A 72,089-nucleotide genomic window follows, 5' to 3' on the forward strand; every position below is an offset into this window, starting at 1 on the left:
TTGTTGCGCTTGTACCATCCTGATTAGGGTCTGCATTAACTGAGCCATATATGGTTCTTGACATGCTCTCGAAGCGCTCCCATTAGGATCTACGACTCCCTCCTCCTGAGGGGTGCCACTGGTCAGATGAGGAGTGCTACCATCCCGTGGTTGTGATGTCTCTCTTGCAATTCCTTGAGTAGTTCTTGTCATTCTACGGGGAGGCATGGTAACCTTGTAGTAGTAAAACTTTATTAGATTCATTTATCTATTTGTTAGGATGGGTTTATTATGATGCTCATACTCTAACGTCCCAATATTCCTAATGTTTACCCACCTACACTCATACTATGTCAAATTCTGTGTCATAATTTATCCACTTATGCTCTGATACCATATTAATTGTCACGCCCCCGATCTGAGATTTGTGAATCAAGGGTCGCGACAACCGCCGCATACTCATGAAGAACTCTCTCCATAAGCATGCAAGGCATCTCATCACGATATCAATGCATCACAGCGGAATAAATTCAAATAATTATTATTCAACTTTAATTCAAGTAATTAAATCAAATGTCTTACATCCAATAAAATTTTATTAAAACAATAAAGACAATAGATCTAAGTTCAATGAAGTTGACATTGCTAAATCTCGCCTCTAAAAGCTCTGTCCCAATATTTCTTCCCACTCTCGAAATTAATTATCTGAATCTCAAAAATAGAAAGAAAGGTAATGAGCTAAACAGCCCAGTAAGTAACAAATATCTCAACTAGATAATTCAGATATTATATAATTTTCAAGAATAATGCTGCAAATAAACATAAGAGTATATTTCATGCTGATTTAATACAAATTCAATATTTTCAAATATTCACATATAATATAATCATAAATCCGATTCGATTCAAAACACTCGTAACTCAACAGCCTCGACTATGACCAACGTTTAACCCCCATTGACGGGGTCCACAGAATACCAACGCACATCCCCCACTGGCAGGGTCCACAAATATCAGTGCACAACCTCCACTGGCAGGGTCCACAAATACCAGCGCACAACCTCCATTGGCAGGGTCCACAAATACCAGCGTACAACCCCCACTGGCAGGGTCCACAAAAAAATAGTTAGGCTGAGAGCATAAATTCGATCTGTATCAAAACACTTTGTACCATAATATATCATAATTTTTCTTTTCACTGAACATGTGCATAAATCGACATACCATAATACTTCAAAAGTACTTTTCTTTCAAAACATAATTTCATAAATCATGCATAATTTCAGAGAATAATTATTTATTTTCAGAATAAATATGAAATATCTCGAGAAGATGATTCATTACTTACCTTTTACGGAGCACTGAATGAACAGATCAACTAACTTCTAGGAGATTCTTCCGTGCCTATTATCCAAAATTATATTTTTACATTAATTTTAATTCAAAATTAAATCTAACAAATCCTAGAATCAAAACCTCACTTAAAATCAGACTCTTCGCTAAACTCGATCAAAATCATCAATGAAGCCTTACACTTCGCTAATCCTAGAGGAATAACTTTAGAGAGAGAGAAATCCATCAAGAGAGAGAAATATTCTAGAGAGAGAAAATTCTAGAGAGAGAAAGTAGAGAGAGAAAGTCCAATTCCAGAGAGAGAAATTCAGGGTTCAGACTGAAAGAAGAGAGAAGAGACAGAGAAACTCTCTCTCTCATCATTTTTTTTATTTATTTATATATTTATTTGCTCATATATATATATATATAAATATATATATATATATATATATATTTATTATTATTATTATTATTATTTTCTTTTCTTTTCTTTTCTTTTTTTTTCTTCTTTTTCTTTTCTTTTCTTCTTTTTCTTCTTTTCTTTTCTTTTTCTTCTTTTTCTTTTTCTTCTTCTTTCTTTTTTTTTCTTCTTTTTCTTTTTTTCTTGGTTCTTCCTGTGCCGGAACAGGGGATGGTGTCCATTCCTTTTGCCGGGCTGTTCAGGCCACGACTGCCACGGTGGAGGCCGGCGGCAGACGGGGGCCACTCCCCCGGTCACGAAGGAGCGTGGCCGGCGGTCGATTACGATCGCCGGCGCCGGAAAATTCAAGGAAAAAGAGGCCCAAAACAGAGTCTCTTTCCCGACCGAAAATTGACGACTCTCGTCGCCGGCAGCTGCGCACAAGAGCACGGAAAGAAGGGGAAGGAAGAGAGGAAAAGGAGGGAAGCTTACCTTGACCTCCGGTGACCTCGTCGGCGGCAGTCATGGCGAGAAATCAAAACGGTGACCGCGGCTTTACTTCGGAAAAATCGGAGGGAAGGAGAGAAAGAAGAGGCCGATGTTCGGTCTCAAGGGAGAGGGGGTCTTCTTATAGGGGACCCTAGGACTCCGAGAGGTCCTAGGATTCCCGGTCTCGCCCGAATTTCGCCGGAGAAGAAGACTCCTATCGGGAGTCTTCTTCCCGATTTCTTCTGTTTTTTTTTTCTTTTTTTTTTTCTTTTTTTCATTTTGGTGGGCTGAGATTGGGCTTGGGCTTGGGCTAGGTTTTGGGCTATCACATTCTTAGCTGTTGTAAGAGATACTAAACATAAGGAATTGAAGTTGGAGGATGTTTTAGTTGTAGGGAATTCCTCAACATCGTTCCTAAGGAGCTTCCGAGGCTACCTCCAAATCAAGATATTGAGTTTTTTTTATCAATTTAATTCAAAGAATTAGTAACATCTTTAAGACTCAGTATAGAATGGCTCTTGTTGAACTGAATGAGTTGAAAGAATAATTGTAGGAGTTACTAAATAAGGACTTTATTTGACCCAATGCATCTCCTTAGAGTGCTCTAGTACTATTCAGTAAAAAGAAAAATGGAAGCTTTAGGCTTTATATTGATTAGCAAGAGTCAAAGAAGGTAATAATACTAAATAAATATCATTTGTCAAGAATTGATGATCTGTTTAATCAACTGTAGGAAGCACAAGTCTTCTAAAAAATTGACCTACTATAAAAATTCAGAAATTTAGTATGAAATATATCTACTTACCAAAAGTTTTATATTTAATGATGAAAATAAGAAATGAGAATGGCAAATCATTTTGATCAATATTTTTAATAATAATATAAGATGTCATCATAAAATATGTATCTTTTATTATTATTTTTTATTTTGTCACAAAAAATTCAACATATTAATTAGAGCCAGAAGAGAGGTCTAATTTGTCCTCTTTTGCGGTCCACCAGACTCCGTCAAGTCGTAGACGGCGTGATAGAGTCTTGTTGTACTTCAAGAGAGGACGGATTAAACATCTCTTTTTGTTATTTTGACAAAACTACAGTGTTAACACTCCGTCACCTGGACAGAGTAACAGTTCTACTTCTGATATGGTATTGAAGAAGTTTTGATGTGGCAAATTAATAATTCCCTAAGAAAAAAAAAAGATTTCGAACATCATTAGTGGCCAAGCCCGTTGTGAAATGCACCAGTCCCGCGTCTTGCCTCATTAGCACCATCTTGAAGCAGGTAAATAAGTTGTGTTGCGTAGAAATACTATCTTTTGTGTATCTAATTTTTGATTTATGCTTTAAAACGGAAAGAATAATCAAGTCTTGTGAGATAACAAGACGACTACTGGTCTCTCCTAAGTTTCATAATTGTCAGCCTTGCAGGAAGTCTTCCTGATCTCAACCAATTTGGCCTTTGGAAAGACACAAATCGTTCAGGTTTGCTAGTTTCTCTTTTTCACTCCTGTTTTTATTTGGGCACAACACTATCACAATAAGAAGAGAAAATGTGAGGTCACTTATTATATATGTAACAAATTTGCAACAATCACATCACATAGCAGGAAAGGAAACTATAATTTGGCGTTCCATGACTTCCACTTTCCAGTGGCACATTTTATTGTTGGCATGTAGGGCCTCATTTCCTCGATAACCAAGAAAATAATAAGAGTTGATATTTATCCTTTGAGGAACTCGCGATACCAACGAGCAGAGTCCTTGGGGTACCTCTTCAAGCCATCTTTACGATCAATGTAGACAAGCCCAAAACGCCAAGTGTAACCAAAGTCCCATTCAAAGTCATCCATCAAAGTCCATGCAAAATATCCTCTCACATCCACTCCTTCCCTGCCATATTAATACCCAATGAAGTAAGTATTGGACTTATCTATTAGGATAATTAGCCATTCCTTGAGTATTGGAGTGTGGAATGATTTCATTTATGTTAAATTACAGACAAGATTAATCTTGTTTGCTGGCAAACCTGATTGCTCTTTGAACAGACAATAGATGCCGCCTGTGAAAGTCAATTCTCTCATTATCCTTTAGTGCTTCCTTGATAGGCAAAGACGCATTATTGGCCTCAAGATACCCTAGGCAACAATGAATCATGTGTAATATAAACTGGACTTGTCCTAGTATATAAGAATTACCAAAATTTTTGAATAAAAATCTACAGGACCACCTTACCATTCTCAGTGATGTAGATGACTGGGCTATTGTATTTTCTCTTTACGTATCGTAAGAGATCTCTAATCCCTTGTGGGTAAACATATTGCCAGTCACCACCAGACTGCAGTATATACATGGCCCACAAAAATATCTTTAATGATTACTATTACTGTTTAGGGAGTAAGAGATCTAAATATGATGTGTTGAATCCATTTGTAAGCTTCATTGAAGTAGTTGAAGGTGCAAAATTTGTCTGATGACTACAGACAACGCCCGTATAGAATTATTTCAATTGAAAGGGAAAAAAATGACTGAAGATGCTATGTGCGGTGATGTAAGTGCAAGCATACGCTATCTAATTAATTTTCATACTGCATAAGAGATGACCAATTGCTACTTCATTATTCCAGTTCTGTCAAACTGTAGTTGAAAATATTAATGTAATGTGCGTGCATATACATGCATTTGTATGCGTTTGATACGTGGAGTTGTATTCACTGTTGTGTATGTGTTTAGGTGAGTGTGGTTGTATGCTTGGTATTCTCTAGTTGCAACATAGGAGGATCTTACTGTTTTAGCTAGAGGGACCCCGCGACGTACACCTGTTGCATGAGAGAAAATATGTGAATAAATATAGTTATGAATAACAAAGATTATTGACACAGTAATGGATTCTTTTTTTCTTGGATTACAACCAAGAGGAAAAGTTTTAATGATCCTAAGATTGTTACGCTGATCTAGTGTTTTGTTTAGTAAAATCTAGAAAAAAAAAAGAAATTTTATTATAATAAATATAAAATTTGACTATAGAAAAATATGGATACGCTTGATATCTGATTTGTATCCATATTGATTTAAAATAAATATAGATATACTTAATATTCGATTTATATCCAAATCTATTTTAAACAAATATAGATATTAATTTTAATATTTATTTAATATCTATATCTATATTTATATCTGTTGAAAAATATGCGTATACCAATATCCGATATTGACATGTTTAAAGAGTGTTTATGACCTACTAGCTCATCATCGGCTAATAGGTTACTAATGAAAGCCATCCAAGAGAAATGCATGTGAGGAACTGATGAATTTTCTTCTTTGATGCAGAAGCTTATGGTTGTTTGCTTTATATATATATTAGTATGGAGATCTCTCCCCGCCCAATGTAACGTACCAAAATAAAAAGTAGTGTTTATACCCTAACCAACTTTCTGGTACTATGAAACAAAAACAACTTGGTGATGATCCAGGTCTTTTAGCATATATGACAGCTAATTATTGTACTTAGATATATTTCGATTTTACTGGTCATTTCAAAACCGAAAAATTCTAAGACCCCATGAACAAGTAAAAGATTGATGACACTTTTTAAACTAGAGTTCTAAGCTATAAGCCTCAAATAAGAACATACAAGCATGCTTATTCACGTTTACCTGTCTGGAAAGTGTGGGAATCGGTGTTATAGCTAATGTTGACTTTCTTTAAGATGGAAACAATTTTGGCATAGTTTGAGGTGTAGTAGTTTAGTCCAATGAAATCAAATGATCCCTTGACCATTTTAGATTGCATTGCTGTGAATTGTGGTAAACGGTCCCCAACGAGCGCCCTCATGATAAATGGATAGTCCCCTTGAGTCAATGGGTCGATGAACCTATTAGTCAAGAATGATGCAAAAATTACTCATTAATTAATCAATACATTTCCTTAACAAAAACCACTGTACTAGGAGTAGGGTTTTCTATTACTCACCAGCCCAACATGAAATCTAGAGCTCGCTCGGCTGCCTCAACATCGGACTTGGAACTTGAGTAGGGAATGAAATAATGAGAGAAATGGGATATACCTATTATTCCCTTCTGCCTTGCCTGTATAACCATTTGACCATTTATAATTTGAAATATTTAAGGATCATCAAACAATTAGCAAAAATGTATGTTGTCATCACTATCATGGCACCTATCAACTGCACATACAATAGTTTGATCAATGGTGTAATGTTTTGCAAAAAATAACATAAGATCAAATAGACCATTGGGTCATATATCATCGGGAGTCTAACATGACCCCGAGCATATATATTAATTGGAGCTAGCTTGCTACCTGGTACTTATCCTTGTAAAGCTTTACAGTGGTTGCATGGGCTAGAATTAGGTGATGGCATGCGAGATAAGGCTCCCTTCCTGAATCACCACCATCACACTCACCATCCCAAGGCGAACAGCGGTTAGGTGGATAGGCACCAGCTGCATATCCCTTTTGGCAAAAACTATATGGTTCATTAAACGTGATCCAATGCTTCACGCGATCACCAAACTCCTTAAAGCAAATGTCAACATAGTTGCGAAAATCATCCCTGTATATTTTTTGTATTCGATATAACTGATTAATATACGTTCTCTTAAAAGGTTATAACTAACAATGTAAAGAAAAAAATTGTGCAGGTCTTTTCTCCAAGACTTCTGTAGAAGTTTACTGCTCAAACTTTGCCAGCATGTAGGTGAAGTATGTACATACATGTTCATATGAACCATTTTAGGTCAAGATAATTTGCCTTTTTCCGACTAAAGTCATTATCTTACATTAGCATTTGGTCTTCTGAAATTTGTTTTTATCACTTCCTATCATCCCTCGCTTTTCCCACCAATATGCAATCACTAGAATTTCGTGCCACAAAAGTAATATCTTATTCTAAAGGCAAATTCCATACCTATATGCAGCTTCAAATCTTTTGTCATCATGCGTTGTTCCAAAAAATAAAAAAATAAAAAAACAAAACAAAAAAAAATAAAAAAACAAGGAAAGAAAGAAAAAAGAAAAAAAAAAGAATAGGCGCTCTCCAACAGAGGCTAGTACTGCAACCGTTCACGAACTGCAGTCAACACTGATGGCAAGCTAAAACCATTCTAAAAACCAAGAGGCACACCTTTGCAATTTTTCACGGCTCTGTGTCACAAATAGGAAATCTGTTGATACAAGAACTGGAAGATGTTTGTTTAACTCACACAATGTGGGGGCTGAGGAATCCCCCATAAAGGGATTCAAGGGCTTGAGGAAGATCCCAGTGAAAGAGGGTCACAAAGGGCTTCAGTCCTGTAAGTTTTCATGGCAGATGATTAATGGATCTACATCTAAATTCAAAGTGAAACAATGATTAGAGAGAGAATGAATGATAATATAATTATGATGGATTCACAGAATTCATTTTTTGGAGCATGGACCTTTAGATATCAGCTCGTCGATGACATTGTTGTAAAATTGGATGCCTTCTTTGTTGATTCCACCAGTGAGGCTTCCATCTGTCGTTTAGACAATTAAAAGAAAAAAAAAAATCTAATTGATGTAGTGCTTGCAGAAGGAGTCAAATGAAACCATAGGAGTTTCAAAGATATGTTTTCATCAGCATTGGTGGTTGGTTTCCTTACTCGGCAAAATCCTGGGCCAGGAGATGGACATCCTAAAAGCATCCAAACCAATATCTTTCATGATGCCTATGTCTCCCTGAAATTTCAATGCATTAACAATTCACAGAAAAATGAAATATAAATCCTAAGGATAGCAAATGATTTGCATTCGAATAGATTGTGATAAAAGTGCTACCTTATAACGATGATAGAAGTCTATGGCTACATCTCCATTGCTTCTATCTTTTATTTTTTCTGCTCATCACAATATAATAAGATTATAAAGAGGCTAAAACAAGGTAAATATACGAGGACTCATGCAAGGGTGTGCTTTGTTTAGCAATATACGAGATAGATCCTAGGTAGTTATGAAATGGCAATGGAATTCTAATAACATTTTCTGATTAGTTTTTTTTGGGTGAGATCCTAACTTGTTATAACATATCATCAAACAGATCAAATATTTTGATCCAAGCAATCCCAATTTTTGAAACATTAGAAAATATCTTTCACTTGAAATATTTAATTCAAAATTCAAAAGTTGTCTATGATGGAGGTTTATATACTATCTACAACAGGGGACCCTTCGGTCTATAATTAGAAAATTTAAAGCAAATCAAGAATGGTATTGATTTTATATAATTATTCACTAGCATGGAATCCACAACCATAAACAATTAAAATCAACCTTAAATTTACTATTTTAATATTCTGAAATTTAATATTTGTCCACTTGCAGGCCTCTATAATTGTTTGGTTCCATGATGATTCATCGTTATCTTTTCCTATCCTAACTCTTAAAAATCTAGCTCACAGTTCTTAGATATATGTCCTAGAAGTCAATGGCTAATATATTATAATAAATTTAGGACACAATTTTATACTTAATATATTAATTTGATCAATAAAAAGATAAGTTTTCATTCAAGAGTGATGTATCCTTGAATCGTCCATAGAATTAATACTTTGATACACATTCTCAAAGTATTGAGAATTAGAGGCATGTATAATTAATTTCTAAATACTTCCAATCATAGTATCATCATGAGAATGGCAATTGATCCGGATAGATCGGCACACAGATCGCTTTCTTCTGAATAGATGAGTCTTTGGTCTACTATGTAAAGATACTGAGCGATGAGTGCAGATAGTTGTTAGAGAACAACTAGTACTGAGTATGACCATACAAGAAATCACTTGAATTTCTAATCAATCGTTAGTGATTGTCTCAATGCTATAGTTGTGTAAATGGTTCTTTGACCTACGATGGTATGATTGCTCGCAATAGACTATTGAAGTTTGACTGACACATAAATATGACCTCATTGAGACCTTATAGTGGATATTGGTGATAGTTGATCCACTGTAGGAGTAGGGTGCACATGTAGATAGAATCTATCAATCTTAATAGAGAGGAGTAGTCCTATAGGATTTGAAAGGCTAAGTTCGAGAGTTTGTGGCCACAGCAGTATGATTGATGAAAAAGAATTTTCATGAGAATCACAATTAGATTTGAGTTAATTGAATCTATTATATGACTGATGATGAGGTTTGATAATTTATTCATAACCTGCCATCTAGTTGGGACTCATGATAGAGAAACTAAATCACATGTAAACTATACCTTAAGGTTCTTTTTTGATTCTACTAGGTTGCCACTACATACTACTAGGTGTCACTGGTGGATTGTGAGAGCTCACTAGGGTTGCTCAGGATCAACAATCCTTGATGAATTAAAGTGAAATCATTCTAACATATTGAAAAGAGTTTCGATTATACTATGATAGAGATCATAGTATATCTCACTACCAGATAGAATTGAACCTATAGGGTCATACAATAAAGAGATTAGATCTGAAATAAGTAATTGGGCTTATGAAGTCTTAATTAAGTTTAAAAAAATTCTGTTGAGTATAGGATAACCGTACTAGCACATGGTTGAATCCAATTTTCTCTTTGCACTTGAATTACTTATTTGATAAGATTAATTCAAATTAATTATCTACTAATAATTTTAATGAATTAAATTCATTGGACTCTAATTATTAGATCCCTAAGATTTTGGATCATATGCATTAAAGATTCAAATTTTTAATCAATTTTTTTGATTGTTTGCATGGGGCACCACTTGATTTAATCAAGTTGGGTGTGCCCACATAAAAGAGGGCATGAAGGACCAGCATGGAATGTCCCCTAAGCGCTATATGGCATATGAAAATATGGATGAAAAGCCTCCAATAGTTGGCACCTTATAGATCTCCAAAAGGGGATCAAATATCTAAGGCTACAAGGATTCCTAATGCAAGTAAGACTTGTATTAAGGAGCTATTTAGTTTTGAATATGATTTAAACCTTTTGCCTATTTAAAAGGGCCTTCTCTAAGGCTCTTATGATTAGGTTTCCAATAGCCCATGCCTCCCATAAGGTTTCCCCATGCCTCCCTCTCTTCTCCCTTTGGATCCAACACCCAAAGGAGCTTGGGCATCCTCCATCTCCACGCCTAAGAGGGGCTTGGGCATTCCCTTTACTTGTTAATTTTCAGACTTTGATTACTTAATAATCAAGAAAAAGAGAGCAAGAAAAAAAAAAGATAAAGATAAAAAAAAAAAATTAAAGAGTTGATCATAATCTAGGCTTCATTTAGATTCTCAGAATGATTGTTCTTAGAGAAGAAAGATCAAAATCAAAGAGAACTGTTTCAGATTGATCTTGAGTAGATATCCATAGAGGCCAGATACTTGCATGGCTAAGGAAGAATCTATTCTCTTCCAAATCAATATTCGAAGAAAAAAATTATAAAATAGGTATGTGATTCGATCATATATTTAATTTCAGCATAAAACTCAACATATGTTCAATTTCAGCATATCAAGTTGATCCTTGTATTCTATATTTTATGCATGTATGACTTAGATTAAAAGATATTTTAATATTTTATTCTACTATATTATTTAAGAAAAAAAAATTTTGAAATACACATGCATGTCTCTACACAAAATTTTAGTAGTGGTATCAGGGCCATGGATTTCATATGCATGAAATTGACATATATATTTTTGAAAAGAGTTTCAAAATCTAATTTTTCTTGATACATGAGATATATAGATGATTACTTTGAATTTAAAATTTATTTTAGATTTAATTTTTAGTTCATATATTCGATATATGAAGGCATGCATAGATCTAAAATTTATTCTAAATAGGATTCTAGTTCATGTATATATGATATATAGATGCATGATAAATCTAAAAATTATTTTAACCTGATTTATGATTTATATATGAGATGTATTATTACATATTTAGATCTGAAGATCGGTTTCAATATGATCCATGATTTGTAAATGAGATATATGATATCATATTATGATCTGAATTTTTGTTTAGATCTGAATTTTACATACATATATGAGATATATGTTTGTATGTTAAATCTGAAAATTAGTTTCATAATTTAAAACTTATCTTTTATATAAAAAATTTAGATCTGAAATTTAGTTTTAGAATCAAAAATTTGTGTTTGTCCATGAGAATTTTGGTTATGGATAAATCAAAAATTAAGTTATGTTATTAGATTACATCTAGAGTTTTTGATTTGAATATAATGGGTCTAATTTGATTAAGTAGTTGATCAAACTGAGTTAAGTGTTTATTAGGATTAGATCAATTAAGTTTAAAATTATACAATTATTATTGATCAAATCGATTAAATCTCATATATAGAATCGATTAACCTAAGGATCTAATTCGGCTCGATGGCTTGAGCCTGATTCGCTTAAGCTAACCTATTTAGATCAATTAACCTATGGTATCTAAGATAAGTAATTCAGAGGTGGTTATTTAATTAGTTTCATTTATTTATCTGATCAATTTATTGGTATCTAAAAAAAGCAATGAGGAGACCCCCATCGGTCTCTACTTATCTGACCAATTTGGAAGATTGAGTCTTGAATAAAGTTGCTTAGCGATTTGGTTTAGCCTATGTCAATTAGATCAGTCATATGATGACTAATTAGATGAGACCTAAATCTAAATCTTTCCATAAATATTAAGTCCATAGATCTTCCATCGTTGTAGATGTGTGGGCATGGTACTGGTGTTGATTATTCTTGACTGATCATAATGGTTTAGTTATACTAGGAATATGCAATCACTCTATTAGCAAAGAGTTACTCCAAAATAAGGATGGGGTTGGGCCCAATAACTATTAGGTGAGGGTCCCAATAATGGCTTTGCACCTATTTGTGAAAGGTGGGTCAGATTTAAATAAGAAGCATGGTCTATAACTGTTAGATGAGCTCAAATAACTTAGAGATCAAGTCACTGCAACATATTTAGAGAAGCATCTGGATGAAGAATTATCCATATATTGGTGTGCATATTATCAATAACTGTTAGGTGAGGTACGTGGCATCGATGGGACCGTAGCACCTACTAGAAATTCAATTGTCATGTTAAGGTTTTCACTTCCCATTTAGGGAGTGGAGAGATCTGATAAAATAGTGAAAGTCATTATTTGCTTCTTCAAGTCTCTATAGCAAATATAAATTTAAAGTACAAAAGTCTAATTTGAATCTTTACTCTCACAGTTAAACCATGTCAACTTCAAACCCTCTAGCCCGCATCCTTGAGTCCAATCATTTGATCGAAACTAATTATAAAAACTAACTTAGAACCCTCAAGATTATCCTAACTTCTAAAAAATTAGATCATGTACTCAATCAAGAATATCTTATGTTATCAAACCATCCTACTACTGAGCAAAGAACAGCATATAAAAAGTGGACGGATGAAGACAGTTGGGTTAAGTGTTATATGCTGTTTCCATGTCAAATGAGTTGTAGAGCCAGCATGAGCACATGCCCACTGTCAGGGCTATGATCACTCACCTACAAGAGTTGTATGATGAGCAGAGCTGCACAGCGTACTTCAAAGTATCCAAGAGACTCTTCAATCTGAAGATGCACGAAGGACCGTCAATCCATGAGTACTGTATGACAGTGATTAAAGATATTGAGGAGCTTGAAAAGATTGGGATTAATATGCAAAAAAAATTATAGATGGATTTGATCCTTCAATCCCTTATGAGTTCATATAGTCAATTTATTATAAATTTTCATATGAACAAACTTGATTGCACTATACACGAACTGGTTAACATGTTAGTCACTATTGAGAGAACTTTGAAGAGTTCAAGGGGCATTGTTCTTGCTGTGGAGCAGACCTCTTTATCCAAAAGAAAGTCTGGTTGGAAGAAGAAGAATAAACCCACAAAGAAGCAAAAAAAAGAGAGCAAGTCAAAGAAAGACATTCAGAAGATGGCTGAAGCAAAGAGAAAATATTTTCACTATGATACTAAAGGCCACTGGAGGAGGAACTGTCCACTCTACTGTTGGGAAATGTGTCCCAAAAAGTCAATCGTCAAGCTGTTGACGGTTGAGTAACCAAGTATTGTAATTGATTTGTTAATAAATAAAATATATTTGGCATTTTCATCATAAGCTTTCATCTTCTAATGAACTCCATTGTTATGATGAAGTCCTTAGGACTATTTAGATTCGATAAAGAGAGATTTATCGATTAGTCCTTAAAACTGTTCACGACCAAATGATAGGCTGTTAATAAGGACAACAGCTTCTATCGAGCATAGGTCACTGTAGGCCATATGGATTGGTTGTCCTCTTAACCAAAGAGTGTGGAGACACTGGTATGGCATACAGGTGAGATGTAAGGGTACATCATCATGGAACGTGACCAACTCCAGAGCATTCTGCTGTCGAGAATGTCTCTGATGGGATATAGGTATAAGTATCCCTTAGACCTGAGATCGTCTCAGTGACTTACAAGCAACTCACTGTGCTTTGGTACTGGACTAACTAAATTTTTAATTCAGGGATGGAAGGCTTCTGGGCACAGTCAAGTACTTGCAAAGTCAGAGTGTGATAGAGATGGGATTGACCACTCCAAGAGTTGGAGAAGAATGAGTCACTGTTTCAATTTAGCAAAACCTTGGCCAGGATAATCCATCAGATGGATTTGATATTTTGAAATACAATGTGGACAACCTGATCAGAGTTGACAGTTGAACTCTGAGGTGTCCTATGATCATTTTGGTCAAGGGGATGAATTATATGAAAACTATATCCGCATGGGTTCTAAGGATGTTGTTCTACACATTCGATCTATCCGGTCGTCGGGTACCATTGCTAGATGGTCACTTCGATTGGTATAAAAATTTATTCCTATGCTACCGACTTAGGTTCGGACCTATGAGGTCACACACATTAGAGTTCATGATCCGATCAGATGGTTGATCAATGATTAAGAATCGTTCTAGGGTTAAATGATCAATATGATTGACATTTAACCCAGTGCAAGTGTTGCAGGAGGATCTATTAGCAATTCGATTGCTGATTGGCTTAATTTGATTAAGCCAATGGGCTGAGATTAAGTCTAATTAAATATAATTTAATAAGATTTAGTTTGGGTTTGATTGGATCAAGTCCAATTGGTTTATTGGATAAGCCAAGTGCAAGAAAAAACTAATCCTAGTTCAACTAGGACTTGGGTCAATCTAATTTCTAATTTGATTAAAAAATTAAATCAGATTTAAATCTAATTTAATCTGATTAAATTAGATTCTTAATTAGGTTAAGACCTATTTTAATTAGGTTGATCTAATTTTGATTTGATTTAGTTTGGAAAACCAAATTAAAACAAGTCATAAGACAGAATCCTAGTAAGACTAGGATTCCACCTTGCGCCACATAAACCTTCTCCATGCCCTCTCTCTTATTCAACGCCAATCTCCACTTATTTTATGCGACAAAAGCCCTCTCCCAGATCTCTCCCATGTTCACAAAAGGTCTCCTCTCTTCTTTCTTACATGGAAGGTGGTTTGGATCAAATCTAAAAGGAATAAGTTTGGATTTCGAATTCTATGAGATAGAGTTTTAGAAATCCAAAACTCTTTCAATTTTGCACCGAATTTATCCAAATTTTTTTTAGAATTTTCATGGCTTTTTAGGGTATACATTGTGCACCCTTTTCTGGTGATCCATGCATGAAAATATGAAGGAGGTGCTCAAGAGTTAGGCATCCCTTAACTTGCCATATTTGGATAAGCCTTGACTAAGTGTTTGATCTAGATAAGGACTCTATCATATCTCTCTATATAAGAAAAGTTTCTTTGTAAAATTTTAGGAGAAGTCAGAAATTTGAGAGACCTTTGTGCCATCCAAAAATCAGAGAGAAATACCTTTGGGTCATGGAGATATAAAAGATGCAAGTTTGGGTGTCTTGAGAGAAAAACGTGAAGAAGAAGAGGGTCTTCTTCTAGGGTTTTTGTTTTCATATCTTTCCTCCCTCCATCTTGAGTTTCCTGAGAGCATCTCAGATCTGAAACTCCTTCTTCTACTTTTCATCTTTGGAAGATTCCAAATCAAGAAGAAGGAGGCACCTAATCAACCATCAAAGAAGGATCAGTGCAGTACTAGCATACTGTGCTGATTTCCTGAAGCAGGACTTCTGATCGAGATTCGTGGGCTCGTGTGGACGACTCCTAGAAGCCGGATACGTGTGCGGCTTGCAACATCATCCTCAAGCCCAGATCAACAAGGTTAGAACGTATAACTTGCAAGGTAATAGATCTGATCTATTGTTTAATACATACATTAGATGTAGTATAGAAACATGTTGATATGATCAACATGTAGTTCATGCTATATTTATATATTTTAATTTTTGATTTAATACTATGTAATAATCATATAATAGGATCTTAGATATAAGGATTTTCTGATTTTAAAAAATAAATTTTGATTTATTTTAGTCTTCCGCTGTATGATCTTGAAAAAGTTTCAAGATCTAACCCTGAAACCCTAGATCTGGTTCCTTCAATTGGTATCAGAGCCTAGGTTCTTTATTACATGATTATTTATACATGCTTATATTATTTTTTAGATTAGATCTAATTTATAATCTAATTATTAAATCTGAAATTAAAATTTTAAATCAATCACAAACTGCAAGGTTGTCCTGCTGTAAGGTTTACCCCTTACAGTGCAAAGGTTGTCCTAGTTTGTGTAGATCTATCTTTAATCATAAATTTGTTAGATATGATCTAGATTAAATTTATGATTTATTAGATTTAAAAGATATTTAAATCTGAAATAAAATCTTTTTGTTAATAATTTTTATACAAAGAAATTGTTTAAAGTTGAAATTATTTCAATTACATGAACCTGTTTAGATTAGATCTAAAGTAGTTTCATGTTTATTTCACTTGCATCTTGATTATGAATCAAACATGAAATATGGTTGGTAGAATCATATTATAAAATTATTTTACAAATATGAAAATTATTTTTTGAAAAGCCAAACCCAACCCTCAGCCCAAAACTTAATTAAGAATTAAGAAGTTGTTTGAATAGGTTCTAGGATTGTGAATTGAAGAACCTAAGATACAAACCATAACACATTGGGTTAATGGGTTAGCGGAAATTAGGTCCATTAATTGGGTTAGACCTATGGTTAGATTGAAGATGGACTTAATTAGAGAATTGACTAAATCTAATCAATTGTTGTCTTAGATTAGGTCAAGGATTCTCTAGATCAATTATAATAGTTGTAGTTGGTCAAGTCCATGTCTTTAACGAGAACCAAATGGACTTGATTCTTGGCTAAGCGGTCTAGCATGAACTGTTAGGTTGATCTAATCGAAACTAATTAAACCAGTTGGTGTCTAAGGTAAACCAGACCGGTGGTTTTTAATTGGGAGCCCGCTTACCTGGCCATTTCTGATGGTGTCTATGGCAAGCTTTGGCAGACCCTCCCACTGATCGAACTTACCTGACCTCTTGGTGAAATTATGTTTTGATCGGATCACTTGACTATTCGAGCTAACCCATGTCAGCTAGGTAAATCAGTGTGACAGATTTAGGTGCTCCTAGACCGGCCCTGGTCTCCCTTAAGCTGACTTGGTGAAGCCAGTGGGAGGATCATGATAAGCTGGTTCATCTGACTTCATCCTCTATATTATTTAAATCTTCTAAAATTATTAGGTCCTTAAAATGATAAAGTTATGAAGATAACTGAATCATAGCCTCCCATTAAGGTGTTTGATAATGAGTCCATTAACTCAATAATCATTACAGACCCAAAGGCCTGGTGCTTGTTGACTAATGGAATTATCACTCATCATATGACGACTTGGAAGTGTCTCTCTAATGGTGGTTAGGTGAGCCAACCAAAGTTGGGCTTAATCATTCGTTGGTTAGATACACCATGTATGATCATGTTAATGGTTGGACCTAACTGGATCCTTACAGTGGAGGCCAAAGCCTACTGATTAGGTTTCTAGGGCAAAATTAAAATTACTAGAAATTGTTTAGAGAAACAATTGGTTATGAACCTACCCCTAGATGTACATGGGTTGGCCAACCAAAGTTGGGCTTGTGTGCAGTCTAAGTGGATTCTAGGACCCGCTAAGGAATTAGGGTAATTCCTCGAATTGAAGGTAGAGGCTACCAATTCGAATAAAATAGTGGGAGAAATCTTTTGATTAAAGTTCAAATCTTTAGGTTTAATGAATAAATTACTAATTAGGTTATGGTTCTCTTTTGTGCAGATATGGCCACTTCCCTATCGCTCCGATCATTATTGGACAATGATAAGTTGGTGGGACCCAATTTTGATAGCGGGTACCGAAAGTTGAAGATAGTCCTGGAGCATGAATGGATCCTATATGTGATAATGGATCCTGCACCTAAGGAGCCAGCTGTCAATGCATGTGGAACAGTCAGAGACACTTACCAGAAGTGGCTCAATGACCAGACCACGGTGCGCTGTATCATGCTGGCTGCTATGAGCGACGAGTTCAGTCACAGATTCGAGACGGCTCAGCCAAAGGACATGCTTCAAGTGTTGGAGGATGCCTTTGGCACACCCGATGATGTGGAGAGGCACAAGACTAGTTGTGCCATCTTCAACGCCAAAATGCGGGATGGTGCCTCTGTCACTGATCATGTATTATACATGATCGAGCTGATGGAATGATTGAGCAAGCTCGGCTTTCCCTTGCATGAGCAGCTTGGGAAAGATGCAATACTGAACTCGCTGCCCAAGTCTTATCTCCCATTCCTCACTCATTATAGAATGACAAAGCCTGAAGTAAACTACCACGGATTACTGGGGTTACTTCAGAACTTTGAGAAAGATCACCAACTCCATAAGGAGTCGGTGAACTTAGTGGGAGGTTCGTCTTCTGGTTCTCGACCCTTTAAGAAAGGGAAGAAGAACAAGAAGAAGAAAGTGAAGAAGGTGCAAGTTCAGGCTGGGACATCTGTGCAGTGTCAGACCAAAAAGATCAAACCCGATAAGAGTCAAGCTGAATGCTTCTTTTGCAAGAAGCGGGGGCACTGAAAGAGGAACTGTCCCCAGTACATTGCCTCCCTAGACCCGAACAGGCAGAGAAAGCAGCAAGTTATTGCTGGGCAAGGTATTTATATGATAACTCCTTGCAATTTCTCTATTTGTGATATAACTGACTGGGTATTGGATACCGGTAGCCCTTACCATATTTGCAATTCGTTGCAGGAGTTGCAGGTCAGTAGGAGATTCGAGCAAGGCGAGAGGTTCCTGAACGTTGGAGATGGAAGATCAGTTCCAGTTCTAGCATTAGGAATCTTGAAACTTGTATTTGAATCCCATATCGTTGTTCTTAATGATTGTCATTTCTGTCCCAGTTTCTTTTTAAATGTCATTTCTGTAGGCCTTCTGGCCAAAAATGATTATGAAATTTCAATAAAAAAACAAATTTGTAATATCATTGAGAATGGTGTTACTATTTTTTGTGGACATTTAAACAATGGTGTGTATATGTTATCACAACCTGTTAATGTAGTCTATTCAACTGGCAAGCATCCTAGATTAGATAGTGTGTCAGATATCTACTTATGGCACTGTAGGCTAGGTCATATAAACAAGAACAGAATAAACAGGTTGACTCAAGAGGAAATCTTCGAAGTTAGTGATTGTGAATCACTTCCAACCTGTGAGTCCTGTCTTCTTGGTAAAATGACCAAGTCACCTTTTACTGGAAAAGGTGAGAGAGCTATTGAGCTCTTAGGCCTAGTACATACTGATGTATGCGGGCCCATGAGCACCAGTGCTAGAGGTGGATATTTCTACTTCATAACTTTCACAGATGACCTATCCCGATATGGATATGTCTATCTGATAAAACATAAGTTGGATTCATTTGAAATGTTCAAACGATTTTGAAGTGAAGTAGAAAAACAAACTGGGAAAAGTATTAAAACTCTTCGATCTGATCGAGGAGGAGAATACCTCTAGTGAATTTCTCACATATCTAGGAGAGAATGGGATTCTCTCCCAATGGACTCCTCCAAGAACACCACAGCATAATGGTGTGTCTGAAAGGAGGAATCAGACTCTGTTAGACATGGTCCGATCCATGATGGGTTTTGCTAGCTTGCTGATATCCTTCTGGGGATATGCACTCGAATCGGCCTGTTATCTGTTAAATAGGGTTCCAAGTAAGTCTGTAATTAAGACTCCATATGAGATATGGATGGGACGTAAGCCAGCACTTTCACACCTTAGGGTCTGGGGGTGCCCGGCCTATGTCAAACGATTAGTCACAAACAAACTTGGACCTAGGTTTGATAAATGCTCATTCATAGGGTACCCCAAAGAGACAAAAGGATATTTTTTCTACCATGCTGATGAACAAAAGGTGTTCGTCAGTCTTAAGGCAATCTTTTTAGAAAAGGAGTTCCTTGGTGAAGGAACCGTTGCCTCTAAGATTGAACTTGATGAAGTTCAACAGGTAGAAGGACCGACACCAATAGCTGAACCTGAGTCTGATATGATTAGATCATATATGGAGCCCAATGTACCTGCACCATTAAGGCGATCTGGTAGAGTACCACGTCAACCGGACAGATACTACGGTTTCTTGGTCCGGGATGGTGATCCCATCGAACTTGATGAGAATAATGAGGATCCGATCACCTATATGGATGCAATGCAGAGACCTGATTTCGAGAAATGGTTTGAAGCCATGAAATCTGAAATGGAGTCCATGAAGGTCAACGATGTATGGACATTGGTTGACCCACCTGAAGGGGTTAAACCCATTGGGTGTAAATGGATCTTCAAAAGGAAGAAGGGCACAGACGGAAAGGTGGAGACCTATAAAGCCCGTCTGGTAGCCAAGGGGTATCGTCAACATTATGGTATTGACTATGACGAGACGTTTTTCCCTGTGGCAATGCTCAAATCTATTCGGATAATGCTTGCAATAGCTGCCCATCTAGATTATGAGATCTGGCAGATGGATGTAAAGACAGCTTTCCTGAATGGAGAGCTGACCAAAGAGGTGTATATGATACAACCTGAGGGGTTTACATCCACAGATGAGTCCAAGGTGTGCAAGCTTCAGAGATCCATTTATGGATTGAAGCAAGCTTCTCGGAGTTGGAACATGCGTTTTGATAAGGTGATCAAAATGTATGGCTTCATTAAGAATGGAGAAGAGCCCTGCATCTATAAATGGGCAAATGGTCCAGTTGTGGTATTCCTTATCTTGTACGTGGATGACATTCTCTTAATCGAGAATGACATCCCCGTACTTCAGGGAATAAAAGTTTGGTTGTCATCACAGTTCTCCATGAAAGACTTGGGTGAAGCATCCTACATCCTAGGGATGAAGATCTATAGGGATAGATCTAAAAGGATACTTGGGTTATCCCAGTCCATGTACATAGACACTGTACTGAAGAGGTTCAGCATGGAGAATTCCAAGAAGGGCTATCTACCGATAGGCCAAGGAATTTTTCTCTCTAAGAAGGATTGTCCGACAACTCCTGAAGAGAGAGAGAGCGTATGAGTAGAGTCCCATATGCTTCAGCCGTGGAATCTATCATGTACGCCATGACATGTACAAGACCAGATGTGGCATACTCACTAGGAGTAGTGAGTAGATACCAATCTGATCCTGGAGAAAATCACTGGAAAGTGGTTAAAGCCATCCTTAAGTATTTGAGAAATACTAAGGACCAATGGTTAGTTTATGGCGAGTCAGATCTGAAACTTGTGGGGTTCACAGACTCCAGCTTCCAATCTGACCATGATGACAGCAGGAGTGTGTCGGGTTATATCTTTACTCTGAATGGTGGAGCCATCTGCTGGAAGAGTTTCAAGCAGCATACTGTGGCAGACTCTGTTTGTGAAGCGGAGTACATCACAACATCAGATGCCGCGAAGAAAGCTGTGTGGCTGAGAAAATTCATCAACGAGCTCGGAGTAGCACCCTCCCTCGATGGTCCGGTCCTGCTCTACTGCGACAGCACTGGTGCCATAGCTCAGGCGAAGGAACCCAAAGCACATCAGCGGACGAAGCACATCTTGCGCCGCTTCCACCTGGTCCGAAAGATCGTGGATCGAGGTGACGTCGACCTTCAGAAGATCGACGGAAAGGAGAACCTAGCCGACCCCTTCACTAAAGCCCTGGCAATAAAGGATTTCGACAACCACAAGTTGAAGATGGGTATTAGATACTGTGCCAAGTGGCTTTAGGACAAGTGGGAGTTGTTGGAAAATGTGTCCCAAAAAGCCAATCGTCAAGCTGTTGACGGTTGAGCAATCAAGTATTATAATTGATTTGTTAATAAATAAAATATATTTGGCATTTTCATCATAAGCTTTCATCTTCTAATGAACTCCGTTGTTATGATGAAGTCTTTAGGACTATTTAGATTCGATAAAGAGAGGATTTATCGATTAGTCCTTAAAACTGTTCACGACCAAATGATAGACTGTTAATAAGGACAACAGCTTCTATCGAGCATAGGTCGCTGTAGGCCATATGGGTTGGTTGTCCTCTTAACCAAAGAGTGTGGAGATACTGGTATGGCATACAGGTGAGATGTAAGGGTACATCATCATTGAACGTGACCAACTCCAGAGCATTCTGCTGTCGAGAATGTCTCTGATGGGATATAGGTATAAGTGTCCCTTAGACCTGAGATCGTCTCAGTGACTTGCAAGCAACTCACTGTGCTTTGGTACTGGACTAACTGAATTTTTAATTCAGGGACGGAAGGCTTCTGGGCACAGTCAAGTACTTGCAAAGTCAGAGTGTGATTGAGATGGGATTGACCACTTCAAGAGTTGGAGAAGAATGAGTCGCTGTATTTCAATTTAGCAAAACTTTGGCCAGGGTAATCCATCAGATGGATTTGATATTTTGAAATACAATGTGGACAACCTGATCAAAGTTGACAGTTGAACTCTGGGGTGTCCTATGATCATTTTGGTCAAGGGGATGAATTATATGAAAACTATATCCGCATGGGTTCTAAGGATGTTGTTCTACACATTCGACCTATCCGATCGTCGGATACCATTGCTAGATGGTCACTTCGATTGGTATAGAAATTTATTCCTATGCTACCGACTTAGGTTCGGACCTATGAGGTCACATACATTAGAGTTCATGATCTGATCAGATGGTTGATCAACGATTAAGAATCGTTCTAGGATTAAATGATCAATACGATTGACATTTAACCCAGTGCAAGTGTTGCAGGAGGATCTATTAGCAATTTGATTGCTGATTGGATTAATTTGATTAAGCCAATGGGCTGAGATTAAGTCTAATTAAATATGATTTAATTAGATTTAGTTTGGGCTTGATTGGATCAAGTCCAATTGGTTTATTGGATAAGCCAAGTGCAAGAAAAAACTAGTCCTAGTTCAACTAGGACTTGGGTCAATCTAATTTCTAATTTGATTAAAAAATTAAATCAGATTTAAATCTAATTTAATCTAATTAAATTAAATTTTTAATTAGGTTAAGACCTATTTTAATTGGGTTGATCTAATTTTGATTTGATTTGGTTTGGAAAACCAAATTAAAACAAGTCATAAGACAGAATCCTAGTAAGACTAGGATTCCACCTTGCGCCACATAAGCCTTCTCCATGCCCTCTCTCTTATTCAACGCCAATCTCCACTTATTTTATGTGACAAAAGCCCTCTCCCAGATCTCTCCCACGTTCACAAAAGGTCTCCTCTCTTCTTTCTTACATGGAAGGTGGTTTGGATCAAATCTAAAAGGAATAAGTTTGGATTTCGAATTCTATGAGATAGAGTTTTAGAAATCCAAAACTCTTTCAATTTTGCACCGAATTTATCCAAATTTTTTTTGGAATTTTTGTGACTTTTTAGGGTATACATTGTGTACCCTTTTTTGGTGATCCATACATGAAAATATGAAGAAGGTGCTCAAGAGTTGGGCGTCCCTTAACTTGCCATGTTTGGATAAGCCTTGACTAGGTGTTTGACCTAGACAAGGACTCTATCATATCTCTCTATATAAGATGAGTTTTTTTGTGAAATTTTATAAAAAGTCAGAGATTTGAGAGACCTTTGTGCCATCCAAAAATCAGATAGAAATACCTTTGGTTCGTGGAGATATAAAAGATGCAAGTTTGGGTGTCTAGAGAGAAAAACGTGAAGAAGAAGAGGGTCTTCTTCTAGGGTTTTTGTTTTCATATCTTTCCTCCCTCCATCTTGAGTTTCCTGAGAGCGTCTCAGATCTGAAACTCCTCCTTCTACTTTTCATCTTTGGAAGAGTCCAAATCAAGAAGAAAGAGGCACCTGATCAACCATCAAAGAAGGATCAACACAGTACTAGCATACTATGCTGATTTTCTGAAGCAGGACTTCTGATCGAGATTCGTGGGCTCGTGTGGATGACTCCTAGAGGCCGGACGCGTGTGCGGCTTGCAACATCATCCTCAAGCCCAGATCAACAAGGTTAGAATGTCTAACTTGCAAGGTAATAGATCTGATCTATTGTTTAATACATACATTAGATGTAATATAGAAACATGTTGATATGATCAACATGTAGTTCATGCTATATTTATATATTTTAATTTTTGATTTAATGCTATGTAATAATCATGTAATAGGATCTTAGATCTAGGGATTTTCTGATTTTAGAAAATAAATTTTGATTTATTTTAGTCTTCCACTGTATGATCTTGAAAAAGTTTCAAGATCTAACCCTGAAACCCTAGATCTGGTTCCTTCATCTACTTGGAGAGCCTAAAAATCAAAAAAGATGACAAACCTTCAGAAGATATGCTCGTAATTGAATCTAACCTTACGATTTCTTCTATTTCTAGTTGGGTATTGGACTCCGATTCAAGTTCTCATATATGTACTTCAATGCAAGGTCTAATAAAAAATAAGAAGTTAAGGAAAGATGACATGATCCTTCAAATCGACAATGATGCAAAAATCACTACAGAAGCCATTGATATTTATCCTCTTCAATTACTGTCAGGGTTTAGATTAGATTTGAAAGGCTATTATTTTGTTCCTGTAGCTGATCGAAATTTGATTTCTATGTCTGTGCTAGCATAGGATGGTTTTTATTTTAATTTTAATAAAAATTTTTATTTCATTTATTTATAAAATAAATTGATTGCATGTGGTCTTTTAATTGACAGTCTTTATGACTTATATATTGATGCGAATATGAATCTAAACGAGCAAGTAGTGAGTGACATAGGTCAAAAGAGATCTAGAAATAAAATTAACCAAAAATACTTATGGCATCATAGACTAGGCCATATTAGAGAGGATAGGATCAACAAACTGAAAAAGGATGGAATCCTTGGCTCTTTTAATTATGAGTCATATCCAGCTTGTGAATCTTGTCTTTAAAGAAAAATAGTCAAGTTATCCTTTGTGGGATATAGGAAAAGGGCCATTGAGTTACTTACCCTGGTACACACCGATATGTGTGGATTATTTGATGTACAGATCAGAGATGGTTATAGCTACTTCATCATCTTTATTGATGATCTATTATGATACGAGTATGTGTATCTGATGAAATATAAGTCTGAAGTTTTTGAAAAGTTTAAAAAATTCAGAAACGAAGTAGAGAAACAAACAGACAAATCTATTAAGATTCTTCGATATGATCGAAAAGGTGAATATCTTAGTCAAAAATTTTTAGGATATCTTAAGGATAATAGCATAGTCTCTCGATAGACTTCTTCTGGAACACCTCAGCTCAATGGGATATTCAAAAAAAAGAATAAGATCCTATTAGATATGGTCAGGTCCACGATGAGCTTCACTAATTTATCCTTATATTTTTGGAGACATGCCTTATTATTAACTATAATTCATTTATTAAATAGAGTTCCATCAAAACTTATTTCTACCACACCATATGAGATATGGCATGGTAAGAGGTCGAGTCTAGGTTATTTTAAGACTTGAAAATATCCGACCTATATCAAAAGACAGATAGCTAATAAATTAGAGGATAGATCTGTAATAGCTCATTTTATAGGATATCCAAAAGAATTAATAGGACACTACTTCTATTTTCTATAAGATCACAATGTGATTGTGAGTCGGAACACTATATTCTTAGAAAAATAGTTTATCTAGGATGGTGGCAGTGGGAGGTTAGTTGAGCTTGAAAAGAAGGTCTTTGAAGAGCAAAGAGCTATGGATCCTCAGGAACCCATTATTCATAAGCCAGTAGTTGATGTTCCTCCACCACCTCATAGATCTAACAGGGTCTTCCAACCTCCTGAAAGGTACATGGGTATATTTATGGAGAAAGTAGAGAAAATATTTTTTATGGGAGATAAGGGTCATAATGATGATCTTAATACTTTTGACGAGGTGATGTCTGACATCAATTTCAAGAAATGATTAGATGCAATGAAGTTAGAGATTGACTTGATGCACTCGAACCAAGTATGGACCTTATGGATGTTAGGAAATGTGTCCTAAAGCCTATCATCTAAGTGGTAGATGATTAGAATTAGTATATGAATTATTTAATAATAATAGTTATTTGGCAAGTTCATCATAAAAGTTCTATCTTCCTTAAATGAACTTCTAAATTATGATGAAGTTCTTAGAACCACAATCAATCGATAAAGAAAAATTTATCGGATGGTTCTTAAACTATTCACGATCAAATGATAAGTTATTAACAAGGATGATAACTTATCAAGTGTAGATCACTGTATGCCATATGCGTTGGTTATCCTCGTAACCAAGTGGTATGGAGACACTGGTATGGCATCCAGGTAAGATATAGGAGTATATCTGCATTGAACGTGACCAATGTAATACTCTACTGTCAAGAGTAGTTAGCCAAGACCAATGGGTATAAGTGTCTCTCTGACCTGAGATCACCACGGTGACTTGCAAGCAACTCACTGTGCTTTGGTGACGGACTGCCTGTATTTTTAATATAGATTCGAAAGATTTCTGGATACAGTCAAGTACTTGTGAAGTCGGTGTGTGAGTCAAGATGAGATTGACCACTCTTGATTAACTTTAGGAAGAGAATGTCTCACTGTGTTTCAATTTAGCAAAACCTAGGCCTGGGTAATCCTCGTGAGGAGTCACGGGATTTGCAAAATTTTGAGACACAATAGAGATGACTTGTATGAGTGATTGATAGCATACTCAAAGTCATCTTGAGCATTATTAATCAAAAGGATGAATTATATGGTAACCATGGGTCAGAATTCTTAAAATGTTGCTTTGTATACATTCGACCTATCTGGACGTCGGAAACCATTGCTAGATGGTTACTTCGACTGGTACAGAAATTAATTTTTATACTACCAGCTTAGGTTCAAACCTATAGGGTCACACACATAAGAGGTTGTAATCTAATCAGATGGTTAATCAATGATTGAGAATCATTCTAAGGTTAAACAATCAATGTGATTGATGTTTGACCTAATGCAAGTGTTGCAGGAGGATCATTAGCAATTTGATTGCTAATTGGCTCAATCTGATTGAACAATTGGACTGAGATCAAGTCTAATTGAATATGATTCAATTAGAATTAGTTTGGTTTTAATTAGATTAAGTCTAATTGATTTATTGGATAAGCCAGTTGCAAGGGAGAACAAGTTTCTATTTGACTAGGACTTGTATGCACCTAATTTTTAATTAAATTAAAATTTAAATTAAATATGATTTAATATGATTTAATTGAATTTCTAGTTGGACTAAGATTATCATTAATTAGATTGTAATTAATTTAAATTAGATTCAAAGTATTTGACCTGATCTAAATAAAAATCCTAGTTAGACTAGGATTCCATCTTCTCTTGCGCCACCTAAGAAAATCAAAGTCCACACCCACTAATTAATTTTAGATAATTTTTCTATGATTTTTATATCCAAGGAAAGTGATCTTACACCACTTATTCTAGAGATTTGAATCAGATTTGATCTAATTCAATATGAAAATTAATTTGATTCATTGTGGAAAGTGGTTTAGCCTATTTCTCTTTTTGAAAGAGTCTTTCTTCACAAGGACTCTTTCCTCCCTCTCTTATGCCAACTTTCCCCATGTTTATCCTCCTTTTTGTTACCCCTTTTGTGGTTATTTTCATGCTATCTATGAAATAAATGAGATAGGGGGCATCCAAGAGTTGGACGCCCCAAGGACTCCTTGTTAGACTAGGTCTTATGACCTAGTCTGCCATAAAAAAGGAGGCCGCCCCATATGCCATGATATAGAGTCAAAAATTTGTGAAAAATTGTGAGAATTACCAAAGGAGAACGAGGAAGACTTGAGAGATTTTAGGCACCAAAATCCATGGAGGAGAGTCCTCTAACAAGAGATCAAAAGTTGATGTCTTGTAGAGAAGAAAGGTAAGAGAGAAGATTATCTTCTCTTATTGATTTTCTTTCATATTTTTTCCTCTTTGTCTTTATATTTTTATGTCATAAAAATATGAGACAGAAAGAAAGATTACATGGGTGGTTTGAGGTACCAAAATCCTTGGAGAAAAGTCTTCAATCAAGAGATCAAAGGTTGATGTCTTGTAGAGAGAAAGGTAAGAGAGAAGATTATCTTCTCTTATTATTTTTTCCTTTCATATTAATATCTCTTTGTTTTATATCTTTTTATATGATAAAACATCTAAAAGAGAAAGAGGGATGGTGTGGTGAATTCATGCTTCAAAGAGTTGGAGCATGGTGATCTTATTTTGGACATGATATGATCATGTTCTGATGGAAGAAGAAGAAGAAAAGAAGATCTTTTCTTAAGGTTTCTTTTAGAACCCTTCTTCTCCATAAATTATGAGATTTTTTTATAAGAAAAATCAGATATCATAAGATCTGAAAACTAGAAAAATATCAAGAGAAGAAGGTCTTCTCAAGTCCTAGCATAGAGATATTTTCAAGATATCAATTGTTGATGTACTGAAGGAGAAGATCTATCTTCTCTTAGGATCCTTTTCTATTAAATATTAATTTTGATTTTAAGGAGGTTAAAAAGTTTGACTTCTCCTTTATTCCTCCTCATATTCTTCATCTCTTGAAATGTCCAAGAGATTCGAAGAATATTTTTTAGATTAACCATCCGAAGGGATCTGCAAGAAGCTAGCACTTCGAGTGGATTTTCATTCGACGAACCTCCGATTTTATTGTAGCCTCATGTGGATCACCTGTAGAGGCTGAATGCATGTGCGGCTCTAAAGACAATAAAAAAAATTAACCATGGAGTTCTCGACCCGCATGAAGGTAAAAGATCCGATCTCTTCTTTTATCTAGATATGATCTAGGTTTTAGATCTGAAACTGTTTCAGATCTAGGATATTGATTTGATCAACATCAAATCTTTTATTTTTTAATTTATAAATATAATATGATATATTATAGGTCTTAATTGTAGAGTTTAGTAATTTGATTACATGCATTTGTAGATTAAATTATTTAATTTACATATACTGCTGTGTTATATTTCAAAAAAGTTTTGAAATTCATGCATGAAACCCTGCACCTTTTCCAACAGTGGTATCAGAGCTCGATTCTTTTATAACATGTTTATAATTGTATTAAAATAAATCTAAAAAATAAAATAATGATCGCACAGACTGTAGGTTGTCCTGGTGTAAGGTTTACACCTTATAGTGCAAAGGTTGTCCTGGTACGTTGCGATCTAAAAAATTTAAAAGAGTTTAAATAAATCTTATCATGAATGTTTTAGATTAAGTCTATTTTATTTCATGAATTTTTATGTAATGTACATAGATTAAAATTAGCTTAGAACAGGATCTTGCGAAGGTTCTATTTTCTGATCAGGCCGGCTCAACCAGCATGCCAGCTCGACTGAAAAATTAACTGAATTATATTTCTGACTGATTTTAATTGTTAGTGTTTGTTAGTAAAATAAGCTGACCCATTTTTAAAATGAGTCGACCTATTTAGTAAAACAACACTAAATTGTATTAAACCTTTCAAAAGTTGAAAATATTTTTCAAAATGCCGAACCCCAACCCTCAGCCATGAACTTAATTAAAAAAATTAAGTGATTGTTTAGGATCTAGGTTTGTGATTTAAAGATCCTAAGACAATTTCATAAAATATGGGTTAAAGGGTAATGGGTTAGCTTTGATCAGATCATTAATTGGGTTAGACCTAGGGTTAGATTAAATATGGATTAAGTTAAGAAATTGATCAAATCTAATTAAAAGTTAATTAGGATTAGGTCATTTCTATAGATCACTTCAATAGTTATAGTTGATCAAAGTCCATATATCTAACAAATGAACACTGATTGTGGCTCAGCAGCTGAGCCCGAGTCTTTAGGTGGCCAAATCAAAACTGATAAACCAGTTGGTGTCTAAGGTAAACTTGACCAGTGGTTTTTAATTGGGAGCATGCTTACCGGCCATTTCTTATGATGTCTAAGGCAAGCATTGGTAGACCCTCCCATCGATCATACTTACCTGGCCAATGTGGTTAATCAGGTCTTGATGAGGTTGCTCATTGATTCGTGCTAACCCATGTCACATAGAAAATCAGAGAATCTGATTTCATTCAGTGAGACTGATCTAGGTACCCATGGACCAAATTTGATCCTAGTCCTTGTTAATGACTTGAGAAGTCAGTGGGAGGACTTGACTTGATGAAGTCAGTAGGAGCGAATTGGTCCATATCTTTTCTATCCTTAAATCACTGATAATTTTAAATTCTCTAAAATTATTAGGTCTTTAAAATGATAAAGTTATGGAGATAACTGAGTCATAGCCTCCCATTAAGGTGTTTGATAATGAGTCCATTAACTCAATAATCATTGCAGACCCAAAGGCCTGGTACTTGTTGACTAATGGAATTATCACTCATCATATGATGACTTGGATGTATCTCTCTAATAGTGGTTAGGTTAGCCAACCAAAGTTGGACTTAATCATTTGTTGGTTAGATGCACCAAGTATGGTCATGTTAATGGTTAGACCTAACCGGATCCTTACAGTGGAGGCCAAAGCCTACTGATTAGGTTTCTGGGGCAAAATTAAATTACTAGAAGTTGTTTGGAGAAATAATTGGTTAATGAACCTACCTGTAGATGCACATGGGTTGGCCGACCAAAGTCGGACTTGTGTGTAGTCTATGTGGATTCTAGTACCTACTAAAAAATTAAAGTAATTTTCTGAATTGAAGGTAGAGACTACCAATTTGAATAAAATAGTGGGAGAACCTTGAGACTAAAGTCCAAGTCTCTAGGTTTAAAATAATTCATATACATTAGGTCATTTTTTTCTTTTCTCAAAATAAAGCTAAACCTTAGTTGCTCCAATCGCTGTTAGACAGTGATGACTTATGAGATCCAACTTCGTTAATTAGTATCAAAAGTTGAATTTGGTTTAACAGTACGAATGGGTTCGTATTGGGGCTTCTTAGTCCAGTCAAAATAATTAGTCTAAAATTGATCTAAATCAGGCATAAGCATAGGGTCATAGGAAGAAGAATTGTCTTGCTTCCCTTGACCATAATAGGCTAACAAGAGAAAGGAGAAAGGGTTGCTCATCAAGGATGTTATATGATAACATCTTAAAGTTTCTCTATGTAATTCCACTACCTAGGTATTAGATACCGATAGTTTTATGCAATTTATTGTTAGGACTACAAGTAAGTGGAATATTTGAAAATGATGAGAAATTCTTGAATGTTAGGGATGAAAGTCTTATTCCAATCCTAACTTTAGGAATTGTAGAGCTTATTTTCAAATATTATCGTTTAAAGTAATTGTTACTATTGTCCATTGTTTATAATCTTTGTTGGCCTTTTGGCTAAAGATGATCATCATTCATAAAGGAAGATTATTGTGGTATTATTATGAATAATGTTACAATAATACATGGACAATAAGGAAATGATATTTACACAGCCTGTTAAGTGTAATGTACACACCCAAGTTAGATAATGTCATGAATATCTATCTTTGGCATTATAGGCTTAGTCATCTTGACATGAATAGGATAAACGGGTTAGCTTGAGAGGGAAACCTCGACATCAATGATTGTGAATCATTGATAGCCTGTGAATCTTATCTTCTTAGAAAGATGACAAAGTCACCTTTTAATGGAAAAGGTAAAGGAGCTGATAAAGTTCTAAGTCTCAAACATAATGATGTATGTAGACCTGTGAACTTAAGTGCCAGAGGAAGATATTAATATTTCATTACAGACGACCTATCTGAGCATGGGTGCATCTGACCAAATCATTTGAAATGTTCAAATGATTCAAACGATGAAAAGGATGATATATCTAGGAGAGAATTGGATTCTCTCTTAGTGGATTCTTTTTTAGAATACAGTGTATCTGAAACGAGAAGTTGAACTTTGTTAGACATGATTCAATCCACGATAGGGTTCACTAATCTGTCTGTTTCAGGATTGTACTCTTGTGTGATTACTTATTTTACTTTGAAAATATACTGAGTAAGTCTGTTGTATAGATTTCATATGAGATATGGATCGGGTATAGACCTAGACTCTCTCACCTTTGGGTTTGGAGTTGATCGGCCTATGTCAAAGGTTTGCATACAGATAAACTTGGTTCATGGTCCAATAGGTATTTAAGGGTTACTAATTCTATCATGCTGAAGAACATAAGATGCTCATCAGCAGTAGGGCATTCCTTTTAGAAAGGAGTTTCTTAGAGAAGGAACTGATGCCTATCAAGTTGAACTTGAAAGTTTGACTGGTAGAAAATGAACCGATATAATCTAGTAAACCTACAGAATCGGATTTGATTAAATCAAACTTGGAGCCCATTAAAGTAAATACAATGCAGTGGTCTAACTCTGAGAAATAGCTTGGAGCCATTAAATCCAAATTGAAGTCTATGAAAATCAATAGTGTATGGACACTAGATGATTCACCTGAAGGAATAAAACTCATTGGGTGTGAATAGATTTTTCAAAAGGATCAGAGTAACACAGACGGAAAGGTGGAGACCTATAAAGCTCATTTCGCTATTATCCCAGAGTTAGAACATATGTTTTGAACATATGTATTTGTTATAAATAAAGAGGAACCCTACATTTACAGGTAGGCAAAATGTTCTATAGTGTTATTCCTTGTGTTGTCTGTGGATGAAATCTTCTTAATCAAGAATGGCATTCTAGCATTGCAAGGAATAAAGGTTTAGGTGTCATCTAATTTCTCTATGTTCAAGATCAGATATGGTATGCTCACTAATGGTAGTGAGCAGATACCAGTCCGATCTAAGTAAAAACTACTGGAAGATTGTATAGACAATCCTTAAGTATTTGAGAAATACTAAAATCCAGTGACTCAAATATGAAAATACTGACTTTAAACATGTGGATGTTTCGATTTTAGTCAGATCAAGGTGACAACAAGAAAGTGTCAGATCATATCCTAATTGTAGGAGCAATCTGCTAGAAAGGTTCTAAGCAAGATACTTTAGTCTACTCAGTTAGTGATGTAGAGTATATCGTAGTATATGATGCTGCCATGTAAGCTGTGTAATTGCTGAACTTCATTAACAGATTTGGAGTGGCACCCTCCATCGATGGTCCAGTCTTATCATAGCACTGGAGCCATAAATCTAGCTAAAGAATCGAAGGACCAGCATACTCTGCACTTTTGATTTTAGATCAGGGTGACATCGATCTTTGGAAGATCGATGAAAAGGGAGAACTTGACCGACTCATTTGCTGAGGCCTCAGAACTAGAAAGTTTTACGAATTCAAGTGGAAGATAGGATATTTGATATTGTTATGATTGACTTTAATACAAGTGGAAGTTGTTAAAAAATATATCCTAAAGCCTATCATCTAAGTGGTAGATGATTGGAATTAGTATATGAATTATCTAATAATAATAGTTATTTGGCAAGTTCATCATAAAAGTTCTATCTTCCTTAAATGAACTCCTAAATTATGATGAAGTCCTTAGAACCGCAATCAATCGATAAAGAAGGATTTATCAGATGGTTCTTAAACTGTTCACGATCAAATGATAAGTTATTAACAAGGACAATAACTTATCAAGTGTAGGTCGTTGTATGTCATATGTGTTGCTTGTTCTCGTAACCAAGTGGTGTGGAGATACTAGTATGGCATCCAGATGAGATGTAGGAGTACATCTATATTGAATGTGATCAATATAACACTCTACTGTCAAGAGTAGTTAGCCAAGACCAATAGGTATAAGTGTCCCTCCGACCTAAGATCACCACAATGACTTGCAAGCAACTCACTGTGCTTTGGTGCTGGACTGCCTGTATTTTTAATATAGGTTCGAAAAATTTTTGGGTACAGTCAAGTATTTGTGAAGTCGATGTGTGAGTCAAGATGAAATTGACCACTCCTGATTAACTTCAGGAAGAGAATGTCTTGCTGTGTTTCAATTAGCAAAACCTAGGCCTGGATAATCCTCGTGAGGAGTCACGGGATTTGCAAAATTTTGAGACATAATAGAAATGACTTGTATGAGTGATTGACAGCATACTCGAAGTCATCTTGAGCATTATTGATCAAAAGGATGAATTATATGATAACCATGGGTCAGGGTTCTTAGAATATTGCTTTGCATACTTTCGACCTATCTGGACGTCGGAAACCATTGCTAGATGGTTACTTTGACTGGTACAAAAATTGATTTCTGTACTACCAGCTTAGGTTTGAACCTATAGGGTCACACACATAAGAGGTTGTAATCTAATCAGATGGTTAATCGATGATTGAGAATCATTCTAAGGTTAAACAATCAATGTGATTGATGTTTGACCTAATACAAGTGATGCAAGAGGATCATTAGCAATTGGATTGCTAATTGGCTCAATCTAATTGAGCAATTGGGCTGAGATCAAGTCTAATTGAATATGATTCAATTAAAATTAGTTTAAATTTAATTGGATTAAGTCTAGTTGGTTTATTGGATAAGCCAGTTGCAAGGGAGAACAAGTTCCTGTTTGACTAGGACTTGTATGCACCTAATTCCTAATTAAGTTAGGATTTAAATTAAATATGATTTAATCTGATTTAATTGAACTCCTAGTTGGACTAGGATCATTATTAATTAAATTATAATTAATTTAAATTAGATTCAAAGTATTTGACCTAATCTAAATAAGAATCCTAGTTAGACTAGGATTCCATCTTCTCTTGCGCCACCTAAGAAAATCAAAGCCGACGCCCACTAATTAATTTTAGATAATTTTTCTATGATTTTTATATCTAAGAAAAGTAATCTCACACCACTTATTCTAAAAATTTAAATTAGATTTGATCTGGTTCAATATAAAAATTAATTTGATTCATTGTGGAAAGTGGTTTAGCCTATTTCTCTTTTTGAAAGAGTCCCTCTTCACAAAGACTCTTCCCTCCCTCTCTTGTGCCAACTTTTCTCATGTTTATCCTCCTTTTTATTGCCCCTTTTGTGGTTATTTTCATGCTATCCATGAAATAAATGAGATAGGGGGCGTCCAAGAGTTGGATGCCCCAAGGACTCCTTGTTAGACTAGGTCTTATGACCTAGTCTGCCAGAAAAAGGAGGCCGCTCCATATGCCATGATATAGGAGTCAAAAATTCATGAAAAATTGAGATAATTACCAGAAGAGAATGAGGAAGACCTGAGAGGTTTTAGGCACTAAAATCTATAGAGGAGAGTCCTCTAACAAGAGATCAAAAGTTGATGTCTTGTAGAGAAGAAAGGTAAGAGAGAAGATTGTCTTCTCTTATTGGTTTTCTTTCATATTTTTTCCTCTTTATTTTTGTGTTTTTATGTGATAAAAATATCAGAGAGAAAGAAAGATTACATGGGTGGTTTGAGGTACCAAAATCCTTGGAGGAAAGTCTTCAATCAAGAAATCAAAGATTGATGTCTTGTAGAGAGAAAGGTAAGAGAGAAGATTGTCTTCTCTTATTATTTTTTTATTTCATATTAATATCTCTTTATTTTATATCTTTTTATATGATAAAAAATCTGAAAGAGAAATAGGGATGGCATGGTGAATTCATGCTCCAAAGAGTTGGAGCATGGTGATCTTATTTTGGACATGATATGATCATGTTCTGATGGAAGAAGAAGAAGAAAAGAAGGTTTTTTCTTAAGGTTTATTTTAGAATCCTTCTTCTCCATAAATAATGAGATTTTTCTATGAGAAAAATTAGATATCATAAAATCTGAAAACTAAAAAAATATCAAGAGAAGAAGGTCTTCTCAAGTTCTAGCATAGAGATATTTTCAGGATATCAATTGTTGATGTACTGAAGGAGAAGATCTGTCTTCTCTTAGGACTCTTTTCTATTAAATATTAATTTTAATTTTAAGAAGATCAAAAAGTTTGACTTATCTCTTATTCCTCCTCATATTCTTCATCTCTTGAAATGTCCAAGAGATTCGAAGAATATTTTTTAGATTAACCATCCAGAGGGATCTGCAAGAAGCTAGCATTTCGAGCGGATCTTCATTCGACGAACCTCCGATTTTGTTGCAGCCTCGTGTGGATTACCTGTAGAGGCCAGACGCATGTGTGGCTCCAAAGACAATAAAAAAAATCAACTATGGAGTTCTCAACCCATATGAAGGTAAGAGATCTGATCTCTTCTTTTATCTAGATATGATCTAGGTTTTAGATCTGAAAGTATTTCAGATCTTGGGTATTGATTTGATCAACATCAAATCTTTTACTTTTTTTTTTATAAATATAATATGACATGTTATAGGTCTTAATTATAGGTTTTAGTAATTTGATTACATGCATTTGTAGATTAAATTTTTTAATTTATATGTACCGCTGCGTTATATTTCAAAAAAGTTTTGAAATTCATACATGAAACCCTGCACCTTTTTCAACAATGGATCCATCTGAGGGTATAGTATCCATTTGGTAAAAATAGATCTACAAAAAAAAATAGATGTCGATGGTAAGATAAAGATTTATAAAGTTAGACTCATGGCAAAAGGTTATAGTCAGTGCGAAGGTGTTGACTATCAAAAAATCTTTTCATCCGTAGCCATGCTGAAATATATCCACACTCTGTTTGCTATTACAGCTTATTATGATTATGAAATCTGATAGATAGATGTAAAAATTATCTTTTCGAATGAATATCTTAGGGAAAATATCTATATGGAGCATCCTTTAAGTTTCACATTAGGTAATGGTGATCATCGAGTTTGTAAAGTGCAAAGGTCCGTATATGGATTAAAATAAACTTCTCTGAGTTAGAATCTTCATTTTGATGAAGCAATCAAATCATTTGATTTTATCAAGAACGAAGAGAAACTTTGTGTATACAAGAGGATCAGTGGGAGCACAATAACATTTTTTGAATTGTATATGGATGATATTTTCCTTATTGAAAATGATATTCTCATGCTGACCTTGGTTAAAAAATGATTATCCAAAAAATTTTCTATAAAAGATTTAGAGGAAGCATTCTACATTCTTGGAATAAAGGTCTATAAGGATAGATCTAAAAAGATGCTAGGCCTGTCACAAAAACTGTAAATAGAGAAAATACTGAAGAGGTTCAGCATGAAAAACTCTAAAAGAGAACTTTTACCTCTTAAGCATGGTATTTATCTTTCCAAGATAATGTGTCTGACCATATCTGAGGAAGTTCAGCGTAAGAGTAGGATTCTTTATGTCTCGATCATAGGGAGCCTCTGTTGCGAAACGTGTCCCAAAGCCAATCGTTAGACGATTGTGCTCATCTTGTAAATTATACATGAATTTTTATTAATAAAAGTTATTTGATATTTTCATTACAAATTGATCATCTTTGAACTCTTGTGTTGTAATGAATTTCTTAGAACTATTATTAATTAATAAAGGAGGATTTGTCATTAAGTCTTTAAAATGTTCGCGATCAAACGATACGCTATTACTAGGACGATAGCGATATTAAGTGTAGGTTGTTATGTGCCATATGAGTTGGTTGTCATCTTAACCAAGGAGTATGGAGACACTGTTATGACATGCAGATGGAATGTAAGAGTACATTCACATCGAACGTGACCATGTGTCGAGCACCTGCTATCAAGAGTAGCTCGTGAAAGATATGGGTATAAGTTCCTCCAATCTGAAACCACCACGATGACTTGTAAGCAACTCACTATACTTTAGTATCGAACCATCTGAGTTTCTAACTTAGTCACGGAAGGATACTGGGTGCGACTAAGTACTTATCAAGTCGGTATGTGAGTCAAGATGGAATTGATCCCTCTGAATTGGTAGAAGATAATGCATCAGTGTATTTCAATTTAGCAAAATCTTGACCAAGATAATCCATGAAATAGATTTGAAAGGTTGAAATATAATATGGTTGACTTAATTCGGGTTGACAATTAAATCCTAGGTCAATTTGAGCATTTGGATCAAAGGGATGAATTATACGGCAACCATACGCCAATAGATTCTAGAAGGTTGCTTTGCAATACTTTGACCTATCCGGTTGTCGGATCATCATTGCTAGATGGTTACATCGATTGATATAGAAAGTTATTTCTATGCTACTGACTTAGGTTCGGACCTATGGAGTCACATGCATTAAGAAGATTTGATCTGATCTGATGGCTGAAGAGTCTAATTAGATTGTGATTTTGGTGAAGAGTTCTACTTAAACTAGGACTTATGGGAGAGTCTCACTGAGACTGAGACTCTACCATTTATAGAGAATTAATTAGTAATTAGATTACTAATTGACTCAATTTGATTGAGTAAAGAGCTTTGGAACAAGTCTAACTAAATTAGATTCAGTTCGACTCAGATTGGGATTGATATAATCAAACCCGATTATAAGAAAAATTTGATCCTGATTTGATCAGGGTTTGGACTCAGTTAATTTCTAATTAGATTAAAAATTTGATGAGATATTTAGATTTCTAATTAGATTAGATTCATGTCTATCAGTGATTTTAATCTAAATTTGATTTAGATTAGAATTGAATTAGAAATGAAGAGTTCAAGTCAAACTAGGACTCTATCCTTATCTTTTGCACCACATCTAGATCCATGCTAATTTCTCTATGCCTAATTGGATTTGGATTGTGATTATTGGCATCATGAGAGAGGATCCAATAAGGATGGTCGGCAATAGCTGATGAGTCATAATATTATCTCTTGCCTAATTCGAATGCAATCTGAATTAGAGATAAGATGCAGATTAGGAAATAGATTTTTCGTATGTGGTATATTATTGGTACTATATTATTTTTTTCTTATTTTTTTTAAGAAATTATTTGACATGTGAGACTTTAAATTTTTTCTCCATATTTTAATATTTTTTTTAGAATTTTTTGGGATGCCAAAAGGAGATTTTGGTATTGATTCATGGCACCCTTCCTTGAAAAGCCCTAATTCCTAGTCTGTAAAAAGGGGTCCCATTTCTTGAATGTTCCATAATCAATTTTCTTGCTGATTTTTTATTTTTAAAATCTTTTTTCCTCCTCCTCTTTTATTCCTTCAAATCTTCTATCACTTTAAAGTGTCTAAAATACTTGTAGAAGAAGAAAGAGATCAGCTATCGAAGTTGTTCGCAGACTAGCATCTCCAAGCCCCTGATCTGCGCCAGTCTTCTGTGAATTTTTTTATAGAGGCCAGATGACTTTATATGGCTATGAGTGACCTGAAGAACACTCTCTCTAACTATTGGATTAGAGAAAATCAAGATCAAAATTTATTTGGTAATGATCTCTAATCATTTTGATTCTTATGATAGATCTAATAGTTAGATCTTGAATTTCAGCATCGATGAGATCGATGTGATTTTTATTTTCAGATCTAAAGCATATATTTTTCATATCAAAAATTTTAATATGGTAGTCTAAGATTAGATTTTATACATATGATTAAAATTAAATTATTTAATCTATTATTTTTGCTGCATAAAATTTTAAAATTGTATGTACTGCACTATCGCTTATTTCCTTCAACTAGGTTCAGAGTGAGATTATTTTGATATGAATTAATATGACTTCAGATCTAATTTTTTATTATTAAATCTGATTATTTATAATTTAGATTAGATATAAATTAATTTATTTTCAGATCTGATTATTATTTGTTTAGATTAGATGTTCTGAGTAGCAAAGTACTTGAATTGGGTAATCGCTAGGCCGTCCGATCATAGGAGCAAGTAGAATTTCATGACCCTCTCCTATTCAGTGGGGTGCTCTTCATGGCGTGTAGGTGTACCATTGTAAGGTCTCATAAAGAAGAAAGCAAAAAAAAAAAAATTACTTTCTTGCAAAACTTTAGATCTTGAAACCCTAGGTGATGTTGTATGTGATGCAAGTTGCAAAGATAGTTAGTTACATCTAATCTTGTTTAATCAAAATTATTTTGATTTAAAATTATTAAAATTTAGATTTGATCTAAAAAATTTTATGATCTGATGTAAAAAGTTTACATGAAAAATTATTTTCAAAATCTTAACCATGTTGATGCAAAATTTAATTGAGAATTAAGTATCAAGCTGATTGGATCTAGAATTATGATTTAGATCTAATGACATTGCATAAAACATGAGATATGAGTTAGCTCAAATCAAGTCCTTCTCTTTAATTGGGTTAGACCTAAGGTTAGAATCAAAGAATTGATTGACCATGTAGAGAAATTGATTAAGTCTAACCAAATATTGAATTAGATTAATCAGAATTTTTTTAGTATAATAGTTGTAGATAGTCAAGTCCATATCTTTGATTAGACCAAATGGACCTTGATTGTGGCTCAGTAGTTGAACCCGAATTATTAGGTTGATCAAATCAAAATTAGTTAACCAATTGATGTCTAAGATAAGTTTGGCATTTCGATCGGTGATTTTTAATTGAGAGCAGCTTACTGACCATTTTGATGGTGTTTAAGGCAAGCTTAGCAGACCCTCCTATCGATCTCACTTATCTAGCCAATTTAATGAACTAGATTTTGATTAGATTGCTAAGTGATTCGAGTTAGCCCATGCTATTAAGATTGATCAGTGTGACTGATCTAGGTGTCAGTTCAATCAGCATGACTTAATCTGATTCAGTGACTTGGTGAAGTCAATGGAAGGATTATGATCTACCGATTGAACTTTTTCTTTTTTTTTTCTCTTCTCTAAATCGATTAAACTCTCTAAATTATTAGGTTCCTAAAATGAGTTGGTTATGGTGATAACTCGATCATAGCCTCCCATGAAGGTGAGTGATAATGGGTTCATTATTTCTGATTGATATTGCAGGCACCATCCGTCTGGTGTTCTTTCTGAATGACGAAATTATCATTCATTATATGATGACTCTGTTGAACTATCTGATGATGGTTGGGTTGATCAAGCCATCCTCGAATCTGATCACTCATTAGGTAGAATCACTGAGTAGGTTCATATTAATGGTTTATCCTAATCAAAACTTTTAGTGGAGGCCCATCACCTACTGAAATAAAATCTGAAGCTAAATTAAATATTAAAAGTTGTTTGAACAAATAATTGGTTAAGAATCTCCCATAGGTGCATATGGATTGATCAAGCCATCTTCGGGCTTATATGTAGTCTGTGTGGATTCTAGTACCCACTAAGAAATTAAGGTAATTCTTCAAATTAGAGGTAGAAGCTATCAATTCGTATAAAATAGTGGGAGGACCTTTAAACTAAAATCCAAGTCTTTAGGATTAATAAATTTATATACTAATTAGGCTTTGTATTTTTCTTATGTGTGTAGATATGGTCTCAAACTTATCGCTCTGATCATTGTTAGACAGTGCGAAGATTACCAAACTGAATTTTGATAATTGATATTGAAAGTTAAAGATGGTCCTAGAGCACGAGCGGATCCTTTATGTGATAATGGATCCGACACCTGAGGAGCCTGCTCCTAATGTTTGAGTGATTTGAGATACTTATTTGAAGTGGCTCAACAATCGTACCATAGTTCGTTACATCATGCAGGCCTCCATGAATGACGAGTTCAGCCAGAAGTTTGAAAAAGCTTAGTCAGAGAAAATGGTTCAAGTGTTGAGAGATTTCTTTGGTACTTATGACAACATTGAGCGGCACAAGACTAGTTGCATTATTTTCAATGCCCAGATGAGGGAGGGTGCATCTATTATCGATCATGTATTGTACATGATCGAGCAGATTGAAAAATTAAGCAAACTTGGCTTTCCTTTGCATGAATAGTTGGGGAAGGATGCGATCCTGAACTCTATACCCAAATCTTACCTGCTGTTTCTCAGTCATTTCAAAGTGACGAAGTCTATAGTCAACTACCATGGTCTGTTGGGATTGCTACAGACTTTTGAGAAAGATCACCAGCTCCATAAGAGGACAGTGAATCTAGTGGAAGGATCTTCTTCGGGTAGTCATCGTCCCTTTAAGAATGAAAAAAAGAAAAAAAATAGGAAGGTGCCTGGTGCTGGGAGTTAGTCCCAGAAACCCAAGTTCAAGACTGATCAAAGTCAGATAGAATGCTTCTTTTGCAAGAAGCAGGATCACTGAAAGAGAAACTGTCCTCAGCATATCGTTTCCCTTGATCCGAACAAGCCAAAGAAGAAGAAGCAATCAGTTGCTGGACAAGATACTTATGTGATAACACCTTGTAACTTCTCTCTTATAGATACAATGATCTGGATATTGGATACTGGAAGCTCTATTCATATTTGCAATTCATTGCAGGGTCTTCAGGTCACTAGAAGATTTAGAGAAAGCGAGAGATTTTTGAATGTTGGAGATGGAAGATCAGTTTCAATTCTAGCTTTAGAAATCATCAAGCTTGTATTCGAGTCTCAGTATATTATTCTTAATGAGTGTCATTACTGTCTTAGTTTTCTTTTAAATATTATTTCTGTAGGCCTTTTGGTCAATTCCAATTATGAAATATCAATAAAAAAAAATTATGATATTATTTTGAATGATGTTACAATTTTACATAGACAGTTGAACAATAGTATCTATGTTGTATCTAGACCTAATGTAATGTACATTTCAAATAAACACCCTAGAATAGATGATGTTACGGATGCCTACCTTTGGCATTGTAGGCTAAGTCATATCAACAAGAATAGAATGAACATATTAGCTCAAGAAGAAATTTTTAATAAAGATGATTATGAATCATTACCTACCGTGAGTCTTGTTTGCTTAGAAAGATGACCATGTCACCTTTTACTGGAAAAGGTGAATGAGCCAGTGATATGCTGGGTCTGATACATACTAATATATGTGGATCCATAAACACATGTGCTAGAAGAGGGTATAGCTAATTCATTATATTCACAGATGATCTATCTAGGTATGGATATATCTACTTGATGAAACACAAGTCCGAATCGTTTGAAATGTTCAAACAGTTCCATAATAAAGTAGAGAAACAAACTAAAAAAAATATTAAAATTCTTTGATCTGACCTAAGAGATGAATATTTTCTCAGTGAATTTCTGATATATCTAGGAGAGAATGAGATTCTCTCCCAATGGACCTCTCCAAGGATACCATAGCATAATGGCATCTCAGAAAGGAGAAATTGAACCTTGTTAGACATGGTTCGATCTATGATGGGGTTTGCAACTCTGTCAACTTTTTTTTGGGGATATACACTTGAAATAACCTATCATGTGTTTAATAATATTTCGAGCAAGTCAGTTAGTAAGACACTATATGAGATATGGTCAGGACGTAGGCCGAATCTCTCTTACTATAGGGTTTGAGGGTGTCCGACTTATGTTAAATGATTACAAATTGACAAGCTCAGTCCTAGATCTGATAAGTATAATTTTGTAGGATACCTCAAGAAAATGAGGGGATATTACTTTTACCGACCTGCTGAATAAAAAATATTTGTCAGCAATAAGGCACACTTTTTGAAAAAAAAAATTTTTAGTGAAAAAATAAATGCCTCTAAAATCGAGCTTGACGAAGTTCGATAAGTAGAAAAACCGACACCAATGATTGAATCTGAACCAGATTTGATAAGATCAAACTTGGAGCCCAGTGAACCAACATCCTTAAGGCGATCCAATAGAGTACCGCATCAGCTGGATAGATACCTAGGTTTTTGGTTCGGGATGGAGATCCTGTCAAACTCGATGAGAACGATGAGGATTCGATCATCTACATGAATGCCATGCAGAGGTCCGACTTTGATAAATAGCTTGAAGCCATGAGATTCGAAATGGAGTCCATAAAGGTCAATGATGTATGGACATTGTTGACCCACCTGAAGGGGTTAAACCCATAGGACGTAAGTGGGTCTTTAAGAGAAAGAGGGGTGCAGACAGAAAGATGGAGATCTATAAAGTCTGTTTGGTTGTCAACGGTTATCGTCAGATTATGATATTGACTATGATGAGACGTTTTCTCTTGTGGCAATGCTCAAATCTATTCGGATCATACTTGCAATAGCAGTATACTTGAACTATGAAGTCTGGCAAATGGATGTGAAGACAGCTTTCCTAAATAGAGAGCTGAACGAAGAGGTTATATAATACAATCTGAAGGGTTCATATCTACAGATGAGTATAAGATGTGCAAGCTTCATAGATCTATTTATGGATTGAAGTAAGCATCTCAGAGTTGGAACATACGTTTTGATAAGATGATCAGAGCATATGGCTTTGTTAGAAATGAAGAGAAATTCTGTATATATAAGTGGGTAAATGGTTCAATAATTGTATTTCTTGTATTGTATGTAGATGACATTCTCTTAATCGAAAATGATCTCTGCATTACAAGAAATAAAAGTTGGGCTATCGTCATAATTCTTCATGAAAGATCTAGGAGAAGTAGCCTACATCTTAGAGATGAAGATCTATAAGAATAGATCTAAGAGGCTACTCAGACTCTCCCAATCCACATACATAGATATTATACTGAAGTGGTTCAGCATGGAAAATTTCAAGAAAGACTATCTTTCGATAAGTCAAGAAATTTCTCTTTCGAAAGGAGATTGTCCGACAACTCCTCAAGAGAAAGCGTATGAGTAGAGTTTCATATACTTCAGTAGTGGGTTCTATTATGTATGCCATAAAATATACGAGACCAGACGTGGCATACTCATTAGAGATGGTGAGTAGATACTAGTCTGATCCAGGAGAAAATCACTGAAAGGTCGTAAAGATCAATCTTAAGTATTTGAGAAATACTAAGGACCAATGGCTTGTGTATGGTGAAACTGACTTGAAACTTATGGGATTCACTGACTCCAGCTTTCAGTTAGACTATGATGATGGTAAGAGTGTGTCGGGTTACATGTTTTTCCCAAATAGTAAAGCAATCTACTGAAAAAGTTTCAAGCAGAATACTGTGGCAGACTTTGTTTGTGAAGCAGAGTATATCGTGGCATCCGATGCTGCGAAGGAAGCTGTATGGTTGCAAAAATTCATCGACGAGCTCGGAGTGGCACCCTCCATTGATGGCCCTATCTTGTTATACTACGATAATACTGGAGCCATTGCTCAAGCCAAGGAGTCGAGATCCCATCAGTGCACCAAACATATTCTGTGTCGTTATCACCTTATCCGAGAGATCATGGATCGAGGTGACATCGACTTTAAAAAAATTGATGAGAAAGAGAACCTGACTGATTCATTTACTAAAGCTCTCGAAATCAAAGAGTTTGATGACCACAAATCAAAGATGGATATACGATACTGCACCGATTGACTTTAGTCCAAGTGGAAGTTGTTGAGAAATATGTCCCAAAATCAATCGTTAGACGATTGTGCTCATCTTGTAAATTATATATAAATTTTTATTAATAAAAATTATTTAATATTTTTATTACAAATTGATCATCTTTGAACTTCTGTGTTGTAATGAAGTCCTTAGGACTATTATTAATTGACAAAGGAGGATTTGTCGTTAAGTCTTTAAGATATTCGTGACCAAACGATACGCTATTATTAGAATGATAATGATATCAAGTGTAGGTCGTTGTATGCCATATGAGTTGGTTGTCCTCTTAACCAAGAAGTATGGAGACACTGTTATGGTATGCAGATAGAATGTAAGAGTACATTCGCATTGAATATGATCATGTGTCGAGCACTCTGCTGTCAAGAGTAGCTCATGAAAGGTATGGGTATAAGTGTCCCTCCGACCTAAGACCACCATAGTGACTTGTAAGTAACTCACTGTACTTTAGTACCAGACCATCTGAGTTTCTAACTTAGTGACGGAAGGATACTGGGTGCAGTCAAGTACTTATCAAGTTAGTGTGTGAGTTAAGATGGAATTGATCGCTCTGAATTGGTAGAAAATATGTATCAGTATATTTCAATTTAGCAAAATCTTGATCAGGATAATCCATGAGATAGATTTGAAAGGTTTAAATACAATACGATCGACTTAATTAGGATTGACAGTAAAATCTTAGGTCACTTTGAGTATTTGGGTCAAAGGGATGAATTATACAGTAAGCATATGCCATAGGTTCTAGAAGATTGCTTTGCAATACTTCGATCTATCCGATCGTCAGGTCATCATTGCTAGATGGTTACATCGATTGGTATAGAAAGTTATTCCTATGCTAGCAGCTTAGGTTCGGACCTATGGGGTCACACGTATTAAGAAGATTTGATCAAATCTGATGGCTGAAGAGTCTAATTGGATTGTGACTCTAATGAAGAGTCCTACTTCGACTAGGACTCTGTGAGAGAGTCTCACTGGGATTGAAACTCTACCATTTATGAAGAATTAATTAGTAATTTGATTATTAATTGACTCAATTTGATTGAGTAAAGAGATTTGGAACAAATCTAACTGAATTAGATTCAGTTCGACTCAGATTGAGATTGATATAATCAAACCCGATTATAAGAAAAATTTGATCTTGATTCGATCAGAATTTGGACTCAGCTAATTTCTACTTGAGTTAGAAATTTGATGAGATATTTAGATTTCTAATTGGATTAGATTCATTTCTATTAGTGATTTCAATCTAAATTTAATTTGGATTAGAATTGAATTAGAAATGAAGAGTCCAAGTCAAACTAGGACTCTATCCTTATCTTTTGTGCCACATCTAGATTCATGCCAATTTTTTTTTGCCTAATTAGATTTGGGTTATGATTTTTGACATCATGAGAGAGGATCCAATAAGGATGGTCGGCAATAGCTAATGAGTTATAATATTATCTCTTGCCTAATTCGAATGCGATTTGAATGAGAGATAAGATGCAGACTAGGAAAGAAATTTTTCGTATATGGTATATTGTTAGCATTATATTATTTTTTTTATTTTTTTAAAGAATTCTTTGGCATGTGAGACTCCAGATTTCTTCTCAATGTCCTAATGATTTTTCTAAAATTTTTTGAGATGCTAAAAGGAGATTTTGGCATTGATTCATGGCACCCTTCCTTGGAAAGCCTTAATTCCTAGTCTATAAAAAAGAGTTTCCTCTCTTGGACATCCCATAATCAATTCTTTTACTGATTTTTATTTTTGGAGCCTCTTCTCCTCCTCCTCTCTTCCTCCTCCAGATCTCCTATCACTTTGAAGTGTCCAAGGTGCTTATAGAAGAAGGAAGAGATCAGCCAATCTTCATGTAGATTTTTTTATAGAGGCCAGATGACTTCGTGTGACTGCGAGCGACCTAAAGAACACCCTCTCCAACTATTGGATTAGAGGAGATCAAGATCAAAATTTGTTTGATAATGATCTCTAACATATTTTGATTTTTATGATAGATCTAATAGTTAAATCTAGAATTTCAACATCGATGAGATCGATGTAATTTTTATTTTCAGATCTAAAGCATATATTTTTCATATCAAAGATCCTGATGTGGTAGTCTAAGATTAGATCTTATACATGTGATTAGGATTAAATTATTTAATTTATTATTTTTGCTGCATAAAATTTTAAAATTACATATACTGTACTACCACATATTTTCTTCAACCTCATGTATGCCATGCTATATACTCAACTTGATATTATCCTTGCTATGAGTGTCACAAGCAAGTATCAGTGGAATGCAGACAAAGAATATTGAATAGCTATGAAAAATATCCTTAAATACTTGAGAAGAATTAAAAATTTATTCTTGATCTTTGTAAAAGATTTTAAGTTGAGAGTTGAGAAGTATACTGATACAGACTTTATGTTTGATCCTGATGATAAAAAAATTATGTCACGATATGTGTTCACATGCAATGGTGGCGCAGTCAGCTGGAAGAATTTCAAGCAACCCATCATAGTGGATTTGACCACAGAAGCTGAATATGTTACTGCTTAGGATACTGCAAAAGAAGGCTTTTTGTTAAAAAAGTTCGTCACAGAGCCTGGGGTTATAGCATCGGATGTCATATCACTTTATTGCGACAATAATAGAGCCATCGCACTTGTTAAGGATCCGAGATCTCATCAGAAATCTAAGTACATCGAGTGGCAGTTTCATATCATACGTGATTATCTTGAAAAAAAATATGTCAAGGTACGAAGAGTAGACTCTGCAAACAATATGGTAGATCCGCTGACAAAGCAATTAAGTCAGCCAAAGTTAGAAGTCTACTTTGAAAAGATGGGACTTAGATTAGTGATCGATTGACTTTAGTCCAAGTGGGAGATTGTTGAATATACGTCCTATAAGCCAATATGGCATACACATTGTAATAAATCTAGAATATAATTTTATACTTAATATATTGATTTGATCAATAAAAGGATAAGTTTAATTTTCATTCAAGAGTGATGTATCCTTGAATCATCCATGAAATTAATACTTCGATATATATTCTCAAGATGTTGAGAATTAAAAGCATATATAATTAATTTCTAAATACTTTCAGTCATAGTATCATTATGAGGATGATGATCGATCTGGATAGATCGGCACACAGATCGTTTCCTTTTGAGTAGATGAATCTCTGGTGTATAATATAGAGATACTAAGTGACGAGTGCGGATAATTGTTAGAGAACAACTAGTACTGAACGTAACCATACGAAAAATTATTTGGATTTCTAATCAATTGTCAGTGATTGTTTCGATGCTGTAGTTATATGCATGATCCTTTAATCTATGATGGTATAACTACTCGCAGTGTGGCTGCTGGAGTTTGACTGACACATAAATATGGCCTTATTGAGATCTTGTAGTAGATGTTGGCGATAGTTGATCTACTGTAGTAGGGTGCGGATCTTATGTGATTTGAGAGACTAAGTTCGAGAGTCTGTGGCCACAGCAGTGTGATGATGGAAAAATTTTTTTATGAGAATCATAATTGGATTTAAGCTAATCGAATCTATCATATAACTGATGATGAGGTTTGATAATTTATCTATGATCTGCCATTTAGTCGAGGCTCACGATAAAGGGACTGAATCACATGTGAACTATACCTTGAGGTTCTTTTTCGATTCTATTAGGTTCCCATTATATACTGCTAGATGTCACTAATAGATTGTGAGAGATTACTAGGGTTGCTCAGGATCAAAAATCTTTGATGAGTTAGAGTGAAATCGTTTCGATCCATTGAAAATAGTTTCAATGATACTATGATAGAGATCATAATATATCTCACTATCAGATAGAATCGAATCTATGGGATTACACAATAAAAGGATTATTAGATCTGGAATAAGCAATTGGACTTATGAAGTCTCAATTGGGTTTAGAGAAATCTTATTGGATTCAGGATAACTTTACTAGTACATAGTTGAATCCAATTTTCTCTTTGCACTTGAATTACTTATTTGATAAGATTAATTCGAATTAATTATCTGCTAATAACTTTAATGAATTAGATTTATTGGGCTCCAATTATTAGATCTCTAGGATTTTGGATCATATGCATTAAAGGTTCAAATTTTTAATCAATTTTCTTGATTATTTGCATGAGGTGCCACTTGAGTTGATCAAGTTGGACATACCCTCATAAAAGAGGATATGAAGGACCAGCATGGGATGTCCCCTAAGCCCCATGTGGTGTATAAAAAAATAGGTAAAATGTCTCCAATAGTTGGTGGCTTATAGATCTCCTAAAGGGAGTCAAATATCTAAAGCTACAGAGATTTTTAATGCAAGTAGGACTTGTATTAAAAGGCTATTTGATTTTGAATAGGATTCAAACCTTTTGTCTATTTGAAGGAACTTTCTCTAAGGTTCTTATGATCAGATTTTCAGCACCTCCCTCTCTTCTCCCTTTGGATCTGACACCCAAAGAAACTTGGATGTCCTTCATCTCCATGCCCAGGAGGAGCTTGGGCATCCCCTTTACTTGCTGATTTTCAAACCTTGATTGCTTCATAATCAAGAGAAGGAGAGCAAGAAAAGAGAAAAGAAAAAGATCAAAGAAAGAATCAAAGAGTTGATCATGATCCAAACTTCATTCAGATTTGCAAGGTGATTATTCTTGGAGAAGAAAAATCAACACTAAAGAAAGTGTTTCAGACTGATCCTGAGTGGATATCCATAGAGATCGGATACTTGCGCGGTTAAGAGAGAACTTGCTCTCTTCTAGATCTAAATTCGTAGAAAGAACTTGCGAAACAGATATGTGATTCGATCACATATTTAATTTTAGTATAAAATTCAGCATATGTTCAATTTCAGTATATGAAATAGATCATTGTGTTCTATGTTTTATGCATGCATTATTTAGATTAAAAGATGTTTTAATCTTCTATTCCGTTATATTGTTTAGAAAAAAAAAAATTGAAATACACATGTATACCCCTACATGAAATAACAGTGAATAACACCATCTCTTCTTACAAAATAAAAGATAATTACTTTCTCAAAGCAATCAATGGATGATCTAAGGGTGGATTCCTGCAAAACAAGGTGAATCGTTTTTCATGCAAAAGGTACACCTCAGGCCTTTGCCATCATGCTTCTAATTGTATTTTTACTATTTAAATATTTTGCATGTGTATGCCATTTTTTTTTTAAATGATTGAATATGTGTATGGAAAGTCTTCACTAGAGTTATAGCATGTGCGTATGTATTCTATTCAAATGCTCAAGTGTGCACTAATGTCTGTGGCATGTGCATGTGAGAGGTACTTTGAATTATTAGAGATGTATTTTAGCGGTGAAGAGAAGAGAGAGAGACCTGGGTGCTCGTGGGTGAAGGTATCCCAAATGCTCGGCCCTCTTCCACCTTCATTGGCAGCGCCTTCGTACTTATAAACGGAAGACCACATCAGTATCAAATTCTTTCAGAACATTCTGAAATCTACAATTTCGGAGAAACCAAGGCCAACCTGGTAAGCCGAGGAGGCCGCCCCGAAGACGAAACCGGCTGGAAAGCTCTTCCGATTGAACGTGACTACATGCTCCGCCGCCACCGCCTGGGCCACACTTCCCACTGCCAACGCAAACGCCATAAGAGAGGGGAGAAGACCACCAACTCGAAGCGCCATTGGACTCCAACCTCGGCCTATGAGCTTAAGCTCAGCCTTGAAAGGCTATTTATAGATATTGAGGGGACATGGTCTCTGGCGTAGAGAGAGACACCGTACCCAACGCCCCGAGTTGGTGACAGCTACGGATGAGCCGCTCCGCGTATTTTATTCGATCTACGTTGTTTGGCTACATCCAGCTGGCCAATTCCTTTGGTAAATTTTTAAATAGATGAACTCAGAGAGTACGTAAGTAGGGTAGTAGAAAAAGCATATAGATCATGCAGAAGAGTAGAAGTCCCGGCAGACCGAGCGAGAGAGCTCTGGATCTAACGGAGGGTACAAAAACAGTTTCTGCCTGTAATCGTAGAGGTTGAAGAAACGAAGAGCGTTGAAGACCATAAAATAGTGCTGAGAATAGAGCTCCTTCCAATTTGGGGGCCTTTTACTTTTCCTGGATCTAACGTGCGGATTCGGACAACGTCGTTCGGGATATAATTTGCAGAGTATGAAGGCGTGCTTTTTTTTTTTTTTTTTTTTTGGTAGAGGAGAGGGGCAAAGCCCAAAGAAACAAAAAAGATGCTCAAAATAAACTAGCGCCTCAGAAATGGAGTACCAGCGAAATCGGTGAAAACAACATGATGGATAGACTACGCATGCAGGGACGTTGAGCCAAAATCTTGATGATAGTGAAGGCTTGCAAGACTATCCACCGATTGGTTAGCTTCACGTAGAACATGGGAGACTCTGAAGGCATCCAATATCGAATAGGATTGAATAATATCAGACAACAGAGACAGAGTGGGAGTGTTGTTCATGTGAAAACATTATTTGTTTAGGTGCGCCTTGATCCAATTGATGACATGACAGTCGAAGAGTCGCCCTTCAGCCATATGCGTATGTAGCCAAGAGAATAAACCGCTATGGTCATGGGACACCAGGCGGCTTGTAGTTCAGCCTCGGGCACGTAAGAAGCATAGAAAGTATTGGATGCTGTATATAGAACAACCCCGTAGTGATCCTGGATGATGTAACCAAGACCAGATCTGCCAGCCACCAAAGATGCATCAAAATTTAGCTTGACAAGATCACAAGAGAGGGTATCCAAGACATAAAGGAAGGTGAGAATTGGAATGGGCTCACAGAGCCGCCAGTAACCTAAAGCTGTGAATTATTAATTAAGGATGCAATATTCGTTGTCGACTCAAATTCTAAAGCATGCCAGAGGGCCAAGGATAGAGTTCTGGAATGAGAATGTTGTGAACCTTAGAAGAGGTGGCTGTTTCTTGAGTTCTAAATACTCCAAAGTGTATAACAAATCATGGACTTCTGCTGGCTAGAGATCATGACAGATGCCAACAGATCAATAATGTCCACCAATGAGTTAGCATGATGAGGAGCAAGGTGTGTTTGGTTTAAGATTATCCAAATTGGTTGAATCCGTGGCCAGGAGAAGAAACAGTGATCCAGATTCTCATTAGTCACCATATAGAGATCACAGGTTGGTTCTTGATCATGAAGAATATTTCTTGAGGCAAAAAACATTTTGCAAGGAAGATAGCCCCAGCAAAGTTTCCAATAGAAGACCTTCACTTGAGGAGCAATGGGGAGCTTCCAGATCCAATCCAACCTAAGCTGAATGTCATTGTGCTGGCAAAGCAAGATCTGGTTATAAATCTCTTTGACCCGAATTGTAGGACCACAGTGGTGCTTCCACACTAAGTGGTCATTGCACTGATTTTTGGAGAGGGGGATGGACAAGATTTTATGCACCAAATCATCGGAAAAGAGAGTGTTAAGCACCTCCACATTCCACATATCGATATTAGTAGGGAGTTGAGCCACCTTTCAGTCAACGTGAGCAGCACTATTCATTCGAACAGCACTCCTGTTCAGGGAAATTTCATCAAGCCAGGGATCAGATAGCATACTTATATTAGTGCCATCTTTGACGAGCCATTTGAAGCCAAATTGCACCCACTTGGCAAAGCAGCAGATGGCACGCCACAAAGGTGAAGCACCCCTCCTGGTTCCATCAGTGTCCAAATTTTCAAAGTGGTATTTAGTAGCAATTAACCTTGTCCACACTGAGTTCTTGTTAACCAACAACTCCCAGTTGCTTTGCTCATTAGAGCCTGTTGCCTTAATCTAAGTGAATGAAGTCCCAAGCCACCTTTGTTCTTAGGAGGACAAATGGTACTGTTCCAAGAGATCAAATGCAGCTTCCTGTCCCCGACTCATGGCCCCATAGAAAAAATTTAAAAATCTTCTCAATCTCACGAAGAACTGACATTGGAACATGAGCGTTTGTAAGGAGGTAAATGTAAGTGGAATTCAAAATAGAATGGACCCGAGTAAATATAATATGTATGAAGCTGTGCTTCCAAGGGGCTCCAAATATGGAACAGAAACCATATGAGCCAGACAGGCATCAAAGAAAGAAGTATGATCGGACTTCTGGTTTTGTCATATTTTTTTGAATATTTATCTTAAACTAGAAACTTAAAAATCAAAAACTTCTTCTATCAATGGAGTTATCGATTATGTGATTAAAAAAAAAAATGTGACATTCTCTTTCTTCTTCATTTTGAGAACATATCTTTTGCTGGTATATATTATATGGCCAAATGATATACATCAAGTAAATTAATCATCAAGCAAGTCAGTAAATATTTATAGTTAAATTAATATATAATTTTAAGAACATGAAATTCACTGGTACATAAAGCATGGCTAGGAGATACACATTTAATATATTTTTTTTGATTAACTGGGAGGTGTAGACCATTTGTGACATTTATTATAGAAAGAGAGTATGCAAGTGGTCACAATGCTATAACCTTTGTTTACAGTGATTCTAGGAGTGAGCTGAGCCTACCAAAAAGTATATTCATAATTAGTCATTCAACAACTATAAGGTGCTTATAACAAATTAGTCATTCAATAATTCATCACACATCATTAAACAAATTGATATATAGTTTCTGAAACAATATATTCATTAGTATATACTATATAACTAGATAATATATATACTTGTTGATTTTTTGATACATACCACAAGTATTTTTGATACACATACTAACTAGTGAACCAATATACATCTCAACGTAAAAAGTATATTCTAAAAACTCTATACTGATTTATCCAGAGGTGTATTAGAGTACTAGTTGTGTGTACAAAAGAAGCTGATTATGTGTATTAAAAAGTTGCAAGTATATATCATCTGGCTATGAAGTGTGTATTAATGAATATGATATTCTGAAAATTATATATCATTTTGCTTGAAGATGTATATTAGATTGTTAGATGATAAATTTATTAAATGTATATCATCTGACTATGTATTATATATTGGTGAACACCTTATTTTAAAAACTATATATTAATTCATCTAGATGTGTATATTATCTTGCTAGATGATTAATTTACTTGGTATATATTATTTGACTATATAGTATATATATCAATAAAAATATATTTTGAAGATAAAGAAGAAAAAAGGACATACAAATGATTTCTATAACAATCTAGGGTCTCACCAAAAATGTGAGTCAAAAGATATTATTTGGGTTTCTTAGTCTTGTATAACTATCTAAGATCTTTTTAATGAATAATCAATATGCAACTAAATATACACCTTATGAATCCTCATATACTCCCCCCATTTAATCTCCGTGAGGCTAAGAGTGCTGAGCTAGCTCTGATACTATTTATAACAACATAGAACCTCAACTAAAAAGGCTAATCGCACTGCAAGAAATTTGATCTTTGATGATGAAATTTTTTCATCGCTAAAGATAAAATTTTCATCGCTAAAAGTATTAGTGACAAAAATTTTCATCGCTAAAAATTCGTAGAGAAAGCCTCGTAGTAAAAAATTTTAGTGACAAAAAAAATTTATTTCGTCATCAAAAGTAGTCAACTAGATGATAAAGAGTTCGCAGTATTAGCGATGAAAAATTTTTATCGCAAGAGCTTAAAATTTCATCGCTAAAATTATGATGAAAAATATTTTTGTCATCAAAAATCAGTTGTTACTTGTTTTAACTTTTTTTTTTATTTTAGCAATGAAAAATAGAATTTCATCGCAAAGATAGCGACAAAAAAAAATTCGTCGCTAACTATCAGGACTAAATAAAAAATTTCTTCAAAATTTTTTCGATGAAAAAAAATTTCATCGCAATTTTTGCGATGAAAAAAAAATTTTGTCACAATTTTTGTGACAAAAAATATCTTTCGTCGTAATTTTTTGTGATGAAAAAAATTTCATCATAATTTTTGCGATGAAAAAATAATTTCATCGTAATTTTTGTGATGAAATAAAATTTTATCGTAATTTTTTACGATGAAAAATATTTTTTATTATAATTTTTTGTGATGAAAAAAAAATTCATTGTATTTTTTATAATGAAAGAAAAAAATTTTGTCTCTATTTTTGCGACAAAAAAAATTTCGTCACTAAAAAAATAAAGAAAAAAAATAATATTGGCGATAAAAAAAAATTTTAGCGGCAAAAATTTTTAACGGTGGACTCGACCGACGGGCTCAAACGGGGAGGGTGGCGGGCTCGAACGGGGAGGGTGGTGGGCTCGACCGGTGGCGACGGCATGGAGGGCGAGAGAGGGAGAGAGAGACGGCGATTAGGGAGGGATCGGGGAGGGAAAATGGCGACTAGGGAGGGAGGATGGCCGCCGGTGACCGGGGAGGGAGCAAGGGGATGGATTGGCGGCGTGGGCAAGGGGATGGGTCATTCACGCATTTTGAATTGGGGCAAAATTTTATCCTAATTAAAATAATTTTTTTTTTGCAAACTAAATAATCTTTAGCGACAAAATTATTTCATCGCCAAAAATAAAAATTTTATCGCAAAAATATTTTTTTTGTAATGAAAATAATTTTCATCATAAAAGATTATTTTTTAGTGATGAAAAGAATATTTCATCGCAAATAATTTTTTTTGACGACAAAAAAAATTTCATCGCAAAAAACTAAAACTCTAGCTACAAAAAAAAATTCATCGTTAAAAAGTATATTTCTAGCAATGAAAATTAAAATTTTATCATAAAAATTTTATTTTTGATGATGAAAAAATTATTTCATCGTAAAAACATAAAGCTCTAGTGATGAAAAAAATTCATCGCTAAAAATTAACTTCTAACAACGAAAATTATAATTTTATCGTAAAAGATGTAACTTTTTGTAACGAAATTTTTTTTCATCGCAAATAATTTTTTTTGAAACTATAGTGATGACGGAAGGAGGACGGCGGCGGTGGCCTCGATCGGAGAGGGCTTCAATCCGATCGGTGACGCGCTCGATCAGGGAGGGAGGACGACAGCCAGCACGGTGGCATGGAGGGAGGACGATGACCAGCATGATAGCGTGGAGGGAGGACGTCAATCGGAGAGGGCTTCAATCCGATCAATGGTGCATTCGATCGGAGAGGGAGGACGACTGACAGCTGGCATTGAGCTCAACCGAGGGAGGAAGGAAGAGGACCGATGGCGGTGGTGAGAGAGAGCAAGAAGGAGACTTGGCCTTGTACGGTGGCAAGGAGGGAGGACACCGATCGGTCGGTGGTGCACTCGATCGGGGAGGGAGAACGATGGTCGGTGCCGAGCTCAACTAGGGAGGGATAGGCGTGTCGATAGTGTGGGACACCGAGAGGGTCTCTCTCACATTTTGGACCAAAATTTTATCCTAAAATAATTTTTATTTTTTTTCAACAAAATAATTTTGAGCGACGAAATAATTTTGTCACCAAAAATAAAAATTTTGTCACAAAAATAATTTTTTTGCAACAAAAATAATTTTCATCGCAAAAGGTCAATTTTTAGCAATGAAAAGAATATTTCATTGTAAATATTTTTTTTTTGATGATGAAAAAAATTTTCATCGCAAAAAACTAAAACTCTAGCTATGAAAAAAAATTTTATCATAAATATTTTTTTTTTGATGACAAAAAAAAATTTCATCGCAAAAAACTAAAACTCTAGCTATGAAAAAAATTCATCGTTAAAAAATATATTTTTAACAATGAAAATTAAAATTTCATCACAAAATATTTAATTTTTTTCAACAAAATAATATTTAATGATGAAATATTTTAATCATCAAATATAAAAAATTTTATCGCAAAAATTATATTTTTTTGCAACGAAAAAATTTTCATCGCAAAAAAATCTAATTTTTTGTGATGAAATTTTTTTCATTGCAAAAATTTTATTTTTAATAATGAAAAATTTGTTTCATTGCAAAAACATAAAGCTCTAGTGATGAAAAAAAATTGATCGTTAAAAATTAATTTCTAGCAATGAAAATTATAATTTCATCACAAAAGATGTAACTTGTTGTAACGAAAATTTTTTTCATTGCAAATACTTAATTTTTGGCAACGAAATTTTTTTTCATCGTAAAAATATATTATTTACGATGAAAAAAATTTTGTTGCTAAAATTTCGCCGCTAAAAATTTAATTTCTTGTAGTATTGGAAGGTATTATTTTTTGTTTCTTGGTCCTGTATAAATATCTAAGATCTTTTCAACCAATAATTAATGTTGGACTAAATACACATCTACATAAGTCCTCACATAATTTTCAATTTAAGCCTTGACGTCCTTACCAAGTTAAGTGTCTAAATTTATACATCTACTCTTAAACACCATGATTGATCCATGGTTAGCCTCAATGAATCTGCGATATAGTATTCCCTAGTCCACATAGGTTATGAGATATTATTTGTATCAGTCCAGTATCTAATCTAAAAAAATTAGTTAGAAGATATTATTTAGATTTTTAAATCCTACATAAGTATCTAAAATTTTGCTAGCAAATAATTGATATGAGACTACATACACATCCATATATGCCCTTATAATTTATTTTTTTATGATTCTTTTTATAATATATGGGATTAATGATTTTGTCGGTAGAAAAATTTTTGACTTTAGGCTTTTGCTTTGAGATGGACGTTAGAGGAAACTTAGTAAAATAGGGAGTCCATCCTATATTCCCTTCTTTGGTGCTCACCCCATATGGTTTTTGCTCCCACCCCCCATATGGTTTTTGCTCCCAAATATGTAGAGAAAAAGGTCTGGGAACAATAAATGGTCATGTGTTTCTGGCATCACATTGCAAAGGGTGCAATAGCTTGGTGCAGGCTGCGCTCGTCCCTTTGCCGGAGATGGTAGCAAAGATAATTATCTTTGTGGGTAGTAGCAACTCTTGCAAGATGGGCTGTCCAGATTGGATCAACACCATCTCATTGCTATATGTGGATTAGCGTACAAGTAACTGACATATAAAATAAAAAAGGGAGAGTGGCACAAGCGATGGTGGAGGCTGGAGGCAACTAAAAAAGCTTTATTTATTCTTGACCAATGCTCAGGTTTCTATGCATAGCTTGTCATATCTCATCCCAATACCACAAACAAGTACATGACAGATGGGCCGCACATCTTTTATGGTTTGACCCGCAGGATATGCTAGGTTTGAAGAAATTCTTAAGTTAAATTAGTCTAGGTGAAATAAAATATTAATATTTTTAAAAATAAAAATAATTTACAGTACATGCATGACCTAATATTTTAAAGTCGGTCTACGTTGATGAAATAATATTTTATAAAAAATAAAAGAATCATCTTTGAGTCTTACCATTGTCGCTGGCTCATGGCTCACGATCCTATCTATACTATTTATTTATATTAAAAAAAATAAAATAAAATAAAAATATATTAAAAATTTAGTAAATCATCTTTATTTTTAATTAGATCAAATATAATTTACATAAAATATTAAATATTATAATATAAATTTTTTATTATAAAAAAAAGTATGCCGTTGATTACAAAATATATAAAGTATATATATCAATATATCACTTTGAGAAGGCAAGATCATAATCATCCAAAAAGTGAAAGATTTAAACAAGCTGGCATTGGAGGAGCTCATTAAATTCTTCATAATTCATGAGCTAACCATGAGACAAAATGTAGAAGGAGACTAATCAAGAAAAAAGAAAACCATCGCATAGATAAAGAGTCAATGGAGCCCGATTAAGGTGAGGAGATGGCCTTGATCATGAAGAAGTTTAGGAGGTTTATGAAGAAGAAAAAGTAGGTATTTAAAAAGAATCTTTTGATAAAGAGGGCAAGAAGTAAAGAGAAGGAAAATGAGTTAGTTTGCTATAAATATAAGAAGTCAGGATATTTTAAGGTCAACTATCCCCTTCTCAACAGAGCTCCTAAGAAGATAAAGAAGAAGGATATATTAGCTACATAGAGCGATTGTGATAATTCAAACTTCAAAGAAGAAGTACCAATTTATGCCTCATAGCTCATTAGGATGAGATAATCATTGAAAACTCATTTGATTTTACTTTTAAAGAATTATAAAAAGTCTTTTATGATTTAATAGAATATTTAAAATGATTAGGATAAAAAAATAAAGAGCTTAAAAAAATAAATCAAACTCTAGCCGAAGAAAAAGATAAATTTCAAAAAGAAAAAAAAGATTTTTTCAAAGAAAAGAAGCTCTTAACCGATGAAAATATTAAACTTAAAAAAGAAGGTGAGAAGTTGAAACATATAGTAGAAAAATTCACCACAAGCTCTAAAAAATTATAAATAATTCTAAATAATCAAAAAAATATTTATAATAAAACTGCCATAGGATATAATCTTTTAAAGAAATAAAAATTTAAAGAATATATATGCATGTAAGAGCATTATCTAAACATTCTTCTATAACTTGCTTCAAGTATAATGGATTAGGACATAGGAATTTTGAACGAAGCATCAAAAGAATAAGTAATACTATAGTTAAAATGATTTGGATTCCAAAAAAAATTAGGACAACTAATCTAACAAGATCCAAGAAAGCTTGGGTACATAATTTAAGAAATAATATTTATTTTGTAGGTATACCTAGTATTGATGCTAAAGTTCGTTGACGTCGAATTTGCTGGAGTTGCAGGTGTGAACGGGACCTCCGGGTGGTGTACCTATAAAAAGTTCAGATCGAAAATTATTCTGGCAGAGACTCTCTGATGCTCAAGTCAACTAGTAGAACCAACAGATAGAGGAGTGTGGGGCATAGAATTGTTGCGTACCTGGGGTCCCTCTTTTTATCTCTTTTTATAGATGGAGGTCGAAGTCATAGTCAGTAAGTGGGCTGGCATGATTATGCAAGATTTGAGATAGATTTTGCATAATACACCAACTGTTCAAGAGATTTTCACATAATGGAGATTATGGTTATCTTATCTACTCCTTGATGGTTGTTATCTGAATGGTGCCAGCTTTTTGAATTTTGATTTGATTAGTTCAGACTGATCAAGGCTTGGTATTGATTGATGATGAGTTTGAACTATATACTGACCGACTAGGAGTCAACACCAAATCATAAATGACCAAAGGTTGGTGCTGAGAGCTGCTTGATGAGGGATCGGTTAAAGATATTGGCTGACTAAAGGTCGGTATTATATGACTAGGGATCGAATGCAAAATGATGGTCGAGATTCCATACTACTGACAAATCAAGCAAGAGTAAAAGAGAGGCATGCCTTGACTAGGGCTCGATGCTAGATACTCATCGACTTGAAGTCGTACTTTATTTTATCTGACTGGAGGTCTTTAAAATTTACAAACAACAAATAGTTGGAGGAGAGGAAGCTATTTGACCAGGAATCGATCCTAGGGGCTGGTTGAGTAGCTGTTGGAACTAAGAACCGGACGATCAGGAGTTGAACCAAGCATTGGTCGATCAAAGATCAGATACTTGATTTGTTGGATTTCGATCACACAGTGAAAATTAAATTTTAATTTTTTTAAAATAAATAAATCAATAGCTTTAACATTTAAAACTATCGAACCAAAATCTAAATCTTAGAATCACCTTACCGATATCGATCAAAACAAAAACAAGCATTCAAAGAGATATAATTTTATACTTTCATCAAAAAATAATATGGCAAGATGGTGATCTCCATGAAACTCTAAAGTAGAAGCCCTCCAATGGTGATCCACATGAAAGTTGGCCAAGGTCCTTCCTAACTGGTGTGCTGTCGTAGCCTTGTCTTTTCAAGAATACTGTCAGCTTCAAACTCGAAGTACGATCACACCAAAATTCAGTCATCTTCGATCTTACCATCAAAATCACACCAAGAAGATACTCTACAGATATCTCACAATTTAAGATTTGATTTGAACTCTAACATATGAAAAAATCAAATCCTAGGGCTAACTAGCAACACTTGCTAATTCTCTCACCACACTTCTTACAACTTTTGCCTCTCAATTTTTTCTTATCTTTTACTCAAATTTTTTTTCAAATTTTTTTCTCTTTTACATGCCACTTAGCTCTAATTTTCATCCAAAATCAAGCACCTGGTCCATATGGGATGCCCCATATAAATAGGTGATCAAGAAATGTGAGGAAGGACCAAGGGGAACCAACTTTTGGTGCTCCACCTTCTCATGCAGTGAAATAAATCATCATAATTTATTTTGATATAGAAGAGCCTTCACACAGAAAGACTCCTTCTCTTCTACGCCTTATAAATATCTTATGTAAAATCAGCATGAAATAAATAGAGTTCTGGATGAGAAAACTAGGTGATAAGATAAGATAAGAGCCTTCATTAAGAAGGACTTTTCATCTTCTCATGTTAATTAAGAGTGGGCGACATAATTATTTTGGTGTAAAATTTGGTGGGCATAGAAGACTCCTTCCACACTTAAAATTATTCCAAGTTGGATAAGAACTAAATTAAATTGGACCCAATCCTATTAGGTTAAAGACAACTGGTCTAGTTTAGCTTAAACACTTTGAACTAAACCAATTTAGGAACTTGAGTTAATACAATATGCTCGTATATCAAATTAACCCTTAAAATTTATATTAAATTTTAATTAAATCAGATCAAGATCAAATCTCAAAGTGTATGACCCATTGGATTCTAAATCTAACCAGTAGTGGACACAGACTCTTGACGTAACTCAAATTCAATTAGATTAGGTCAGCCTAAGAGTCCCAATCAACTAGGACTCTTTCTAATTAATTCTCAAATTAAACTTTTTTAATTCTGAAGAGTCCACAAGTCAAGATTGATGTCTAGCAATATGTCATGACTATTCGAAAGATTTAAAATTTTGATGAAAGATTATCAAAATATCCTTCAGTGGTAAGTTATCGTGTAATTCAATCCTTCAGTCAAACATCATTCCAGATGAGCTGTGGGGATGACAATATATCAAATTCAATTACTTATTTATATGTATCTCAATCAAAAGGTGATGATCCAGTTGATGATACATTAAAAGCTTCTTTCTAATTATCATCCTGCTTTGGTCAAAGACTTTCAAAATCATCGACCTATGAGATCACATAGGATGTTCGCTCTCTTTATTAGGAGTGACTGATTTCTTATTGATTACTCACAATCTTTATGCACACTTTACTACATCCTTATTAGAGAACCAAGTTAGGAAGTGAATTAAAATATGGATTCATGTACACAAGGTCTTGATGATCTCAGATCAAAGGATCACTTACACAACTTTCACTAGAGAACCATCCGCTGATATGTAAATAAGACTCTATCAGATGTTCTCTCGTAGATCTATTTAGTGAACTTATTCTCTAATGAGCACCTATATTTTTATATTAGTATCACCATATAAGTAGTTATGAGATCAACCACCCTCATCTCTGAGCCTATATAGAACATGTCAGTCTTACCGATATTATTGATCTCCAACTCAATGAACCAATAATTAAAAATATTTTAGATCATGACTATCAAGATTTTAAGTCTTATTGGTATGATCTCATCATGGTCCTAAAATCATTGCTCAGACTTATGGAGTTCGTTATAATCTTAAAAATAATAAGATACAGCATATAATAAAATAAAAATATCTATTTTATTAATAATATTAATATCAATTATATGAGTCTGAAAGATAAATTATAAAAAATATCCTCTCACATCCCATATGTGATTGGCTTATAGGATATTATTCTTTCAATCTCCTACTTGCACTAAAGCTAATCGCCCCTATACTTGATGCCGATGCAATCAAAGTGGCGGTCAAACTACTGCACTGACAAGACTTTAGTGAACGGATCCGTTATATTGTTCTCAGTATCAACTCACTCCATGATCATATCGCATGTTTCGACTATCTTTTGAATGAGGTGGAATCGTCTTAGGATGTACTTGAATTTATGATGAGACTTCGGTTCTTTGGCTTAAGCAACTATCCCAATATTATCACAGTAAAGGGGCATTAGTTGTTTAATCTCTGAAACCATACCCAATTCTGAGATAAATTCTTCATCCAGATGGCTTCTTTAGCAGTCTCACTAGCAGCAATGTACTCAACCTCAGTGACTGAGTCAGCAACAGTTTGCTATTTGAAACTTTTCCAACTTATTGCACCATCATATAGCATGAACACATATCCAGATATAGATTTGCTATCATCTGGATTAAATTGAAAATTAGAATCAGTATAACCTTTCAGTTTTAAAATAGATCCATCATATATGAAAAAAATATCTCTAGTCCTTCTCAAATACTTGAGCATATTTTTCACAGCTTTCTAATGATCCTCCCCAGGATCAGTCTGAAATCTACTTACAATGCCCAAGGCATAAGCCACATTAGGTCTGGTACATAATATAGCATACATTATTGATCCTACAGTCGAAGCATAAGGAATAGAACTCATTCTATTTCTCTCTTCAGGTATCCTAGGAGACATCTTTTAGAGAGTTGTATACTATGACCTATGGGCAAGTAGCCTCTTTTACTTTCCTTCATGTTGAACCTCTTCAACACAAGATCTATGTGCCTAGACCGGGACAAGCCAAGCGTCCTGTTTGATCTATCTCTATAGATCTTTATACCAAGTATATAAGATGCTTTACCCAAATCTTTCATAAAAATTTTTTGTGATAGCCATGTCTTGATCGATTGTAACATCGGGATATCATTCTCAATGAGCAGTATGCCATTCACATATAAGATCAAGAAGATAACAGCACTCCACTAGTCTTCTTGTATATGCAAGGTTCATCCATATTTTTAATAAAGTCAAACGATTTGACTGTCTCATCAAAATAGATGTTCCAGCTCCTCGATACTTGTTTTAATCTATAAATGGATCTATTCAGCTTGCATACCTGATTTGCTCTTTCACTAGAGACAAATTCCTCTGGCTGAGTCATATAGACTTTTTTCTCAAGATTTCTATTGAGGAAGGCAGTCTTGACATCCATCTGCTAGATCTCATAGTCATGGTATGTAGCAATAGTAAGCATTATCCGAATAGACTTGAGCATGGCTACCGACAAAAATGTTTCTTCATAATCAATACCTTATTTTTGTATGAAATCTTTTGCCACTAGTTTGACTTTATAGGTCTCTACCTGGCCATCTGCTCTAATCTTCCTTTTGAAGACCCATTTGTAGCCTATTGGGGTCACACCCTCAGGTGCATAAATCAAAGTCTAAACTTGATTGGTATACATGAAGTCTATTTCGAATTTCAGGATAATGAGCCATTTGTCAGAGTCACTACTCATGACAACTTTCAAATAGGTCGTGGGATCATCATTCTCAATGATGTAGATTATATTGTCATTCTCAATGATAAATCCATACATGAGTAGTACATTACGCACTCTACTTGACCTTCAGAGAGAAAGTGTGTGTAGTGGCTGTGCCTCAACAATAGGCACATTTGATTGAGAATTATTTTATGAATCTTAGATGGGTTGTAGGTTTTGAACTACCTCAAGTTCAACAGACCTCCTTTTTGGATAAACTCTTTCTCCAAGAAAACGGCATGCCTACTAACAAACACCTTTTGTTGAGTAGGTTGTAGAAGTAGTATCTTATACTATCCTTTGTATCACCCACAAATCTATATTTTTCAGATCTAGCATCCAACTTATGTCCATCAATATTTTTCGTATATGCTAGACAACATCAAATCTTAAGATGTTTAAGACTGGATCTTTTTCCTTTCCATATCTCATATGGAGTGCTAGAGATAGATTTGGAAGATACTTTATTTAAAACATATGCTGCGGCCTCAAGAGCATATTTCCAAAAAGAGATCAGAAGATCTGTGAAACACATCATAGATCGCACCATATCTAATAAGGTATGATTCCTTCTTTCCATAATTTTATTTAATTATGGAGTGTAAGGGGTGTCCACTAAGAGAGTATACCATTTTGTTTTAAATAATCAAGAAACTCACTAGTCCAGTATTCTCCTCTTCGATCAGATCGAAGAGCTTTAATACTTTTACTAGTTTATTTCTCAATAATTTTTTGATACTTTTTAAATTTGTCAAAGACTTCAGATTTGTATTTTATTAAATACACATATCCAAATCTAGACATATCATCAGTAAATATGATAAAGTAAGAGTATCCACCTCTGGCTCAAGATGATATCGGACCACAAACATCAGTATGTACAAGATCCAAAATATCACTCGCCCTTTCTCATGTTCAATAAATGGAGTCTTGATCATTTTACCCATGAGACAAGATTCACAAATTTTATATGATTCAAAATCATAAGGATCAAAAAATTTATCTTTGTATAACTTGTTAATTCTTGACTCATTTATATGACCAAGTCGGTAGTACTAGAGGTATGTGACATTCACATCCTCTCTCTTTTTTTTCTTCATATTATCAACATGAAGTATATTATAATTAAGTGATAGGAACAAAAGACCATTATCACTATAAGCATTTTCATAAAATTTGTTAGAAAAGTATATAGAACAACCATTGTTCTTAGCTTTTATTTCAAAATCTTGTTCTAATAATAATGGTGCAGAAATAATATTTCTAACGATATTAGAAATATAATAATAGATCTTCAATTTCAAAACTTTATCTGAAACCAACTTTAAAATCCTAATTCCCATGATTACGGCCTGAATGGACCCTCCACTAGTGTCGAACAGCTCGAAGTCACCTTTATTCAGACTCTTTATTTTCTGTAGATCCTGCAACGATTTACAAAGGTGTGAGCCATGAGTGGTATCCAATATCCAAGAATCTAAAATTGAAATACTTAATGATAAATTAGTTTGTATCATATATAAATCTTTAGCAACATTTGCTTGTTTTACAGTTGCAAGATATTTCTTGTAATTCCTCTTCCAGTGCCCCCTCCTTGCCATAGTGATAGCAAGTACCTTTGGTGGAGACTTTCTTCACCTTCTTCTTGGAGATGCCAGCCTTAGGGTTCAGCTTTTTGTTAGAACCCTTCTTGCCTTTCTTCTTGTGGATCTTATCAACAAAAAGAATCGAAGCCTTTTCACCCTTGAAATGGCTCTCTACTGTTTTCAACATATTCAGCAGCTTAGGCAGGCTGATGCTCAGTTTGTTCATATTGTAATTTATGACAAACTGAGAGGAGTTAGGAAGAGATTGCAGGATCAAATTTTGGCTAAGTTCACCATCCTTGGCAAAACTCAATTGTCCCAGACGAGTGATCAAATCAATCATCTTCAGGACATGTGTTTGCATAGAGGTTCCTTCAGTCAGGCGGGCATGGAATAACTGCTTAGATATTTTATATCTAGCAGTTTGACTTTGTTTCTCATATAACTCCTTAAGATTAAGGAGTATAGAGGAAACATCCATATCCTCATACTGTCTCTGAAACTCGTTGCTCATTGAGACAAGCATGATACATTTGACAGTCACACTGTCGTCCTTCCATATCTTATATGTGGTCCTTTCCTCCTCAGAAGCATCCTTTTCGATCGTATCGGGTGCAGGTGTATCCAATATATAGGAGACTTTCTCCTGAGTAAGAACAATTCTTAGATTTCTTAACCAGTCCATGTAGTTTGGTCTGGTCAATTTGTTTACATCTAGTATGCCTTTAAGTGATAGTGAGGATGCCATATGTGTAGTTAATCTACAACAACAAGAGCACAATATAAGTAGACAACTAATGATGACATGCACAACTAGATTAGGACTTTTATCTAAGTGTGTCTCCCACTATTTTAACGAACTTCATAGCCTTCACGTATGAAAAGCGAGAAATATCCTTATGTTTCTTAGTGGAGTTGAGATCCCTATTCCTCACAAACACTTTATGGATACCACAACAAGCATTCATGAGTTTAAGAGTAGGTAACTCTTTACTAATTGTACCTCATACAATTCTCAATATTTTTCTCTCTTGCTTCTAGATCACTTATAGTCTTATGGATAGCACAATAAACTATAGTGTTCTAGTTAAGTTAATCCTTCAATCCCATATGGTCATACTTAAATAATGCTGTCCTTGTGGATAGCACAACAAAGTAACACTATTCAAATATGCCATAAGCATCAATATACACTTTAGTCAACATCATATCAATTTTTATAGTAAGCCTTATGGATAGTACAACAAGCTCACTAAGATCTTGACATATTCTATTGACCAAGTTTGAAGGAAGGCCCTTGTAATGTCTACATTACAAATCAATCTTAGTTCAAAATTTAATAAGATCAAATTGACCAGGTCAGTAGGTGAGAGGTTCTCCATAGCTTTTCTTAGATACCAATAAAGTTGGCCAAACCAGCATACAGACCTAATTAGAAAACCACCTTTTATACTTTTCTAGACACCAATTGATCAAATAAATTTAATATTTGAATTAAAAGTGAATCCCGACATTACAACTTAATATAATTTTTTAAAAAAATTTTGAACTGGTCTCGACACATCATAACTATAACTATATAAAATGTGCTAAACATATTATGTAATTTGGCATGCTTTTACAAGTTATAATAACAATCATATAATCATACCAAAAATCATATAAAGGTACATAAAATGACTTAACATATGTCAAGCATATCAAATAAGAAAGCAAATCCTAATCAAATTAGGCATGCATAACACTCTTAACCATAAATTGATTTAAGCATCTAGTAACCATGAAATAATAAATTTTAAATTATCATAAATTTATAATTTTAATAATTAAAATTTAAATCTATGATTCATATAAAGTCAAAAATGATATTTGATTTTAAAGATCGATGCTAAAATCGATGCAATATTTTATATGAACAAGAACAATTCTATACTATAACTTTACACTTATTTGATCAAATTTAATAAGAGTGGCTCTGATACCACCGTTGAATTTCAGTCATACAGTAAAAATTAAATTTAAAATTTTTAAAACAAATAAATCAATAGCTTTAACAGTTAAAACTATCAAATCAAAATTCAAACTCTAGAATTACCTTGCCGATATCGATCAAAATAAAAATAAGCATGCAAAGAGATAAAATTTTATACTTTCATCAAAAAGTAATATAGCACGATGGTGATCTTCATGAGACTCTAAAATAGAAACCCTCCAATGGTGATCCATATGAAAGTTGGCCGAGATCCTTCCTAACTGATGTGCTGCCGCAGCCTTGTCTTCTCAAAAATACTGCCAGCTTCGGACATGAAGTATGATCACATCAAAGCCCAGTCGTCTTTGATCTTACTACCAAAATCATGCCAAGAAGATACTTTACAGATATATCATAATCTAGAATTTAATTTTGAGCTTCAACATATAAAAAAATCAAATCCTAGGGCTAACTAGCAACACTTGCTAATTCTCTCACCACCCTTTTTACAACTTTTGCCTCTCAATTTTTTCTTGCTTTTTTTTTTAAATTTTTTTTCTCTTTTACACACCACTTAGCTTTGATTTTCATCTAAAATCAAGCACTTAGTCCATATGGTATGCCTCATATAAATAAGTGACCAAGGGACGTGAGGAAGGACCAAGGGGCGCCAACTTTTGACGTTCCACCTTCTCATGCGGTGAAATAAATCACTGTAATTTATTTTGGTGTAAAAGAGCCTTCACATAGAAGGACTCCTTCTCTTCTATGTCTCATAAATATTTCATATAAAATTAGCATGAAATAAATAGAGTTCTCGATGAGAAAACTAGACGATAAGATAAGATAAGAGCATTCATTAAGGACTCTTCATCTTCTCATGTTAATTAAGAGTGGGCAGCATAATTATTTTGGTATGAAACCTGGTGGATGCAGAGAACTCCTTCCACACTTGAAATTATTCCAAGTTAGATAAGAACCTAATTAAATTAGATCCAATCCCATTAGGTCAAAGACAACTGGTCTAGTTTAGCTCAAACACTTTGAACTGAACCAATTTAGGAACTTAGGTTAATACAATGTGCTAGCATATCAAATTAACCCTTAAAATTTATATTAAATTTTAATTAAATTAGATCAAAATCAAATCTCAAAGTGTGTAATCAATTGGATTCCAAATCTAGCCAGCAGTGGACACAGACTCTCGACGTAATTATAATCCAATTAGATTAGGTTAGCCCAAGAGTTCCAATTAACTAGGATTCTTCCTAATTAATTTTTGAATTAATTTTTTTTAAATTTTGATAAGTCTACAAGTCAAGATTGATATCTAAAAATATGTCATGACTACTCAAAAAAATTAAAATTTTGATAAAAAATTACTAAAATATCTTTCGATGGCAAGTTACCATGTAATTCAATCCTTCAGTCAAACAATATCCCAGATGAGCTATGGGTATAGAAACATGTCAAATTCAATTGCTTATCTATATGTATCTCAATCAGAAGGTGATGATTCAGTTGATGATACATTAAAATTTTTTTTCTAATTATCATCTTGCTTTGGTTAAAAACTTTTAGAATCATCAACCTATGAGATCATATAGGGTGTTAGCACTCCTTATTAGGAGTGACTGATCTTTTATTGATCACTTACAACCTCCATACACACTTCATCATATCTAAAATATCCTATACAAAGATTAAAGAATCAAGTTAGGAAGTGAATCAAAATATGGATTCATATACATAAGGTACCATAACGAGCTCAGGTCAAAAGATCACTTACACAACTCCCACTAGAGAATCATCAATTGACATATAAATAAGACTCCATCAGATATTTTTTCATAGGTCTATTCAATAAACTCATTCTCTAATGAGTACCCACATCTTTGTATTAGTATCATCACACAAGTGGTTGTGAGATCAACTATCTTCATCTCTGAGCATACATAGGACATGCCAGTCTTACCGATATCATTGATCTCCGACTCAATAAATTAATGATTGAAATTTTTTTAGATCATAACTATCAAAATTTTAGATCTCACTAGCGTAATCTCATCACGGCCCTAAAATCATTGTGTAGACCTATGCAGTTCATTATAATCTTAAAAATAATAAGATGCAGCATATAATGAATCAAAAATATCTATTTTATTAATAATATTAATGTCAATTATATGAGTTTGGAAGATAAATTATAGAAAATATCCTCTCGTATTCCGTATACGATTAGCTCGTAGGGCATTATTCTTTCAGATCAGATAATCTGTGGTCGAAATTATCGAACTTGGATGAGTGAGCTATGGTCGACCGTTGGTGCGGCTGAGGCATATTGGCACGGGCTTAATGGGATGGATATCTATCAATCTCTTCATATTATCGATCCACTCCAAAATTCTCCCAATACAATCCACCCAACACATACCCCGCTACTTCCTAGTCCGAGCTCTAGTCGGGCTATGGGAGTATTTACTTGGCATTTAAATGGTAGGGGATCGAGTCTTCTTCCTCCTCTTCCTCCCCATTCTTCCTAGTTCTCAAGAGAGTCTATGAGATCTGTGAGAGAACAACCTCAGCGATCAAAGAGAAGTCTTCTACAAGGGAGCTAGTACCCCAATGAAGACACCTATCTCTAGTTGGAACAAGTCCTTGAAGTGAATTTCAATGCAGGGGTAAAACGATAATTTTAAAACTTTTTCAAAATTATAATTTTATAGTGGAAATTATTAATTAATCTAATTAATTAACATGTATTAACCCTACACAAGGATCTAAATATGATATATATAGCATGTATTTAAATTTGAAATTTTAAATTCTATAGTAAACGTTTTACTGTTATGTATTCAGAACACATTACCTTCGTACAGGTAGTCGATCGCTGCAGTCTGATCATCGTTGAAAAGATCTGATCATCGTAATGTAGCCACACAGTATGTCTAGCCTCTGCGGATCATCCACACAAAGCTCCCGATCTGATCGGTTCCTTACGAATGCTAGTTCATTGTAGAATCCTTTCGACAGCTGATGCTGATCGAACTTCTTCGATCGATGTTTGCCGATTTCTCAGATGCTCTGGATTGTCAGCAGAGATAGTAGAGAGGTTGATGAAGCTTTCTCTGAAGTTTGGTCGACTCACGATACTCGTAGCTCACCTTCTCACTTCTCAAACCCTAGGCAAAAATCCTAGGGTACTCACAGAAGACCCTGCATCCTTTCTCACTTCTTTTTTTTTCTTCTTTTCTTTTCTTTTCTCACGCAGAAGCCCTTTCTCATGCCACCCTTTCTCTCTAAGAAAGTCATGCGCATGCCCCACCTTCTCTTCTCTTTTTAAAATAGTACAAGACCGCATCTTTACCGCATCTTCACCGCGTGAGAGGATAAAGCTAGGTGGTTGCTCACTTGAATTTAAATCGAATTTGAATTCAAATGCCAACCAACCAATCTTTATCCACTCTTGGCATGAGAAGAAGGGGGCGTGGGTTCTTTGTGCATGGAGAATTTACACGAGAAACTTTTTCTCTTGTAGAGTAAGTGGCGCACAAGTTGATAAGGTAGCTCATGAGATTAGTTGCCCATTCAAATTCAAACATCATTTGAATTTGAATGGCCAACCAACCATCTTTATCCACTCAAAATGGTGCACACAGGTGAGGCATGGGAAGGCTTCTGCGTGGGAGAAAATTCATGAGAACTTATTTCTCGTGAATTCAAATAGGTGCAGGTGAGGTGAGGTGGCGCAGGGAGATAAGTCAAGGTGGTTTCAAATATTAAATCAACCTAATTGAACCAATCTTATTAAAATAGGTTAGGCACAATTAGACTAAATTAAATCTAACAGAATTAGGCTTAATTAGACTTAATAAAATCCTAATCAAATCAAAAATTGACTAAGCCCAACCCTTGATCAGATCAGGGACCAAACCACCTTGGCGATTAGGTCAACTCTTAACCTAATCGAATCAAATCCAACTGAATCCAATTCAATTGGACTTGATCCAAAAATAATTACTCAATCAAATTGAGTTAATTAGCAATCAAATCACTAATTAAGCTTTTCATAAATACTGAGTCCAAATTTGATGGGCAATCAGGCATCAAAGTCCATCGATATGAAACCCTGATCGAAGAGTCCCAAACCAGTGGGACTCTTGACCCCGATACCCAAAATGTGTTGAACTCATGATCAAAAAATTCTGATTCTCGATCACAGAGTCTCAGACATGTAGGACTCTGAGTCTCTGAGCATTAGAACTCTTGGTCGAAGAGTTCCATTCCAGTGGGACTCTTCACCAGCCATCAGATCAGATAGGAACCTCTAATGTGTGTGACCCCGTAGGTTCGAACCTAAGCCGGTAGCACAGGAATCAATTTCTGTACTAATCGAA

General features: G+C 34.9%; 1 protein-coding gene across 1 annotated transcript; it reads right to left on the reverse strand.

Moving 5' to 3' along the window:
• Positions 1–3,706: 3,706 nt before the first annotated feature.
• LOC105034527 (beta-glucosidase 12) lies at positions 3,707–50,548 on the reverse strand. The gene is made up of 13 exons (XM_010909731.4): positions 50,379–50,548; positions 50,228–50,297; positions 8,024–8,082; positions 7,849–7,924; positions 7,645–7,722; positions 7,429–7,516; positions 6,527–6,779; positions 6,176–6,291; positions 5,860–6,077; positions 4,988–5,019; positions 4,436–4,538; positions 4,230–4,338; positions 3,707–4,093 (listed from the first exon to the last, which is right to left on the reverse strand). Exons 1-13 carry the CDS (start codon positions 50,535–50,537, stop codon positions 3,925–3,927), a joined length of 1,530 nt encoding a protein of 509 aa, XP_010908033.3. The 5' UTR covers positions 50,538–50,548; the 3' UTR covers positions 3,707–3,924.
• Positions 50,549–72,089: the final 21,541 nt, after the last annotated feature.

Source organism: Elaeis guineensis, chromosome 12, assembly GCF_000442705.2.
Source record: "Elaeis guineensis isolate ETL-2024a chromosome 12, EG11, whole genome shotgun sequence".
NCBI classification, from domain to species: domain Eukaryota; kingdom Viridiplantae; phylum Streptophyta; class Magnoliopsida; order Arecales; family Arecaceae; genus Elaeis; species Elaeis guineensis.

Coding starts and splice junctions, on each gene's coding strand:
- LOC105034527 (XM_010909731.4), bottom strand. CDS start 50,537: ATGGCGCTTCGAGTTGGTGGTCTTCTCCCCTCTCTTATGGCGTTTGCG. Junction 4,539..4,987: donor GGGTCCCTCTAGCTAAAACA/GTAAGATCCTCC, acceptor TATATACTGCAG/TCTGGTGGTGACTGGCAATA. Junction 4,094..4,229: donor TCTGTTCAAAGAGCAATCAG/GTTTGCCAGCAA, acceptor TTAATATGGCAG/GGAAGGAGTGGATGTGAGAG.